The 60948-nt window shown below is 35.0% G+C and overlaps 4 protein-coding genes across 4 annotated transcripts in view; 2 read left to right on the top strand and 2 right to left on the bottom strand.

Moving 5' to 3' along the window:
- LOC131644318 (uncharacterized) overlaps nt 1-391 on the bottom strand; it is a 540-nt gene extending 149 nt beyond the window's left edge. The window contains exons 1-2 of the mRNA XM_058914789.1: nt 212-391; nt 1-133 (exon numbers count right to left, since the gene is read on the bottom strand). The exon at nt 1-133 is cut by the window's left edge and continues 14 nt beyond it. Coding sequence (XP_058770772.1) covers nt 1-133; nt 212-391 — 313 coding nt within the window. The remainder of the gene's footprint in view (nt 134-211) is intronic.
- Nucleotides 392-41502: 41111 nt separating this feature from the next.
- On the top strand, nt 41503-45540 carry LOC131639790 (uncharacterized). Its single transcript, XM_058910250.1, has 2 exons — nt 41503-42122; nt 42241-45540. The coding sequence occupies exon 2, from the start codon at nt 42317-42319 to the stop codon at nt 45134-45136; it is 2820 nt and encodes a 939-aa protein (XP_058766233.1). The 5' UTR covers nt 41503-42122; nt 42241-42316; the 3' UTR covers nt 45137-45540.
- Nucleotides 45541-46312: 772 nt separating this feature from the next.
- Nucleotides 46313-52022, bottom strand: LOC131639799 (extra-large guanine nucleotide-binding protein 1-like). Its single transcript, XM_058910256.1, has 8 exons — nt 50652-52022; nt 50297-50434; nt 50072-50176; nt 49807-49992; nt 49052-49226; nt 48550-48791; nt 47899-48062; nt 46313-47276 (listed from the first exon to the last, which is right to left on the bottom strand). The coding sequence occupies exons 1-8, from the start codon at nt 51549-51551 to the stop codon at nt 46688-46690; spliced, it is 2499 nt and encodes an 832-aa protein (XP_058766239.1). The 5' UTR covers nt 51552-52022; the 3' UTR covers nt 46313-46687.
- Nucleotides 52023-59773: 7751 nt separating this feature from the next.
- On the top strand, nt 59774-60211 carry LOC131644327 (protein MAIN-LIKE 1-like). Its single transcript, XM_058914801.1, has one exon. It carries the CDS (start codon nt 59774-59776, stop codon nt 60209-60211), a length of 438 nt encoding a protein of 145 aa, XP_058770784.1.
- The last annotated feature ends 737 nt before the right edge of the window (nt 60212-60948 follow it).

Raw genomic sequence — 60948 nt, forward strand, 5'->3', positions numbered from 1 at the left:
CCTCATTTCTGCACTTCAGTTTTTCAAATTCCTTGGATAAGATTTCAAACTTATGTATCAAATCTTCACATTTGTCTTCCACCACTTCCTCATTGAACCACTTGAAAAAACCGCAACCTCTTTGCTCAGACCCCTGTAAATAACAAATTTGTATCAACAACACAACCTCTTCACATTGCTTTAACATACCAAACCAAAAATTAGGGCTTACCTTGTAATTGATACATCCCCAAAATTTCTTTCCGAAATTCTTGTCAGTGTTTGCCCTACGAATCACAGCAGCATCACCACAGTAACAAATTGGCATAGCACGAGCCTTACTAAGCACGCAAGACTCGTTGCTTTCTGATTTTGTCTCTTTGAAGAACTCAGAACAATGTTTTTCCTTCATGGTTGGTGATTATCAGAATGGAGATGGGAGAAAAGTGATGAACACGAAGGAGAAGGAGAATAGAACAAGAAGTGCAGAGATGGGGAGAAGGAGAACGTGAAATTGAATTGGGGGAGAAGGAGAACGTGAAATTGAATTGGGGAGAAGGAAAACCTAATATACTATGACACATCACCTGCCAGCTAGACTAAACAAACGGACGTTATAACCAACTTGACGGACAGGACTGACGTGATTACATTTAGAAACTTAAAGGACCAAATTGGCACGAAAATTAATTGAGGGACCAAAGTGAACCAGAGGGTAAACTTAAGGGACCAAACAGGGTATTTTGCCAAATTTTAAATTCTGCAAATCACATTGGAAAATGAAAGGTCATTTGCCTTTTTATGTGAACTATTTATTTCTCTCTTGGCTCAATTATTCAAATTAATAATATTTACCAATTATTTTAATTAATTTAATCATTTAATATAATTAAAAATTTTATATTTATGAATCTACTATAATAATAAGAAAGTTAATACTTAATAATTAATAATATATATTAACTATATAATGTTATTATTATTTTGGACCATTGGATTGGCGAAGGTTTTCTTTCATGCTTGTTGTGCGTTGTGTGATATGCCCTTTCCTTATTTGCGATGCATGTTTGTACGATACTCACCTTGTGATGCTTGTTCACTATCTTCTTATCTGTGATGCCTGTTCGTATGATATCTTTGTGATGCTTGTTCACACACTTGCACATGTATGCCTGTTACATGTTGTATGTGATGCCTGTTCGCGTTATCACTTGTGATGCCTGTTCACACACTCACATTCGTGTATGCCTGTTACATGTTTGTTTTCTGTTTGCGATGCTTGTTCGCATGTTCTTATTTGTGATGCCTGTTCACATGCCATGTTTGCTAGGATATTTGTTATGCTCCTTGTTTGCATGCTCCTTTAGGGTGCTCGGTTCCGTTTCTCTAGGAGACGCGAATCGAGATAGAAACAGAAACTTTTGAGCCGAACTACGACGCTCTGATTTCTCCATTGCACGTTGGAGGTACGTAGGCACAGGGTACGAACACCCTAGCGAGCGGACTTTTCTTCTTTTTATTTTGTTCGAACTTTTCTTTTCTTATTTTGTTCGACTATTTCCTTCATCTTGTTTGCCTACTATTTGCATATTTCCTGGTATCTATTTATCTTTCCATTGCATGTTTCTCTTAGCACATTGCATGACACACACACACACCCTTAGATTAGAAAACTAACAAGAATGGATCCTGTGGAGTACCACAGACGTGAGGGGTGCTAATATCTTCCCCTCACATAACAGACACCCTTACCATTTCTCTTAGCCCATTGTCTGTTTATCTGGTTTTCTTCGATATTTTCCATTCTTGTGCGTAGGATAAATATATGTTCGATGGCGACTTCATTATTTTGTTTCGATGAGTTTTCCAGTTGCTTCAATATGTATTTTATTTCATCGATTCAATTTGTGTGACGTTTGTGTTTTATTCGAATGGTCAATGTTCTTTTGCTTCGGAATCCGGCGTTTGTATGGTGAAGCAATGACATTTCATTCAGTCGAATTGAATAACCGATCATTACGTTTTTTATGAGATGAATATGTTGCATTAGAGTTTTGACGGCACAAGAGGTGTGTTGTCAAGAGTTATTTTAAGGTTTGAAAAATTTATAATATAATCATAATTGTTATTACTATTATTATCACAGTCGGCCCTGTGGGTGTGCAACAAGAGCCACCGCACAGGGCCTCAAATGTTTTGGAGCCTCAAAATAATATTTGGGCCTAAGTAAAAATATACACCTGTAACAGAAGACGGTCCAGCGGTATAGGATACCGTTTCATGCTGCAAAGAAAGTGTTAAAGTCTTTGGTTCGATTCTGACTTACTGAATTTTCGCAATTCAACATCCTGTTTCAAAACAACAAATTAACTTGGATTTAATAATTTATTATTTAAAATTATGTTTTAGAAATATATGTGAAACTATAATAACTAAAGTATAGTTTATTTTAATTTTTTAAATGTTACTTTAAGTATTTTATTATTATGTTTTAATTTTTTAGATTTTAAAATATCACTTAAATTTTATGTTATTTTAAATAGATTTTTATAAAGAGAAGTTATTTTTTAGTTATATTGTTTTAAATAATAATGTAATTTTGATTATATCAAAATATTAATGGTAAATTTTTAAATAAATAAATGTCAAAATTATTCTTTTTAATTTATAAAAGATAATTGAAAAATAACTTCTAATATTTTTTAACTTTTTTAATATAAAAAATCTGAGTAATGATATTTAACAAAATGTTATTATTAAAAATTTTACGATATTTTATTTGGTTTATTCTATTATTTTTATAAAAAAAATATTAATTTTTAAACAATATATTATTCATTTTTCTTAATAATATATTTAAAAGTAATAAATATATTATTATTTATATGATAAAATCATATTTTTAAAATTAGAACAGGCCCTCTAAAATGTTCAGCTTAAATATTTTGTTTTGTTTTATAATATAATATCAAGTGTTGTTATTATTATTATAAAATACACACACATGTTGTTATAAGAATTGAAACCTCAATTAACTCATGATCAATTGCCAAAGTTTAATATAACTTATTTAATTAATAAATTTAATTTTATTAATAATAATAATAATAATAATAATAATAATAATAATAATAATAATAATAATAATAATAATAATAATAATAATAATAATAATAATAATAATAATAATGTGGTGAACAATTATGGTCTTAGTCCTTCCTTTTCTTTTATTTTGTTTTGAGAATTTTAAATACAGTGTCATGTCTTTCTATATTCTCTCCTTAAGTAACTTCTTCTCTCATCATACTCCCTTGTATGCAAAACGAGTATTCTTTAATGTAATATAATGAATAAAAGAGAAGACAATATCAAAGGAGGACAACCATGGAGGTCTAGCTTGGGGAAGGAGAACAACTGTTTTAGGAGCCATAACTTTTTCATGTTTTATGTATGTTGATGCATATGAATGTATGTTAATGCATGTGAGAAACGTTTTGTATGTTAAATAAGCCGGTGAGATCAAACTACTCAAAATTACCTCAAAAAGAAATATTAAGGGGTTGTTCGATTCTATTTAAAAAGTGTTTTTTCTTTTTAAAATTTTTGAAAATGAAAAACTTGTTTGATTATAATGTTTTTCAAAATTGTTTTCAATATTCTTGTTTTTAAAAGTGAAAATTCAGACCATCTTAAACATGTTTTTCATTTTAGTTTTGAGTTTTTCTGTTTAAAATTTAGATTTAAAAACACGAAAAAAATAACCTATTTTTATTAATGGCAATACTATAATAATAAACAACTATATTCTTTTCTTAATCACACCAAAATGCTTGCTGACATTGTTAATTTTTTCTTATTTTTTAATTCATAAAATATTATGATATCAGTCGAAGGTAAATTGTATTGCATTTATGAATTAATATTATCTCTCATTGTATTCCCATATATTTAAATATATTATTCTTTAATAGTTATGCATATAACTTTAAAAATATTTTATCTCTCTTGATTTAAGAGATTAATTCACACAAATTAAAAAATATATAATATGTTATTAAAAAACAAATTTTTTTACTAGAGTATCTTAATTATTAATGTAGTTAGTTTTATTATAATTTTAAACTAAAGTATATTAAAAAAATACGAGACTACTCGTATCAGTTTAATATTACAATTAAAAATGCGTAATATATTAAAAATTGAATGAGCATAGTCATTTTAAAACAATTTTTTATTTATAAAAAAAGTTAACGATTTTGAAATTGAGCAAGTATGATAATGAGTTTCTTTTAAAAAATGATATTTTAAAAAAACTAATCTTAAAAATTATTGGTGTGTTTTTTTTAATAAGGCTCATATATTAAAAAAGAAGAAAGAGATGTACACAGAATCTAAAAAGAAGTAGATTAACCCTCATCAAAAGCTATCTAAACTAAAGAAAGGTATAGATAACTATTCTTTACAAAATCACCTCTAATCTCAATAGAGATGAAGTCAAAACTAACGTTGAAAGCTGTGGAACCTATGTTGAGTGATAAATCAGACAAAAAAAACATCACAGGAGTTTCTCTCCCTTGATATGTAGTATTGGTGTGTTTTTTACTCATAAATGTAAATATGTAATGCATACTTTTAGGACAGTAGATTATATAGTATTAGAGTTAGGATAAAATAAAATAGTTTTATATTATTCTTTAATAAAATAGTTTTAAAATATATGTGATTTAATAGAATATAAGTTGGTTATTGAATATCAAATATAAAGTTATTTTACATTGATAATGTGTCCGTTATTTTCTTCATAATATTAATTAAAAGACACGATTAAAAAAATTAATTAATTTAATATTAAAAAGTGAAAATAACAATCACTTTAATTATAAAGTGGCATATCAATAAAGTGAGTACTCCATTTTCCATAGATTTTAAAATAAATAAAAAAATCAACACAAAATGGTTTCATAAAACTAAAGATTTTTGCATTATATTTTTATTTATTGTCTATCAACTTATTAAACTACTCTATTAAGTCTAATTATTAATAATATTTTAATAAATAAAATTAATTTTTGTATTAAAATCAATCATATAAATTATTTTATAAAAAATATCACACAATATAAATATAATTGGATTGCTTTTATCTATAATATTTTAAATTGGTATGATAAATATTTTTAATGAGTTTGAACTATGTTTTTAAAAAAAACGAAAAATCAAACAAGTTTTTCACTATGTATTCTCCGAAATAGTTTTTAAAATTATAATTACCAAATGATTTTTATTTTTATTTTCTTCTTAAAAACAATTTTTAAAAACAAATTTAGAAAACAAATTTTAAAAACTAAAAACTAGAACACATTCAAACAAGCCCTTAAGTTTATGTTTTTCAAGTTTTAGCGCTCATCAAGACTAGTATCGAATAATGTAGGTTTGGCCTAACGCGAGGTGCATGTTCTATATTAGTTAGGTGCGATGGGATAATTGTAATATCTAATTGCTAAGACAATGGGCCAAACTTAACTAAATAAATTATAATAAGACTGTATATGTTTAGAAGCAAGGGTTGGGAATGATCCATACGATGGATTAGAATAAGGAATTATTCACCCAACAGATAATATTCGAGAATTGTATTAGATACTGTTAGAAAGAGTTCCTACCTAAATAATCGAGTTTTGTGTAATCAGCATAACACTAACTTAAAACAAAGTGAAATATGGGTCTCGATCCCCAAGAAAATCTTCCAACGAGATTTTTCGAATCAAATGATAAGGGTCATTTGGTTTGAGTGAAATAGTGGGAGGATATTTAATTAAAGGCCTAATTGAATATGTTTTAATGATACTAATATCTTCCAATATTTTATGTAGATTACCATGGCAACAAACACCTCTAATAACATTTTGCAATTAATCCTTGACAAAGAAAAATTGTCTGAGACAAATTTTCTGAATTGGCACCGAAACCCGAGGATTGTCCTCAAACATAATAAAAAACATACCAAACAGGTTGGTAAATGGAAAGGCAAGAAAGTTGCCAGACCAAAAACTACTGCTCATGCTTTGAAACCTAGCAGATGTATAACAAAGGCGGGCACTTACGTCCATTACGGTAAGACCATACACTGGAAGAGAAACTGCCCAAAGCACCTAGAAGATAAGAGGAATGAAGTGGAGACTTCATCTTTGGGTATTTTTGTTATAGAAATAAATTTATATATTTTTGCATCATGGGTATTGGATACTGGACGTGGCTCTCACATTTGTACTATTATTCAAGGACTAGCAGGGAGTAGAGAATTGGCAAAAGGTGAAGTTGAACCACGAGTTGACAATGGAGCAAAGGTTGTTGCTTTAGTCATAGGAATTTATGTATTGATTATACCCAGGGGTTTAATAATTCAGTTACAAAACTGTTATTATTAGCAGGAATATTATTTTTGTTTCTTGTTTGGACAAGTTTGGTTTTTCATTAGTAATAAATAATAATTGTTGCACTATTTATTTGAATGTTGTATTCCATGCTACTGTAAAAGTGAACAATGGACTGTATGTCCTTGATCTTGAAATGCAAATTTATAACATTAATACTAAAAGGATGAAACCTAATAATTTAAATCCAAGTTACCTTTGACATTAACGCTTAGGCCACATAAATGAGAAGCGCATTTCCAAACTCCATAAAGATGGACTGTTGGACTCTTTTGATTATGAATCATATGAGACATGCATATCTTGTTTAATTAGAAAGATGACAAAATCCCCATTATGAAAAGGTGAAAGGGCTAATGATCTTTTGGCCCTCATACATACTGATGTATGTAGACCACTGAACATACTAGCTAGAGGAGTATTTCAATACTTCATTATATTTACTGATGATTTTAGTAGATAGGACTATGTGTATTTAATGAAACACAAATCAGAGTCTTTTGAAAAGTTCAAGGAATTTAAAAATGAAATACAAAACCAACTAGGTAAGAATATTAAAGTTCTTCAATGGGATTGAGGCGGTGAATATTTAAGCCTAGAGTTTGATGACCATCTAAAAGAGTGTGAGATTCTGTCCCAACTCACTCCTCCTTGAACACCACAATGGAATGTTGTATCTGAGATAAGAAATCGAACCTTGTTAGACATGGTTCGATCAATGATGAGTCATGTTAATATTCCAAACTCATTTTAGGGACATACTTTATTGACAGCAGCATACACACTTAATCGTGTTCCATCCAAAAAGGTTGAGAAGACACCATATGAGTTATGGAGTGGTAAGAAACCACATATGTCTTACATAAAGATTTGGGGTTGCGAAGTTTATGTGAAACGATAAATTTTAACAAAGCTTGAGCCCAAATCTATCAAATGCTTATTTATGGGGTATCCTAAAGAAGCAATAGGGTATTACTTCTATAATCCTTCTGAGGGCAAAGTGTTTGTCGCTTGAACTGGAGTTTTCCTGGAAAAAGACTTTATTTCCAAAGGAATCAGTGGGAGGAAAGTAGAGGTTGAAGAAATTCAGGAATCACAAAGCATTGATACACCTATGGAGGAATTAGAGCATGAAACACACGTAGTTGTGGAAGAGCAACCTGCTCAAGTAGAACAAGACCAACGTAGATCAAGCAAGATACGTCACCAACCTGAGAGATATGGATATCTCATAACTGATCAAGGTGATGTATTACTCATGGATCAAGATGAGCATGTGACTACCAAGAGGCCATTATTGGTCCTGAGTTTGAGAAGTTGCTAGAAGCCATGAAATATGAAATGGATTCCATGTACATAAACTAGGTTTGAACCTTGGTAAAGCCTTCCGTAGGAGTTAATCCTATAAGATGCAGGTGGGTCTTTAAAAAGAAGACTGACATGGATGGTATGGTAAATACCTATAAGGAAATACTGATTGCTTAAGGCTATAAGCAAATTTATAGGGTAGACTATGATGAAACCTTTTCACCAATATTAATGCTTAAATCTATTCAAATTTTACTTGCTATCGTTACATATCATGATTATGAAATATGGCAGATGGATGTCAAGACTTCTTTCCTTAATGGGAATCTTCTTAAGGATGTGTACATGACAAAACCTGAAGGATTTTACATACCTGAAGGATTTGACATACTAGAAGAAGCTCAAAAAATATGCAAGTTACAACGATCAATTTATGGATTGAAGCAAGCTTCTGGGAGTTAGAATTTTTTTTTTGATGAAACAATAAAACAATATGGATTCGTCGAGAATGAAGATGAGCATTTTGTCTACAAGAAGGTTAGAGGGAACATGATCGTCTTCGTGGTATTATATGTAGTTGACATATTACTCATTGGAAACGATGTCCCTACCTTGCAACAAGTGAAAACTTGGCTAGGGAAATGCTTTTATAAGAAAGAACTAAGTGAAGTAACCTATATCTTAAGAATTAAGATCTATAGAGATAGATCATGAAAACTACTTGGTCCAAGTCATAGTACATACATAGACAAAGTGTTGAGATGTTTTAATATGCATGATTCCAAGAAAGAATTCATACATATGTAACATGGTTTGTGTCTATAAAAAACACACCCCCCTTCAATTAAGGAAGAAAGGTATCACATGAATAAGATTCCATATGCATATGCAATAGGATCTATAATGTATGCCATGTTATGTACTAGACCAAATAGATGTCTCGTATGCTTTTAAATGCAACAAGTAAGTACCAATCTGATCTCGGTGATGCTCATTGGTTGGCTGTCAAGAATATCCTTAAATACTTACGAAGAATTAAGAACTCATTATTGATATATGGATGTCAGGAAGAACTCGTTGTAATTAAATACACTGATGCTAGCTTCCAAACAAATAAGGATGACTTTAGATCGCAACCTGATTATGTGTTTTGCTTAAATGGTGGTGTTGTAATCTTGAAAAGTTCAAAGCAGGATACAATTGTTAATTCTAAAACTGAAGTCGAGTGTATCGTTACCTTAAATGCAACAAAGGAAGTTGTTTGGATCAAGAAGTTCATTATGAACTTGGCATAGTCCATACCATTGTGGACCACATTGATCTCTCTTGACATGACAATGGTGTGTCATACCCTAATTTTTGACCCAAAGATCTCACTTCATTTATCATCATTATTCATCTCATCCATAATCATTCATGCATCATTTGCTAACCAAAAATATACAAAAAAATTGTGTTTGTTTGTTACTTGTTTCACAAGATAGGTGATTGATTAAGGAGCTCATGCAAATTAAGGTTTTGTGGCTCACAAAGTGGATCAAGCTTTCTCATATGTTCAAGTGATTTCCCTCATCAATATTCAAGTCCAAGTGTGATTTAATTCAAGATCAATAATTTTCAAATTCATCTGTCGCACAATTAGGGTTTTGACCTATTTCTCTAGAAAGTTGACTTTTGCTCAAAGCATGGTTCCATGGCTCAAACCATGATTCAAGGATCTCCAATTCCTCATTATAATCCACTCATAACATTCATTTGGCTATAAGAGCTTGATTCAATTGATACTTAGAAATTTATTTGGAAAAAATCAACTATTCAACATCACCTTTGACTTTTGAGAAAGTTGATCAACCATGGACTTTTGAGGATAAAAAACATGAATATGAGATTATTTAAGTCATTTGATCAAGAAAAATCAAGAAAATAAACCAAAAGATTCAAAAGTCAAAGATTAGAGTTTTGACTTTTTCATGAATAAATGCATGTTTTATGTCTAACTTTGAAAGGTCATAATTTCTTCAATAATTGTCCATTTTTTGTGCTCCCAAAGCCTCAATTGAAGTGGAAATCAAGATCTACAATTTTGTCAATATCAGTATTTTTCCAAAGACCAAAGGTTTTTAAGTTATGAATCTACAAAGTTGACTTTTTCAACACTTAGAATTTTTTTACAAAAAGGCAGCATTGTTCATTAAAAATGTCAAACTTTAAGGCCATTTTCCATCAAGGTCCTTTGATAATTTGAGAAAACACCAAATATGAAAGTTGTGGAGCATGTTTAAAGATTTCCAAAAAGTACAAGAACTCCTCCATAGCATTTGTGAGCTAGGAGATTTGAATTTATGAAGATGGCACCACGAAGTTGTTTTTCCATGATCAACCAAGTTGCAAAACTCAAGTCATTCCTCTACAAATATTTTTTGCAGCCTATATTGCTTCTAAATCTCTCCATAATATGATCTTTACACCATTAATTGAAACATTATCTAAATTGTTAAGGTTTTGTCCATTAAATCATTCCATTTTTGTACTAAAGGCACCATTGTCATTCTTGTAAAGCCACTTTAATCACAAAACTTTATGCATTGAGCTCATGCTTGGTTGCTTCTAACTTTGAAACATAACAACATCAACAATACATCATCTAATAGTATAGGATCCACCCTATTGTTCTTGATTAAAGTTTGCCAAAGTTCATGGGAACCGTAACTTCCACTTTTCTTCACAAAGAATAAAGCTAACACCATTTGAATTTGGTATACCTTTTTGATATCCCCCCCCACCACAAAAAAAAAATCCTCCCAATACATAGAGGCCCTTTCCTCTTGTTTCAAGGACTCAAAAAAATCTTCAAAGTCACTCCCTCACTTGAAAGCTCCAAATTTCTACTTTGCATAAACTTGTGATTTTTGAGTTCCAAGCAATTTCTATGCAAACTAAGCCAAAAATCTTCATTTTTTATCTTTATTATTTTCTTTCAAGTTATTTCATTCTTATTAAATAGGTAGGTTCTTATGCTTGTTCTTTAATTAATTCTATTGCATTATTACTCATGCTTTGTTTATTTAGTATATTAAATTGTCACCATGTTTATGAAAAACTCAATTGATTTTGTTCGGTTGGTGCATGTCATACCCCAAAATTTGCCCACTACATTTTCATACTCAAGCTCATTTGAATATCAAAGTCTCGATACTTGATTGAATATACACTCTCCTAAACAACAGCCTTCCAACTAGGGTTTTGCTTCTCTCAAAATAAAATCAGGTTATGACCCCCCAAGAGGACCTCATGGCCCCTCACATGATTCAAATAATCCTCATGCCAAGTTTCAAGCTCTGATTCACAAGATTGCTCAGCTAAAAGCTCAGAAAGACAACGGTCGACTAGCTTGACCCAAAAGTCAACTGTGGTCAAATTACAGTCAAAACTCCTGATTTTTGGCCAACATCAATATTTTGAAGTCACATTCATCATTTGATCAAAAGTTGATCATGATTCATCAAGAAAAGATCAAAAATTCACAAAAGGGCAAGTTGCTAAATTAGGGTTTCTAAGTAAAAGTCAAACCAAATTTGACTGATCGTATCTCACTCATACTTTCTCAAAAATTCCCCAATCAAATCTCATCCTCAAGGAAATTTGATTCTCTACATCTTTCATGTTGGGTCCAAAGTCAAGAAATGCACCATTTGAGAGATACGAGCCAATACGTTACAGGTCCTCTTGGGAGATCGCAAAAAGCAGTTTGTTCTCAGAGGCCTTATCATCAAGATAAAATCCTCAAATGCAAAAAAGGTTCCAAAGTGGCTTGTAGAGGACATTTTGAGCTTTCCAAAAAGTCCTAGATCATGTCCATATGAATAATATTGAAGGAGTTATGACTTGCTGAAGTTGAGCAATTTTGAGAAAATGCATGAAGGCCAAAGTGGTGAATCTTGAGAGTTTGGATAATGGGCCTATATTTTTGAGATTCCCACGTGATTCTAAGCTTATAGAAGGCCCATAGGCCAATCCCCATCTATTTTGTGATATTATTTTATTTAGTTTTGAATTTATTCACATAAAATCAAATTAAATCAAAATAAATTGAATAAATCACAAATAAATCTTGTTGAATGCATGAATCACAATATAATTAATCAAATAGGATATTGAGGACCAAGGGAATCATTAAGAGTCAATTGGCATATGATTGAATCTAAAATAGAAGGTTTTTACACATATTTTCAATCAAATTCCCATGGGCCAAGATATGTGATCTCCTTCTAATTTTGTTAACCTAATTCATGCTCCTATATATACTAAACATGTTCAGAATTTCAGGGGACGAAAAAACCTGGCCCCAAGAACAACCCTAGCTCTCTCAAAATTCTCACAAAAGTCATTCTCACGGTTTCAATCCTACAGCCAATCTCAAGCAGTTTCAAACCTTGCAACACGTTTCCGAGGGTAAGAGGAGTAATTCCCAGTCACCTTTGAATCCAGCTATGCAACACAACTCACGCCACGGCTTCCTCCGGTTTGCTTATTTCTCTCAAACTCAAACTCATAATTCATGCCTTTTTAATTGATTCCATGTGTATATATTTGTCCATGATGATGTTTGGAATGTTTTTGAACCATTATTCGTGAGCTTGAACGCAGAAATAAGAATGTGCCATTGTTAGGGCACACGACCATGCATCGTCGTATCTCAATTTGCAGGCTGTTTCAGGCCATATGGGCGGCATATTCGTGATCAGGAGGCAATTTTAAGTGGACCTAGACGTCTCGTTTCTCTGTTCTCTCCGTTTTCGCAGGTACCGCCGCCGTGGACGGCCGGAGAAGAATACCAGAATCTTACGATTCCGACAGCCCTGGTTGCTGACCCTTTTGACCTGTTTACGTGGCACCTGGGCAGATCCTGATTCGCCGGTCAGCAATTCAGACTTTCCTCTCTCCATCTCATTGGTTTGCGTAGAAATAGTGGGACCCAATTGACTCCTTTTTTACTTCTCCATTACTGCTTTAATGTTGTCTATTTATCTTTTTGTTTCTGTTCCACTATCAACTAACAATGCGTAGTATAATTGGCAAGGAGTAAGGATGCTTCACCACAAGGTCCTGGGATCGATACCCAAGAATGACATTGTTATTTTTCCAAATTGTTTGTTCACAGATCTGGTGCATCGCCCCATGCCTGCATACCATGCGCCCTCAGTTGATTACCATCAGATTTTCTCAGGGACCAAATCCAACGCTCCAGCACGCAAGACTACCATGCTCCTTCAAGATTCAACCACACTGGATCAAAAGCTAAGTTTTAATCTTTTTAGTTTTTTTTTTTATTTTCTTTTTTCTAAATTATTTTCTTTTTCTTTTACTCATTAATTATTTTTCTAAAAATTGTATATTAACTAAATAATGTGCATTTTGACAATTATTTCTTTTAATCGAAAACTTGATTTTTTTTTAATTTCATCAAAAATTGTTTCTTTAACATTTAAAAATTATTTGTTTTGCATATATCTTTTTTTAAGTAATTAATTCTTAAGTTTGTTAACCTCGATTCATTTAGAAACCCTAATAGCCTCCGGTTTTTTTTTAAACCTTGTTCCCTAAAAAATCAGGGTCTGTCCTGAATCTTTCCCTTTTATTTTTATTTTTAATTTATTTAAACATTTTTTTATGTAATAATTTTATAAATAGTTATTTATATAATTATTTATTTTGCTTGGTTTGTTTGCACCAATTAGGGTTTGTATAATTAATCTATAGATCTATAATGCACTAACATTTATCTTCTTTGTGCCCAACTTTCAGGGTTAACCAAGATCCTTCAGCCATGCGCCATGCCAATCGAAAAGCTAAGTTTCTAATTCTTTTTTTTAATATCATTTTATTTTTTATTTTTTCCTTTTGCCCAAAATAGGGTTTACTTCAAATAGTCAATGAATCTCTCCTACACTCACCCCTATTATTTTCCTTTTAATTTTCAGAATTGATCGAGGGTTCGAGGAAGATCAAGGCACTCAAGGATTATTACTAATTATTGTTCCCTCTTATTTTCTATCTTTTATTTCCCCTTCCCCGCAGGTGTTTACTGTAATAGCGTAGGACTTTTATTTTTCTGCCTTTAATTTCTGTATATTTTTTAAACTACGTGGTTAGTAATCTTAGGGAGTGCAAGCCTTGAACTGAATTAGATCACTAATTATAAGATAAAATATCTGAATTAACCACCTGATTGTTGCACCCACACACCTTTAGGGTAATCCCTCTGGTTGCCTTGTTACCTTATTACTGTTGCCTTGTTGCCTTATTGATAATGCCTTAAAATAGTCAAAGTCCCTCGATTCCGATGATACCTAAATCAAGGTTGCCTAAAGAGATTGGAAATCGTCTAGTCCCTCGAAGTTGCCTCAAAAAGGATGATTGTCCCATTGCTAAGGTATCCTCGCATGATGCCTAAAATATTTAATGACTATTATATCCTTCCCTTGGACTACTTGCCCTTTTTATGGCAGGGACAGTTTTATGGCGAACGATATCTCGATGACCCTTCAACTTCCAATAAAAGGACTTCCTACACTCCTATGGTATGGATAGCCCTGAAAAGCGAAAAAAACGAATTTTAAAACTTAGGGTAATTGCTTGCTCCTTTTCAAATTCAAATTCAAACTCTTTTTCCCATTAATTTCAAAAATCAAATTCAAAAAGACTACGCTTATTTACAAGCTAAAGTTCTTATTCAAATTTCTATTCACACACTGCTTTTCAAGCAATTCAAACATTTTTAAAACAAAAGTGAGCCAAGCAATTAAGAGCCCGTGGATAACCATGGATACAAAGGGTGCTTTAAACCTTCCCTTTGTATAATTTAACCCCCGAACTCAAAATCTTTTTAAAAGGTCTTTTTCTGTTCTTTTAGCCTTTCTTTAAATTGGATAAAATAAAAGTCGGTGGCGACTCTTGCTATCCGCAACATTTCATAAAGTCGGTTCACCGTATTACAGAACTGGCGACTCTGCTGGGGATACTTTCGAATAAAAGAGGGGTTACCTTAAAGTTTAGGATTCACTTAAATGTTTTCACTTGTTTGATATGACTGCTTTATTTTTAAAGGCTGTTTTGGGTATTTTGTTGTGTGAAAGATCCTACACCCAGATCTAGTATACCTTAGGTATGTGGCAATAGACTAGGGAGGATGTAAGACATGTATCGTTATGGTTGAACTGGTGGCCACCGTTAGTGCGACGCTTTGGTTTGTCCTGATGGCCCTTGAATCTGATCAAGGAGACGTTTGGCTACCGCGTGGTGTCATAAGCACTAATTCGCCCTTAGAACCTTAGTTGAACTTGACTTTGGCCTATAGGAAGTAGCGAGATGGCTGGCTTTGGATTCCTGACTGAAGCCGGTTGATACTCGATGCTACATTCATTGAGATTGGACTCTAGGGATGTTTTTGGCTGGCCGATCGAGTACCATGTTGAGATAATGCCCGCGAGAAAGATCAGGGATATGAGCACCATAGAACCCGGTTACTATTTTAGGACAGGTTGAACCAACTTTACTTCAGTGGGGATGGTACTTACCTACAAACTTCACGCAATCTTCTAAACCTAAGGACATTTGTGTGACTTGCTTGTGTGTGCAACTAACCCTTTAATTTCCTTGCAGGTCTTGTTATAGGACTTGTTTGTCCATACTATCTTACGCTTTGCCTGATGCATTGCATCCGCATAACATCATGACATCATGACATCATAACATTGCATGTTTACTAACCCTTTCAAGGATCTTAGGGATTTAGGGCGCACGATTTCAGGTACTCATTATCAAGGACTAAATTCCTAATCAAGGGGCAAGAGGATTTATTTTCCTCTACCCATATGCCTTCCCATACAGAGGAAACAATACCTATCAAGGGGCAAGAGGATGTATTTTCCTCTAGCCATATGCCTTCGAATTCAAAAATACAGGTCCCCCGAGTCAGAGGCTATGACCCACTGGATATGGTGAGCTGGATTCCCAAAGAGGAACATCCAAGAATCAGGGTTCTTCAAACAAAGATGCGACCAAATCATTTTCCAATGTTGCTAACTAAATTTCCTATAGATCCTTGAAAATATTGCATTTGCATTCATAACATCGCATATCAGGTTTCTTACAATAGGTCTCTCATCCTTCCTCGCTGTTTATTTCAGCATCATGGATCTCGAGCAATCAGTCAAAAATCTTCAGGCTCAGAACAACCAGTTCCAAGAGATGATTCTTAACTTGGCCAAGGGGCAAGAAGAATTGAAGGCACTTCTGATCGAGAAGGAGAAGAATCAACATAAGCATCAAGGTAGTAAAGATAATCGGAAATCCAAACCTAAGCGGTCATTTACTCCATTACACATGCCGCTGTCTCAAGTTCTGCTACAACTGCTCAATCAGAACTTGATAACTCTATTGGCTCCATATTCAGTTCCTACCAATCCTGCTCCTGAGTACGAGTATAATGCAAGATATGCTTATCATTCGAACATCCCTGGTCATGATACTGAAGATTTTGGACCGTTGAAGCATAGGATTCAAGACTTAATTGACGACAAGATCATTAACTTCAACTCACCTGAGAAGCCTCATATGGATAATGCTATGTACAACCAGAAAGGTCGCAATTAACGCGACCTATCTATTGAAGCAGTTCCACAACAACGAAGCAAGCCAGGTGCACCCATGTGTCAGTTTACAAAGATCAATATGTCGCTGGCTCAGGTACTGCAACATCTGAAGGCAAACTTGATTACTGCAAGGGATCCTCCTGTGAAGCCCAACACTTCCGATCCTAGCTATAAACCCAATGCGAGGTGCGCATATCATTCCAATAGCCCTGGACATGATACGAATGATTGTTGGTCATTGAAGAACAATATCCAAGATATGATTGATGCTCGGGAAATCGAATTCAACCCTCCCAGGACTCTTGTAGTGATCATTGCTCCCATGCCTAATCACGACAAGACTGATTAATGTCTAGAAGGATGAACTTTTTAATCATTAGACTTATTTTCATACGCAATTTCTATTCTGTTTGTTTAAACATTCGACTTATGATAGACATTATCTGTTTTAATAATCATCATCAGTGCATTGCATATGTTTGTCTTGAATAAATTATTTCGCTATCACTCATTTTAAATTGTGTATTTACTCTGCATATGTTTTGTGTTTATTCAACTCTTGCTAAGCTATAAGCCTTTTGAGGGAGAATGACGAAAATGATATCGCAACCTCATACAATATGCTTTCGAACAGACTATGCTGACGATGTACATGCATTGTTTCAATTCCTAAACAATGGAGATCTAAGGATGTTAATCCCTCATCAACCCCTTTGAGCCTAAGGTGTAGGAGTTTTCTTTCACGTGCAAATTGAAACCCTTTAATCATAACTTGGGGCAGGGAAGCTACTCAGTTAACTCAATTATGCTAGGCGTTGTTTACACCAAATATTGATGGGTTCCCACATCCATTAAGTCAGATAGTCAATATCCGTCAAAAAGAGAAGAAATTGTTAAGTCAAAACCTATGAAGGAGACTTATCAAAAATCAAAACATCCCGCTGACTGTAATCTCAAAATAAACAGTTCAGGGAAAAGTTAGGGATAACAAAATCAAAGTTAAAAAGGAGGTTGCTAAAAATTTCTTCGACAAAAGGAAACATTTCAAAAGAGGTCACTACAAATCCTCGACAAAAAGAAAGTATTACAAAAGAAAGGGATGACTGCCTGTCCAAATTAACCTCTGGTACTTTAACCATCATCAAATATCAATGTTACAACTTCAAGCTTTGCTAAGGCGTAAACGCAGAGTTAACTGAGCTTAGGATCAAAGAACATCACGAAGATTGGGATGGGTATAAATAAATTTTTGAGCCATTATCCTTTGTTTCTTGAACCGTGAACAAAACCACGTTACAACCCTTGAAAGTTCAACTGAAGCATGGTTAGTTCGAAAGCATACTGTCACCAAAAAGGTATCCTGACTCCTTAAGGTTTGCCATAAAAGCTGAGTTGATATCTCCTTTTACAAACATCACGTTTTATAAACATCATGTTTTATAAACATCACGCTTTTACATCTCCAGTTTTAATATTTTTCAACAAACTCAAGACAAGACATATGCATTGCATCTCATGAATTCATTATTAAACATATCCTGCTACATAATTTCAAATGTCAGCATCAGAAAGAATCTGCACAGGGTACGACTAATGACTAAAAGTCATCCCGACAGACAAAACTATTTCAGCAACAACATCTCTTACACTGACTCAGTTGATTGGAAATCAATGAATACAAGTGGCACAACGTGCTTTGTCCAATCAATCTGGGGCAATCAGGTCAAAATTCTGAGAATCTCTCAAGGAATACAAATCAATCAGGGGCATGCGCTCAAGTGGGTCTGAAGCTACCTCCCGATCAGTCAGGGGCATCATTCTCAGTTTATGATTACTAGGGGCAGGTCTCCCATAGTACACAAGGTCCTCACAAGGCAAATCTATTCAAATTATCCACTAGTAGAGGCAAAGCTGTGCAAAACCTGTTTGACACTTCAACCAACATTCATTACAAATCCAGGAATGACGGTTACTATAATACTAGGGGCAATGTTCAAGACATCCATGTCTTCCCACAAAGCCGGTTTCACAAGATCATATCTCCACAGAGTAATCATTAAGAAGATATCTTCAAATATTCTCGTCCCAACAAAGACTTAGTTCCTCAACTGAGCTTACATCTTCGACACTGCCGGTTCCCTGATACTATTCTCTTCTCCAAACAGAGTTATTCATCTCTCTTATCCCCAGTCAGGGTACATCAAGATCAATCATTCAAATGGCTCTCATCCCCAAGCAGAAATCATAGATCCCCAACTGAGTATCCTCGAGCATGGAGCGGGAGTTCTTACTAAAACAAAAGACTTATACTTTGTATTCTTCACAACAGTTAGAGATTTATTTTCCCCGCCAGACTATTCTATGATTTACTATCATCGTCGACAATATGTTGCATACATACATCATTCACAATCAATCATTACACAAATACATACCATGCATCATGACATTGCATGCTTCTAACTTTGTTTTTCAGGTAAGCTCCCGAGCGGACGAATATCATCAAAATCAAATTTTCTTCTCCAAAAGCAATCTGGACGAATATTCGTTCTGATAATCATTCATATCAAACTCTCATCACATTAGTCCCCTGGCAATGATATGTTACATCAGTCCCCTGGCTGTAACCAAAATATACTCCTATCATATTAGTCCCCTGGCGATGATATACAACTACAACTTATTACATTGGTCTCCGAGAAGTATTAAGTTATCTCCCTATCATGTTAGTCCCCCGACAATGACATACCTACATCAGTCCCCTGGCAGTAATCAAAATCCTTCTCATCACATTAGTCCCCTGACGGTGATCAGTTGGCCCTTATCATATTAGTCCCCCGACAATGATATATCTACATCAGTACCCTGGTAGTAATCAAAATCCTTCTCATCATGTTAGTTCCCTGGCGGTAGAGCTGTCAAAATAGGCTACCCGGCCCTAAACGGGCCGGCCCATGCGGGCCTCGGGCTTTTCAGGGCCGGGCTCAAAAAGCTCATTTTTAAATGGGCTCCATTTTTACTACTCAGGCCCAGCCCTGTCTGGGCTGCGGGCTACCCGGCCCTAAACGGCCTTTTTCTAAAAAAAAATAAAATTTTCTCCTTATTTTTCTAATTACCATACAATTGCATGCAATAATACTTATATATATATATATATATATATATATATATATATATATATATATATATATATATATATATATATATATATATATATATATATATATATATATATATATATATATATATATATATATATATATATATATATATATATATATATATATATATATATATATATATATATATATATATATATATATATATATATATATATATATATATATATATATATATAATTTTCATATCTAAAATTGCGATTTCTAAATAATCTATATAAGTTACAATTGAAATGTAAAACAACATATTAACTTAATTTCAACTATATAAAATACATCTTAAATCATAACAACAAACTGTTATAAAATTTTATAACAATTATAATTAGATTGATGGGATATTATTTTATAGCAAATTGTTATATATATGATATGTACTAACTCTCCTACCATAAAAAATTACATCATAACTTTTTAAATCTCATTTCAACCTTTTTTTTAATTAGAATATATCATGGTGTCTTTTCTATACTATCTACATAATTATATTAGGATGAAATCTTTTAGTTTGAAATTAAGTCAACCATCAACTGTTGTTTAATATTTATACCTTTGTAATACCAAAAATAAATTAAAATACATAATACACAAATTGTTTATAACATACCTTTATGAATTAGGAAAGGATAATTTCTAGTTATATTAAAAATTATAAATTTTTTCGGGCTCGTGGGCTACCCATGGTCCATACGGGCCGGCCCATATTTTTTAGGGCTTTTTAGGGACGGGCTTAAAAAGGCCCGGATGTAAATGGGCTCGAAAAATAAGGCCCAGGCCCTAACTATTTCCGGGCCTGATGGGCCGGCCCATGGGCTTAGGCCCATTTTGACAGCTCTACCTGGCGGTGATCAGTTGGCCCTTATCATATTAGTCCCCTGGCAATGATATCTACATCAGTCCCCTGGCAGTAATAAAAAATTTTCCAAGATCTAATTCAGTTACTACGAATGGTACTGACACGGTCAACTCTCAAAGATCTAATTCAGTTACTACAAACGGTGCTGACACGATCAACATTCAAAGATCTAGTTCTATCATCACGAACGGTGTAGACACGATCATCCTTCAAAGATCTAATCCAGTTACTACGAACGGTGCTGACACGATCAATATTCCAAGATCTAATTCTATTATTACGAACGGTGCTGGTATGATCGACCCCCAACAAACACTTCTAAATACATCGAGCCCAAATGTAGCCTAACGTACGGCTCATTCTGGTACTTCTCAATACAAAGGATTCAGTCTAGCGCACGACTCATCCTTCAGCCTAACGCACGGCTTTCCAGACATCTAATGATGCAAGTGGATCCGGTCTAACACACGACCCATCCTTCAGCCTAACGCACGGCTTTCCAGACATCTACCGATGCAAGTGGATCCGGTCTAATGCACGGCCCATCCTTCAGCCTAACGCACGGCTTTCTAGACATCTACCGATGCAAATTGGATCCAGTCTAACGCACGACTCACCCCTCAGCCTAACGCACGGCTTTCCAGACATTTATCAAATGCAAATTGGATCCAGTCTAACATACGACCCATCCTTCAGCCTAACGCACGGCTTTCCAGACATTTATCAATACAATCAGACCCAATCTAACGTATGACTCATCCTAAAAAGTATAGTCTAACGTACGACTTACTGTGACACTTATCAATACGGTGGATTCAGTCTAACGTACGACTCATCCTAAGTATATCCTTCAGATATAGTCTAACGTACGACATATTCTGATTCTCAAGTCTATCAATCTGGATGGCATCTTTAAGCCCATCTCAATCAAATCTCAATATCCTGGTGGCATCTCTAAGCCCATCTCCAGAAAAGGTCTCTACATCAGCAAGGGCAAATTTCTCGGTATTCTAGTGTTCAATCCTCTTCCACCTTCAGATCCCGACAGGCACACAGGCCAATCTACATCTTCAGGTTTAAGAAGATTGAACAGGGGCAGCTGTCATACCCCAAAATGTGCCCACTACATTTTCATACTCAAGCTCATTTGAATATCAAAGTCTCGATACTTGATTGAATATACACTCTCCTAAACAACAACCTTCCAACTAGGGTTTTGCTTCTCTCAAAATAAAATCAGGTTATGACCCCCCAAGAGGACCTCATGGCCCCTCACATGATTCAAATAATCCTCATGCCAAGTTTCAAGCTCTGATTCACAAGATTGCTCAGCTAAAAGCTCAGAAAGACAACAGTCGACTAGCTTGACCCAAAAACTCCTGATTTTTGGCCAACATCAATATTTTGAAGTTACATTCATCATTTGATTAAAAGTTGATCATGATTCATCAAGAAAAGATCAAAAATTCACAAAAGGGCAAGTTGCTAAATTAGGGTTTCTAAGTAAAAGTCAAACCAACTTTGATTGATCGTATCTCACTCATACTTTCTCAGAAATTCCCCAATCAAAGCTCATCCTCAAGTAAATTTGATTCTCTAAAACTTTCTTGTTGGGTCCAATGTCAAGAAATGCACCATTTGAGAGATATGAGCCAATACGTTACAGGTCCTTCTGGGAGATCGCAAAAAGCAGTTTGTTCTCAGAGGCCTTATCATCAAGATAAAATCCTCAAATGTAAAAAAGGTTCCAAAGTGGCTTGTAGAGGACATTTTGAGCTTTCCAAAAATTCCTAGATCATGTCCATATGAATAATATTGAAGGAGTTATGACTTGCTGAAGTTGAGCAATTTTGAGAAAATGCATGAAGGCCAAAGTGGTGAATCTTGAGAGTTTGGATAATGGGCCTATATTTTTGAGATTCCCACGTGATTCTAAGCTTATAGAAGGCCCATAGGCCAATCCCCATCTATTTTGTGATATTATTTTATTTAGTTTTGAATTTATTCACATAAAATCAAATTAAATCAAAATAAATTGAATAAATCACAAATAAATCTTGTTGAATGCATGAATCACAATATAATTAATCAAATAGGATATTGAGGACCAAGGAAATCATTAAGAGTCAATTGGCATATGATTGAATCTAAAATAGAAGGTTTTTACACATATTTTCAATCAAATTTCCATGGGCCAAGATATGTGATCTCCTTCCAATTTTGTTAACCTAATTCATGCTCCTATATATACTAAACATGTTCAGAATTTTAGGGGACGAAAAAACCTGGCCCCAAGAACAACCCTAGCTCTCTCAAAATTCTCACAAAAGTCACTCTAACGGTTTCAATCCTACAACCAATCTCAAGCAGTTTCAAACCTTGCAACACGTTTCTGAGGGTAGGAAGAGTAATTCCCAGTCACCTTTGAAGCCAACTATGCAACACAACTCACGCCATGGCTTCCTCCGGTTTGCTTATTTCTCTCAAACTCAAACTCATAATTCATGCCTTTTTAATTGATTCCATGTGTATATATTTGTCCATGATGATGTTTGGAATGTTTTTGAACCATTATTCGTGAGCTTGAACGCAGAAATAAGAATGTGCCATTGTTAGGGCACACGACCATGCATCATCGTATCTCAGTTTGCAGGCTGTTTCAGGCCATATGGACGGCATATTCGTGATCAGGAGGCAATTTTAAGTGGACCTAGACGTCTCGTTTCTCTGTTCTCTCCGTTTTCGCAGGTACCGCCGCCGTGGACGGCCGGAGAAGAATACCAGAATCTTACGATTCCGACAGCCCTGGTTGCTGACCCTTTTGACCTGTTTACGTGGCACCTGGGCAGATCCTGATTCGCCGGTCAGCAATTCAGACTTTCCTCTCTCCATCTCATTGGTTTGCGTAGAAATAGTGGGACCCAATTGACTCCTTTTTTACTTCTCCATTACTGCTTTAATGTTGTCTATTTATCTTTTTGTTTCTGTTCCACTATCAACTAACAATGCGTAGTATAATTGGCAAGGAGTAAGGATGCTTCACCACAAGGTCCTGGGATCGATACCCAGGAATGACATTGTTATTTTTCCAAATTGTTTGTTCACAGATCTGGTGCATCGCCCCATGCCTGCATACCATGCGCCCTCAGTTGATTACCATCAGATTTTCTCAGGGACCAAATCCAACGCTCCAGCACGCAAGACTACCATGCTCCTTCAAGATTCAACCACACTGGATCAAAAGCTAAGTTTTAATCTTTTTATTATTTTTTTATTTTCTTTTTTCTAAATTATTTTCTTTTTCTTTTACTCATTAATTATTTTTCTAAAAATTGTATATTAACTAAATAATGTGCATTTTGACAATTATTTCTTTTAATCGAAAACTCGATTTTTTTTAATTTCATCAGAAATTGTTTCTTTAACATTTAAAAATTATTTTTTTTGCATATATCTTTTTTTAAGTAAATAATTCTTAAGTTTGTTAACCTCGATTCATTTAGAAACCCTAATAGCCTCCGGTTTTTTTTAAAACCTTGTTCCCTAAAAAATCAGGGTTTGTCCTGAATCTTTCCCTTTTAATTTTATTTTTAATTTATTTAAACATTTTTTTATGTAATAATTTTTACAAAATAGTTATTTATATAATTATTTATTTTACTTGGTTTGTTTGCACCAATTAAGGTTTGTATAATTAATCTATAGATCTATAATGCACTAACATTTCTCACCCCTATTATTTTCCTTTTAATTTTCAGAATTGATCGGGGGTTCGAGGAAGATCAAGGCACTCAAGGATTATTACTAATTATTGTTCCCTCTTAGTTTCTGCCTTTTATTTCCCCTTCCCCGCAGGTGTTTACTGTAATAGCGTAGGACTTTTATTTTTCTGCCTTTAATTTTTGTATATTTTTTAAACTGCGTGGTTAGTAATCTTAGGGAGTCCAAGCCTTGAACTGAATTATATCATAATTATAAGATAAAATATCTGAATTAACCACTTGATTGTTGCACCCACACACCTTTAGGGTAATCCCTCTGGTTGCCTTGTTACCTTATTACTGTTGCCTTGTTGCCTTATTGATAATGCCTTAAAATAGTCAAAGTCCCTTGATTCCGAGGATACCTAAAGCAAGGTTGCCTAAAGAGATTGAAAATTGTCTAGTCCCTCGAAGTTGCCTCGAAAAGGATGATTGTCCCATTGCTAAGGTATCCTTGCATGATGCCTAAAATATTTAATGACTATTATATCCTTCCCTTAGACTACTTGCCCTTTTTATGGCAGGGACAGTTTTATGGCGAACGATATCTTGATGACCCTTCAACTTCCAATAAAAGGACTTCCTACCCTCCTATGGCATGGATAGCCCTGAAAATCTAAAAGAACGAATTTTAAAACTTAGGGTAATTGCTTTTTAATTGCTTGCTCTTTTTCAAATTCAAATTCAAACTCTTTTTCCCATTAATTTCAAAAATCAAATTCAAAAAGACTACGCTTATTTACAAGCTAAAATTCTTATTCAAATTTCTATTCACACACTGCTTTTCAAGCAATTCAAACATTTTGAAAACAAAAGTGAGCAAAGCAATTAAGAGCCCATGGATAACCATGGATACAAAGGGTGCTTTAAACCTTCCATTTGTATAATTTACCCCCCGAACTCAAAATCTTTTTAAAAGGTATTTTTCTGTTTTTTTAGCCTTTCTTTAAATTGGATAAAATAAAAGTCGGTGGCGACTCTTGTTATCCGCAACATTATATAAAGTCGGTTCACCGTATTACAGTGCAGAACAAGTGGTCAGCAACGGACGACTTAATCTTCAATGATGGATGAGTGAAAAAAGGGGGTGCACCCGCAAGGCACTCCGATGCCAAAGTAAGAAAGAGAACAAAGGTACAATAGAAAGTATGAAGTTTTGGGTAAAGTTTGGATTAACTTCCCCTCTATAGTGTTCTCTTTGGTGAGGATTGGGTTACGCTATATTTGTGGGTCTGGGCGTAATTCCCGGGCCTAAAATATAGGGAACCGTTGACTAGGTCCTGGATAGCTAAGCAAAAGGAACTAGCCTTTGGCGAGGACGAATGCCCACCGTGCTCGGATAACCCTTAGTTGTGGGAGACCTATTGATTAGTCTCCTCCTGCTGGCTCCGCAGATTGGGCCAATGCTTCTTAGACCGTTTTACGCTTATGAGTGAATTGGGCCAATTGGAACAATTGGGCTAGTCCAGAACATATTTTAAATCAAGAGTTGAAAAGTGTTCTTGAACCTCCATCTCCATCTTCTTCTTCTTCTTTTTTTCTTTTTGGATCAATTGGACTTTGATGATTCATCTTGTTCAATTAAGTATGGATTAAGGCTTGATAAACTTTCATCATTTCAAATATACTTTAAGGTGATCATGAGATTACTTTGAGTACTTTGGGATGGTGATAAGTTTGTCCTAAGGTCTTAAGAAATGTTTGATTGATGTAATGATCTCATAAGTTTCCTTGACTTAGGTCTTGATCCACCCATGTTTTCACTTGTATCATATGTTAGGAAAATGAACTTCAAGTGTCATTTCTCAAAACATATAAGGATACATAAATTGAAACGCTTCCTTGAAGCTACATTGGTCCCAAATATTGATCATTAACACTAACCTTATTTTGTAATAACTGTTACTTCTAACGCAACTTATATTTCTGGGCCTTATATTTCCGCACTTTATTTTATGCTCTTTACATTCCATAGCATTTTATCTTTATGACATTTTCCTTTTGCTCACTTGAGCTCTTTTTTTTTTTCTATTTCTTTTTGTCTTTTCATTTTCTTTTTTATTTACTTTACTTATTTATTTATCATTTATGATTTTATTTATTATTAATATAATAAAAAATTCAAAAATATTGTATTTATTTAATCAAGTCTTGATATTATTTTATTGTATTTAGTGTATTAAATAAAAAAACCAAAAATATGTTTCTTTCTTGTTTAAATCATTTAGATCATGTTGAAAGTTTGTGTGGCCTAATTTCATGATAAACTCTTGATGCCATGATACCATAATTAACTTGTTTACTAGAGCATAACTCGTTTTTTTGGGATTTATACCATGTTTAAGTGAAGATTAATACCATGAACATGTTTGATTCATATTGTTTTATGCTTTAGTAAATGGTTAATATTTTATACATTTATATTTAATATATTCAAAAATCATTAAAAGCATGTTTTTTTAAAATTAATTTGTTTAAATTTTTAATACTTGTTTAATATAATCTTTTTGATAAAATGTTGATATTAATACCATTTCATTTGGATGTCTTTGTCTTTTGTTGTTCATACCATGAATTAATTAGGCTCTATTCTTTTTCAAATGATTAAAGCATGATTAGAATGTGAAGCTTTTGTCTTGAAAACTCTAATTTCATAAACCCTAATCCATGTAATATTTTATTGACTTGATATCATGCCTTGATGTTTGCACTTGTTCATCTTTGAGTTTATACCATGATAATCCTTTAGGGTTTCTCATTTGATATTGCCATATTTTTGTGATTAACCTTGTATGCTTAAGGTGATTACCATGAGTAATGTTTGTCTTAATCTTACCATGTTTATATGTTTGATACGATCCTTTTTCTTGATGATTATCCATACTTGTTGTTCGATGTTCATACCTTAATTGTGTTCATGATACACATATCATGTCTCACACACCACTTGAGATATTAACCCTTAATGCTTGCTTGAGATGTATGATTCCTCATTGATGCTAAAATCTAAAGGAATGAGATGGTATTGACTAAAATTGTCAAGGTACTCACTCTCTTTTCCAACTCTTTTACTTTGTTCTTAGTATTGTTAAAACTTAACAATTTCTCCTTGTTTTAAAAATAGTTTTTATTGTTAAAGCTTAACCTCCTTTAAATCAACATTGGTTTTGTATTGTTAAAGCTCAACCACTACTCTTTTAAATTACCTTTGCCTTGTATTGTTAATGCTTGACACCTTTTAAAACTTGTTAAGTATTGTTAAAACTTAACATTTTAAAAACCCATTGAGTATTGTTAAAGCTTAACATTTTAAAAACCCATTGAGTATTGTTAAAGCTCAACACCCAAAAAGATTTTGCCACTTGGCTCTTTATTTTCCTTTTAAGAGGAACTACAAACGCTCTGACTTTCCTATTGCACTTAAGGGGTATGTAGGCACAAGATGCGATATCTTGCCGAGCACACTATAAAAATTGAACTGGACAAGGGTGAAAAGGGTAATTGTACACAAACATTATCACAAAATAGGTTTTGTTAGATCATATGATATTTTTGTTACATGGGTAACAATGATGTGTTGCTAGATACCGTTCATTATTTATTATATTTATGATTTAAGATAATTGTCAACGTCACAAGAACCTACAAAGTCACACACATAAGGACAAATTTATGAGAGATAAAATAAATAAGAAATACCGTAAGATACGGTGTACTTGAGAGAATTATAGAACACCATAAAATACGGTGCACTTAAGTGAAATACGAAACAACGTATAATATAATAAATAGTTAATAATAATATTATTATAATAGTTATAAAATATAACCATAATAAAATATGTTTATTATAACAAAAGTTATTATAATATATTATTTATTATTATTATATGTTGCACTTAAGTTGGGTCTTTTACCTTGCAGTCACATAAGTAGTTCTATACAATCCTTGTGCATAAGCTTTCCCATTGGATGAAATTAGGTTTGTGAAACCCTGGTCTTATTTCTATCTCTCTCTCTCTCTCTCACTAAAAACCTTCATTCGTAGAAGCTAACACTGAGACAAAAGGTTGTTTGTTCGTGTGGACTGAGTAGATACGTTGTTCTTCACCAATGCACGTGATAATTCATCCAAATTTGCACCAAAGTTGTTAATCACCACAAGAGGTAATCATTCTATCACTAATCATGCATCATTCGTAAGGATTAACTAAAGGAAATTTTTTGTTTTTTCGCTGCGCTTTGTATCATGATTTACCTTCACATATGGTATTCCTACATATGAACTTACCCTACATCTGATCATGTGGTTGAAAATGATTTCTATCCAATTGGTTGGGAGCCATAAGGGTATTACATCTTCCATAATTACATAGTCATGGTTTATGATCCTTGGGAAGAAGATTATAGTGATAAGATAGTGTAATATTCTAACATTCGGTTTTAGGTAAGTGGTTTTGAATGGGGATTTATTTTTATCTATGGGATTTATTATGAGGGGATTAATGGCAGATGAATATTTATATTTTTTGAAGTCAATGGGCTTACCGTGGGTGTAAGTCATCCCATCAGAGGGCAAGTCAAAGGTTCTCATAAAGTGGTCCTTGTGAATGGTGATTTCCATACTTCTTACGGATGTTTTTAGAGAGGATCCTACTAGTCTAAGGTTCGGGTAGAATTCTCTTACTAAGTTTAAGAAGCTCCTATCCAGTATTTTTGTGAAGATTTCTTTGAGGGAAGCCTGACAAATTTGATGATAGGGCTTATGGCTTTTCAAAAGGCTTGGATCAAGGTACCAAGGTTGGATAATTCTATTGGATAAGATTGTCATCTTTTCTTCTTGCTTGCGGTTTATTAGCCTTACAGAGAAATTATTTGTTCTTTGTGTGATTATGGATTTTTGACTAGAGGAGACCTCGATGATACTTAAGAAAAGAAACAGAACTTACAAAAGCAAGTATGAGATTCAAGAGAAAGTCAAGAAAGGCATACCTATTTATAGTGTGCCATCTGAGGATTTGAGCGTGTATTCCTGGAAAGTATTAAGTGCAGATTGTGCTGATCAAATATCAAATAAAAAGCTTTCTTATTTGAGTCTCATAATCGATTCGTGATATCTCACTTTATGTGAGATATCTAATCATTTTATACTTTAATTTTAGCGTAATTTATATCTTGAGCAATGTCATTTATTTATGTTTTATGGAACTTTAGTTAATTTTGGATAGAGCACATTAAGTGCTCCATTTTGTAAATTTTATGTATTTTGTGCTTGTGCAGAATTAGCTTCTGCGACGAGTTCTATCACGCCAGGAAGTGTCACGCTAGAAATTTATGACCCATACTCAACAAAGCTTGAGCCAGAATATGCTTATATGAGTTCTCAAATTCGATATTATTGCTGATGTGACAAATAGTTGAGAAGAAAATAGGGTTAAGTTGGAGAAAATGAATGGATAAGGATGAAAATGCTACAAAACAAAATTCTAAAAAACTGTCAAAGTTAGTTGCTGCTAATGTATCATTCCTGCTCCTGCACTGCTGCTGCAATGTTGCCATAATATCATGTTGTCTCCCATGTGTAGTGTACGATCATAGTACAATACAAAGGAATATACTTTATTCTTTGGGCTTAAGTTAATGGATCATTATAAAGGCCCAAGAACCAAAGAGAGAGACATTATGTAGTTGGAAAACCTCTATAAATAGAGCTGAAATGCAATAAAGAAATAAGTTTTGAAACTTGGAAAAAATTATGCAGAAGAGAAATTAAGGAAAACGAATAATTTTGGCACGACGGGAGACGTCGCTTGATGATTAACAAATTGCAACTGATTGAAGAGTCATCCTTAGGTTTATCATTTCTATCTTTTTTTTAGGAAGGTGTAACTTAAGATCTTTTCTGTATTGTGCTTGTTTTTCTCATTATGAGCTAAATTTGCTTTGCTGGATAATGTGAAATTTAATGAATTATTAGTATTTTGAATGTTATGAATAAGTTATCTTGATATATTTTGCTCCTGTGAATTTATGTCATATATGATAAGTGCAAAAATATCGTTATTTTGTGTATATAATTTGTTGCACTTATCGATACTTTTTATTAATACCATTTGAATAACTCCTCATTTTGTTTGTAAATCCGTATACTTTGTGAATATTTGTATTTTCATATAATTTTATACCGTCTGATAGTTTTTGTGTATTTTTGTAGGTATTGATGCGTATTTGGAGCATGAGCAATACGGTATCGAAGACACGACTTCAAACGTGTGATTTTAAGCAACTCGTCAATGAATAAGGCTCAAAATCAAAGAATAAGAAATCATAAATTTGGTTGATATTTATTAATTTTTAGATAATAAATTGAATAATTTTTCCAACGCTTCGAACCGGGCATAAATCAGATTTACGGTTCTCAAGTTATGGCAATTTTACTATAGCTATTTTTTTGTTGACATCCCACACCGTGAGATACGCCCTCCCAGCGCGTGGCGCGAGCTCTGCGAGTTTCCAAGTTATAAATAGGGAAAATAAATTTTTTAGGTTATGTTTTGGGTATTTTTGAACCCCAACTCATCAACCTTCATTTTTTTTTTGTCTAGATGGCATGAAAACAACATTGAGTTATGCATTTGGATGATCAGAGGTAGATTGCTAGTCAATTGGAGCTGACAACCCGTGAGATGTTTGGTTTATCTATTTTCCTCTTTGTGTGTTTCATTTTTGTTGGGTTTGTTTGTAATTTTACTCTAAACCTATGTATATTTATTACTTTATTGTTGTATAAAGTTTGCTTTACAAATCTTTGTCGGTGTTTCCTCGATCTTTTTGCTTAAATGCTTTGGATTTGTGTTGTTGTAGAAATAGACATCATAAGTCTTGATTAGGGGGATATTTATTAGATTTAGATTCTAGAGATAGGTCTTGGGTTAACATCCACATAATATCGGAGTTTAATGCCTCTGTGTTGTTCGATCGATTGAGATATCGTCGAAAGAGCAATATAGTTGAACTCTCGTTGGTGTTGCAGAAATGAACATTGATGTGAGTCATATGTGGTGATTCTGACGAGTACTGTAAATTGAGTGCTGTCATACCCCAAATTTGTCCTACCCTTTAACTTCTAACTGGCTTAGGCTTAGGCATTTCATAATCTCATGTACATACCTCCCATTAGGTCATATAACTCATCATGCATTCATTAACTAATAAAATTGACATTGGGATCAAGGACCTTGAATCATTAAGGGTTCATATAGTGATTTTGAGGTGTACATATCAAATATCATTGATTCATCAAGTTCTCCTTAGAGCATTGGACTGTGAGAGTAAGGTTTGGATTCATGGTTATTGTGTACTTCGGGACAAGGCTTTCCTTTATGCTTCAAATACTATCTTCAACGAGGAACTTTGTCAAGGCAAAAGAAGACTTATAGATTAATTTGCAAAGAATTGCTAAGAGCGTGAGCATGGTTATAAGATTAATTTGGTTTAAAGCAGGATCGTTTGCTTGTCAACATGGACGGATTGATTAAAATTATGGCTTCATTGGTTGGTAGAAGGATTCAAGGTATTGGTCCAAATGACTCCATTGTTCGTAATTTGTTCGAGGTTAATCAAAGTACAAAAGGCATATAGTCTCTATGCAATACAAAAAATATCTCTTACAAGATTCATGTGCAAACCCATTTCCATTCAAAGCCCAAATCCAAATGTTCTATCACATATCCATTGATTCGAATATCGTTCATCAAATTCACAAGTCCATACAAGAAAGCCCATTCAAACTCATTACAAAAATTCAAACCTTCTTACACTTGAAGAAATTACACAAATTACATCATTACAAACCCATGTATTACAACTACATAGAAAACTTCAGCAACAAAAAATACAATTGACTCATGTTTTCCTAAAACCCTTCACTTGCATTTCCTTATGCTGTTAACCATTTCCACTTCTTCATCATTCAAAACTTCATCATGTGCTGCAAATGAATGTTATAGCCCTGCTTCAATTAATAAATCCAGCCCTGCACCAACAAAGAAAAGCAAATAAGAGTCGAAAACAAAATAAACCGAAACCGGACCGCAATAGACAAAGAGATGCTGCAACTTATCATATAAGTTTCCATTCATAAACGCATCCTAACATCCTAACAGTTGTGTAGAAGACACATCAAGATCACCCCTTCCCTAATTTCTATCCCGTAACGGTTCGAGATTAACTTTGCATTCAAGGATCCCATGTCTTAACCCAAAAAAAGGAAACCATAACTGTTCCCAAAGTCAGAATTGCTACCTGTACATAACACAAGAGAACTTACAAATTCTCCAAAACAGTCCACATACACCATGTCCAAACCCGCAGCATATTGCACAAGAAAAATCCAATTCAAACACAAATAAAAAACTAACCCAGTTTCTACTTGTTTTCAGCATACAACACCAATTAACATTCAAATAGCAAAATAACCAAACCTCCAAACTGACTCAAACTACCAAGCAATAGTCCTTAACAGAAGTTACTAACCAATGCCCCGTAACAGAATTCCTAACTGTCCTCTAACAACCATAACAGAATCCTAACAACCTAACTAAATCAGTTACAAACGATAACTGAATCCAAACACTCTCTAACTGATCTCTCTTCCCTTCTCTCACCAATATATTCCCCTCTCCCTCCTCCATCCAAGCTTCACGCCATTTCACCCTCATTCATCTTCACACACCATCACCCACTCTTCATCATCTTCACACCATTCCTCATCATCTTCATCCACTAACCTCCACGATTCTACAATCTCTACCATTCTTCATCACTGAAAAAGAGTAACAAAAAACTCGAACAGAAACTATCACAAGAGAACCGAGTTCTTTAACTCTGAAAATCTTCAATATCTCTCTCGAATTCGCTCTTCAACTTTAAAAAAATCTCCAACCTTCAAAGATTTGGCAGAAATTCTTCAATCTTGGCAACAGAAAATCTCTTCATGATCTTCAATCTTCTCCGTTTGTTCGTGGTTCTGCAATCCTCAAGGTTTTTGACTCTATCAACGCGTCTTCATCGTGTCATCACCCTCACAACGCTACAACAAACGACAACAACGGCATCACACCGAGTTCGCGATTCAGAAAATACGAAACGAAGAAGAAGGAGAAGGTGATTGCTGCGGAAATAGAATTGTACCTGAATCTCCTCTTCGAAATTCTCCGCCACCGTGAAGAAACTCCGATCGAGACGAGAGGTAATCTGAGATGAGAACGAGCTTGATTCGGAGAGGTCATTGTTGAGAGATGATCGATTTGAAGTGGAGACAGGAGAGTGGTGTGTCGCGAATCGCGCCGGAGCAAGGGAGGTTGCCGTCGCCGTTTCTCGGTGAAGAAGAAAGAGTGAGATCTTTTGAATGAAGAAAGCTCAAAGGTCACAATTCTCTTGACCTAATTCCCCTTTTATCTCTTGCTTTGATTAATTGAATTAATTGAGATTAGTGTGATATTAAGTGAAGATTAGTCGCAATTAGTTTAAGTGTTAATTAGAACATTAAGATATCTGGCAGATTAATGGAGTAAAATCTAAAAATCTAGAATGTGGATCAGTACTCTTCTGGGCCTTCACAAAACTGTTATGCGCACCCTATACAGCCCAAGTTCCTTTTTGACATGAGAAAAAACTGTGACAAAAACAAGTCTGATGGGCCATTTGCTTGGGCCTCTGCGCCTATTTACTAACCACACCAGCATTATCAACTTTCACATCCCTGGTTCACTATTTCTCTTGTTTAGACTTTAGATTGTTACATAGTTTGTTTTCTCTCTTATTCCTTTTTAGACACAATAAAATCGATATAAATTTTCTTGTTAGATTTTAGATCACATTTTTAGGAATGATTTTTGTCCTTTAATTGATAAAATGACATAAAAACCTCATAAAAAAAATACTAGTTTAGGCTTAGTAGCATTTAGGTTTTTTAGTATAATTTTGACTTGAATTAGAATTCCCTTAACACCAATAAAGCTCATAAAAAATAGTAGACTTTTAGGTTAATTTCGACATTAATTGATTGAACCCCTTAACACTTGAAAAAGACCCATAAAAATAGTAGATTGTTAGGTAATCTTTGACATTAGAAAACTCATAAAAAAATAGTAGATTTTTAGGTTAATTTTGACATTTAATTTCCTCCACAAAAAGGGTCATAAAAATAGTTTTGTGTTTAGTTTTGCATTAAGGTTTGAATTGCTTTTGTATCATTTACATGTTGATTTCTATATGATTTTGTGTGACTTTGTTACTTGACTTTGGCCATATTTTTTGGCCTATTTTTAGACTCCATTAGACATAAATAGGAATTAGACAACTTAGATTAGAATTTAGGAATAGTTCCCTTTCTTCATTCTTTTTCTTTTCAACTTTTAAAATACTTAATAAAAACCTGACAAAGATCATACTGTCACACTTCTGATATATGGTGGGAAAGAAATGATTGGGGCGTAGGCCCCGATGTACGTTCTTCCCCACGTAGTAGAAAAGAAATGATTGGGGCGTAGGCCCCGATGTACGTTCTTTTCTACTAAACGGAAAAGAAATGATTGGAATGTAGATTTCGATGTATTTCTTGTCCGTCATTTAGAGAATCAATTGTGGTGTAGACCTCGATGTGCATTCTCTAAATATTCAAAAAAACAAACAAAATCCTTTTGGTATGATCTAAGTCACAAAATTAAATCCCCTTAAAAAAAACACCAACCAAAAACACTTAAAACACTAATAAATGGTTAGATTTGAAACAAAGTAAGGAAGTGATGCGAAGCCTTGTAGTGGGTCTTCGTCATCATGGAATTACCCTTAAAAGATACAAACCAATTCTCTCTCTCTTCCCTCTTTTCTTAAGGGCATTGTTATCTCCGCTCCATTGCATCCTAGGCTGTCCCCTTATGCAAGAGCGCGAGCGTTAACTCCGCCCAACTAAAAAACACAAAAACAAACAGAAAATCGTGAGCCGAGCTACGGTAACTCTGATTCCTGAAAAGGATACGTAGGCAGCGGGGTAGGGCCCGTGCGAGTACAATTCTTTATTTTCCCTACATTTTGCATTCATTCACATATAGACATAGACATAGTATACACCCTTTAGATAGAAACAAACATAGGTGGATACCATCGAGTACGATGGGCGTGAGGGGTGCTAGTACCTTCCCCTCGCGTAACTGACTCCCGTACCTTGATTCTCTGGTCGTAAGACCCTGTTCCTTCCTTTGTTAGGTTTCCTGGTATTCCTTTCCCTTATGGGATAAATATATTGGTGGCGACTCTGTTCATTTTTCGCGAGCGTGCGACAAGTGCAACGGAGTGATAGGTTTAAGTTTGTGAGGAGTGAGTATATTTACATGTCCGATAAGTTGTTTCTTTACAAAGAATGTATTCTTTTTATGTTCATATTTACTTTTCTGTTTTTATGCTTTACTAATTCAATCCAAACTCAAGAACTAAGAATCCGTCAAACGATAATTTAGTAGCACTAATCTATGTGGACACGATAAATTCCCGAATAAATACTTCCAAAACTTCTGTTGGATCGCATTGTGATAGTTTCTTTGTTTTTGAGTTTTGTAGATATCGTATATATTGATACTTGTATACTTGTGTATAGTTAAACATATTTCAATTTTGTTTCATTAACTGACTAAACAAGTTGAACTCAGATTAGCTCTTTAATTATAAATATTCATTTTTCAACTTGTTTATTCATTTTCACCAAACCGTTTGTAAAAATTATGATTTTTCTTATTGTTGAAGTTTGTTCACATATGTGTTGTTTACGTATTGTTGTAAATATTATTGTTTTGTAACGTTTGTTCAAGTATGTGGTTAGGCATTTTCTTTAGTTGTGCGTTAAGACGAAAGCATTGGCGTATCATGGAGGAAGTTACTACCTGTGCACAATAAAGGTGTCGAGCTTACGATGTAAAACAATCGCTTGTTGAGAGGCACCCCAACGATTTTGACTTTTGTAAATTATGTTAGTTGTGTAAAATGAGATGTGTAGGTGTTAAGTGGAGTTTACACCAGTTGTGCAGTCTTCTGGACTGGTTTTTGCTTTTATGGTGTAGCGCGCTTAGCGCGCCCTGCTACTTTCAGCTATTGAATTTTTTTTATTTGTTCACTTGACCCCCTCTGCTTTTCCACTTTCACCTATGCTATTTAGTAGTAATTACTAGTATTATGTTTAGTTCATTTTGTTGTTGTTTGGATTCAAATTTTGGTCCGATCGCTTGAAGTAGCATTTGGTGATTCTCCAATTTTGATTGTTTCAATTTGTCAATTGTGCGGTAATGATATTGTTCAAAGTTGTACGTGCAAGATACTCATTTATCGCTTTTTATAGCATAACATGATTAGGAAACTTGTCATTTGTACATTGATCATGCCATTCATTCTTTTTGCATTACTTGTTCATGGTATGAATCACTTTAGTTCTCTTTTTCCACCATTTATTTGTGAGGAAGCTTTTCGTTGTTCATATATGCAAGAGACCGACAATTCTTGTTTTAACTGGATTTTATTATGTTTAATCTGTTGCTTGTATTGATTTTGTTAAAACATGAAAGTGATCAAGGCATTTGTTTCATTTTTAGCACAACAACCATAGCCAAATAGTCGATTCACCTTGTGAGTGTGTGATCTTTCGTTATCTCCGTTGAGCCTTTTTTTCATTGTGCATGTTGTTTTTGCTAAATTCTTGCTATGAGTGTTTGGTTCTCATTTTTGCATGGATGTCGATTATTTGTTTTATTGAATCTCAACTTTGTGTTGATGTATAGGTTTTTACATTACCCTAGAAAGTAGGAGTATTCACACATTAATGTTGATTGAATTCAAGTTGGGGAGAGATTGATAACTTGCTTGATTGCTTGGTTGCTATGAGGTTGAGAAAAAAAGAAAAGAAGTGAAAAAGAAAGAAAAAAGAGAAAAGTTTGAAAAATAAAAATAAAAAAGAGTATGAAATGAAAGTGTGCAATAAGTATTTTGTTTGGTGTGAAACTTGGAATGAAAGAAGAAGTTTGATTGAAATTCCATTGTTTGAAACTTTGTAGAAGTAATTACTTCCTTAGGTTTAGGCGAGTTTTTGTTTCGAGTAGCTTTAGGACTTATCACTTGTTTGTTAACCGAGCCACATTACAACCTTGAAAGACCTTGTGATTTGTATCGTTGCATTTTCAATACTATTTTTGGATGAACACATAATTTTATCTATTGTTTGCAAGATTGTTGGGTGTGTGTCAAAGTTTTCACCTTCTGGTGTTTTTCATCTACCGATGAGTGTTTGCTAGGCGTAATTCGTGATTGAGCATGTTTTGTTTAGAATGTTTTGTATGATTTTTGTACTTAGAATTCGTTTCATTTTCATGTGTCGTTGTAGGATTGTGGTAAATTTTTACTTTGTTTGTGTGTTTTTGTTTGAACCGTGCGATTGTTTCATTTTTCTAAACTTTGTTGATTCTTGATTCTTTGGATTTTTACTTTTGATTCTCTGAGTGTTTGGCCTTGTTTGAGGACAAACATGTTTAAGTTGGGGAGAGTTTGATAAATGCAAAAATATCGTTATTTTGTGTATATAATTTGTTGCATTGATCAATACTTTTTATTAATACCTTTTGAATAATTCCCCGTTTTGTTCGAAAATCTGTATACTTTGTGAATAGTTGTATTTTCATATACTTTTATACCGTTTGATAGTTTTTGTGTCTTTTTGTAGGTATTGATGCGTATTTGGAGCATGAGCAAAAAAGTGTCGAAGCGCGCGACGTGTGTCTTTTCATATACTTTTATGACAATTTTACTAAAGCTATTTTTTGTTGACAACCCAGACCGCGCGATGTGCCATCCAAGCGCGCGCCGCGCGCTCTGTGAGTTTCCAAGTGTATAAACATGGGAAAAACATATTGTTTAGGTTATGTTTTGGTTATTTTGGAACCCCAACTCATCAACCTTCATTTATTGGTCTAGATAGCTTGAAAACAACATTGGGTTATGTATTTGGATGATCGGAGGTGGACTGCTCATCAATCGGAGCTGACAACCCGTGAGATATTTGGTTTATCTCTTCTCCTCTTTATGTGTTTCCTTTTTGTTGGGTTTGTTTGTAAGTTTACTCTAAACCTATGTATATTTGTTACTCTATTATTGTATAAAGTTTGCTTTACAAATCTTTGTTGATGTTTCCTCGATCTTTTTGCTTAAATGCTTTGGATTTGTATCGTTGTAGAAATGGACATTATAAGTCTTGATTAGGGGGATATTTGTTTGCTTTAGATTCTAGAGATAGGTCTGGGGTTAACATCCGCATAATATCAGAGTTTAATGCTTTTGTGCTGTTCGATCAATTGAGATATTGTCGAAAGAGCAATAAGTTGAACTCTCGTCGATGTTGTAGAAATGGACATTGATGTGAGAGATATGTGGTGATTCTGATGAGTAATGTAAGTTGAGTGCATCAGAGTGATAAGTTTAAGTTTGTGAGGAGTGAGTGTATTTACATGTCTGATAAGTTATTTCTTTCCAAATAATGTATTCTTTTTATGTTCATATTCACTATTCTGTTTTTATGCTTTACCAATTCAATCCAAACTCAAGAACTAAGAATCCGTCGAATGGCAATTCAGTAGCACTAAACTCTGTGGACACGATAAATTCTCGGATAAATACTTCCAAAACTTCTGTTGCTTTCCGCTTTACCGCTTCAACAATATATTTATTCCTTTGTTTGGCCACCTTGGGAGTATATAAAAAAGATGTTAATGCTGTGAGATCCTTTGACAAATGGAACTCACGGGTAAATATGACTGAGAATAGTAGGATAGATATATTCACTTGATTAGCTGCTTTAAATACAAAGAGCTACAATCATAGAGGACATTCAGAATGAAACACGACATGCATTAAGGTTACAAGTGAGACATAGAGATTTGTCCCCTTAATTTATTGTATATGTTATTAACGTTGTAAAGATACGCCATAAGATCACGTTTCGACCTCACTTGTCATGACATATCATATTAGACTCATACATTAGATGAATTCATTAAATGGAACATTGTCCAACATATTCGTCCACTTTGTGTTAACCCTTAATTATCTTCTATGATTTTCCACTTTCTTAACCACGTGACCCACACTATTATTTTATTACATTTGCTCCTGTTTACTTTACAATTTCTTGTATGAAAATCATTATGCTTAACACAATCTATGTGGGATCAATACTTTTTCTAGTCACTTGCTACTAATTTGACCGCATATACTTGTACGTACAAAAATTAGCCCATCAATTGGCTAAGGGATACAATCGATTAGATCTTCAAATTTTCCAGGATTTTGTGAGATTTTCATTAATGTTGGGATTTGATTTTCTTGAGGCACAAACTAAGCTTGGATTTTATTTGAAAATATTTGTTTCAAGTTTTTTTTAATCGGTTGTTATCACGTGATAATCGATTGGGCTTACATAATTCTGCCTCCTTGGAATAAATTGGACCTTTATGTTGGATTTCTACTTTTCGGCACCCCTAACTATTAATTTCGGCACCCCTAATTATTAATTTTTGCACCCCTTTTGTTAGAAAAATACTCAAATACTCATCTTATGGGTTAGAAAGTGTTTAAATTTGACGAGCAAAATAACTTGAAATATTATTTTGAGAGGTTAACCAGATATCCTTGATTATTTCAACCTTAAAATAATTTTACCTCTTTTATCAAGAAATATTGATAAATATTTTTCAAGAGGGACGTCACAAAATGATGTATCCTCATCCACACATCGATGAATGCGAGAGTTGATAAATCCACAAAATAAATAAGTCCGTTACAAACATATTTATTCAACTTATCACTATGAATCATATACTTTGAAATATTCTCAAGGAAATGCTTTGATCATAATTGTTGGTATTTGCCATCATTGTTCATCTTCATTGACCAGAGACTTTATCAATATTGTATACTTTAAAAGTATATTATTGCTTTGCTCAACTTTTAATAATAATCGTCAGAAATTCTAAGCTACAAAGCATACCTACAAAATACTAGGGTTTCACCTTTGGTGCCAATGTCTTATTGGATCCGGGTGCATTAGTCACAGAAGATCTAAGGTGGTTACTTTTAGATCCTTTCAATTTATCAAAATAAAAGGGTTCTAAGTGTCATATTATTTTATAATGTGTGCTTTTAAACACTGGACACTTATTGTTCTTTTGATCTATATCTTTTCTAGGTTTCCTATCCTTTTTAAATCATATTCCATTTTTATTTATTTTCATCATACATGATATGACACGTGCATCTTTTATTTACCTTAGCGGCATGGTTGCATTTTATCATTATGACATGTCCATTTATTTATTTTTCTTCGGATGAATTGGAAATGCAGTGATTTACCGCTTATGAATTTGAATTGTTATCGAGTTTGACTAATTTCAATTTTTATTTATTTAAACAAATATTTTTAATAATTTCTAAATCATGTCTTGGAAGAAAATTCTATGCATTAATAACCCTCTAGCACAATATGTTGATATTGTAATGATTGATAATTTTGTTATTGTAACGAAAAAAATGGATCAATTTTTCCCCACAAAACAATACATGATAGATTGAAGATTACGGTCTCTGTTTATTGTTGATCTATTAGAATGCTTCTCTATTTAAAAGCCCTTTACAAATTATTCTATCATTTTGGATTATGGTTGAAATCTAACTATTAAATCTTACAATAAATAAACTCCCAAGTAACTTTCAAAGTGTCTTGATCAAAGATTCGTTTTTCAATTTTCTATCTTTTAGCTTTAGAGGCTGCAGGGTATAGATTCTTTCTAATATAGTATCTACTACTATTATCCTACCAACTTAGAATGAAGTATTTGGTTAAATTTGAAACTTAAAGCAACACTTTTGTCTTGGAGCCAAAAACAAAAGCAAAACCCACAACAAAACGGGCTTTTTTTCATAAGCCACACAAAATTCAAATTTTATAAAATAACAAATTCTGTTTAATAAATAGGAATAAAATATATTTAAAAATGAATTTTCTTCATTTATTATAAAATTGATAGCGTTACATTAGATGTTCACATTTCTATTGGGGTATTGGACTTTGGAAGTTGGACTTTTGCTGTTTGCCAAGTTGGGCAGCTTTTTTACAACCCAGCTTATTATTATTTGACTTTAACTAATGACGTCACACTCTGGGTCCCACCATAAAAACATGAACTAGGAAACAAAAATTCTTAAAAATTGTGACCAAAACCATAAAACTTGATTTTAATAATAACACAAACAAATTTGGTTTTTTTCATAGTCAATGTCCCTTCTCTTCTTCCTAGATTGTTAATCGAGGATCGTGTTTTTTTCTTTCTCTTTCAGATATGAGAGATTGTGGCTGAAGAGGTTTTGGGTTTATTCTCAATTGAAAAAATTTCTTCTTTTTCTTTTTCTCTTCTTTTCTTTCTTCTTTTTCTTTGGGTTTTTAAATTTGACAAGAAATTCGTACACCCAAAATATCATTCATACTTCTCTCCTATTAAAAGAGAATTTCATGTGGGGTTTGTTGCTTTAATTATGCTTCAGCTAACTAGAGATAGAGAGAGAAAGTGTTAGAGTGAAGAGGTTTTTTTTTTTTTCTTTCTCTTTTGATGGTTCTGATTGAGGTTTGGGGTTTATTTTGCTGTTGTTTGATTCTTGTTCAAACTCATTTCTCATAAAGTATTTATTTTTCTTGGTTTTGGTTGAGTTTCATGAAGCTTGGAGTTGGTTTGTGAATTTTGGGATCTGGGCTTTAGGGTTTGACTTTCTCTCTCATTGAAATTAGGGGTTGAAAACCTGTTCTGGGTGCTGGGGTAAACAAATTTAAGCTTTTTGTTTCCCCTTGTTGGTTTTCAAGTGTTGAGGTGAGTCATTTGTCTTTTATCCTGTTTTTTGTTGTCTTCAAGATTCTAGATTCATTATATTATTATAGCTTCTTTTGCTTTTGGGTGAACCTTAATGTTTGATGTTTATTTGTTGCAGATTGATGGTGTAATCCCTTTTGTTTGTGTGCTGTTTGAAGTTTATGATTGTTTTGTGAGTACAAGAGGAAGCTATAATGCATCTCTCACTGTGGAAGCCCATTTCTCATTGTGCTTCTCTGATCTTGGACAAGAAGGGTAGGAAGAAGAAAGCTGAGTCCATGGCTGATATTAAAAGAAACCCGTCAATGCTTCGGAAGCTACAAGAAAACAAGCTGAGGGAAGCTCTTGAAGAAGCTTCAGAAGATGGATTACTTGCTAAATCACAAGACATGGAACCTGACACTGTTGGGAACCAGGATGATAGCCTTGGGAGATCCAGATCGCTGGCCAGGCTGAATGCTCAGCGTGAGTTCCTTCGTGCCACTGCTCTTGCAGCTGAGCGTACGTTTGATTCTGAGGAAGAAATTCTTAGCCTTCAAGAAGCATTTTCCATGTTTCTCACTATGTATCCCAAGTATGTGTCCTCAGAGAAAGTTGATCAATTGAGGTCTGAGGAATATTCCCATCTCCCGCCCAAGGTATGCCTTGATTATTGTGGGTTCGGTCTCTTCTCTTTTATTCAGACTATTCATTATTGGGAATCTTGTACATTTAGCTTGTCTGAGATAACTGCAAATTTGAGTAACCATGCACTGTATGGCGGTGCCGAGAAAGGAACTGTTGAGCATGATATAAAGGCCAGAATTATGGACTATCTAAATATCCCCGAGAACGAATATGGCCTTGTTTTTACTGTTAGCAGAGGGTCAGCTTTTAAATTGCTCGCTGAGTCATACCCTTTCCAAACGAATAAAAAACTATTGACCATGTTCGACCATGACAGCCAATCTGTTAATTGGATGGCTCAGTGTGCTAGGAGTAAAGGCGCCAAAGTGCACAGTGCATGGTTTAAATGGCCAACTCTCAAACTCTGCTCTACTGATTTGAGAAAACAAATTTCCAATAAGAAAAAGAGGAAGAAGGATTCAGCTACTGGTCTTTTTGTATTCCCAGTTCAGTCCAGAGTAACCGGGGCTAAGTATTCGTACCAGTGGATGGCCTTGGCACAGCAGAACAACTGGCATGTCTTGCTTGATGCTGGGTCATTGGGCCCCAAGGACATGGATTCACTTGGCTTGTCCCTTTTCAGGCCAGATTTCATAATTACATCGTTTTACAGGGTATTTGGGTATGATCCCACAGGTTTTGGTTGTCTTTTGATAAAAAAATCTGTGATGGCAAGCCTTCAAAATCAGTCTGGGAGTACCGGGTCTGGAATGGTGAAGATTACCCCTGAGTTTCCAGTCTATTTGAGTGATTCTGTAGATGGTTTGGATAGATTGGCTGGGACTGAAGACAATGAAGTCAATCGGGCATGTGATAAGACTTTTGAACCTCGCCAAGGATCACAGTTGCCTGCCTTCTCTGGTGCGTACACGTCTGCACAAGTCAGAGATGTTTTTGAGACTGAAATGGATCATGACAGTTCTGAAAGAGATGGAACCAGCACTATATTTGAAGAGACCGAAAGTATATCTGTTGGAGAAGTGATAAAGAGCCCTGTCTTCAGTGAGGATGAGTCATCTGACAACTCATTTTGGATTGATTTGGGTCAAAGTCCATTGGGGTCAGACAATGCAGGTCAATCAAATAAACAGAAGATAGCTTCTCCCCTACCATCTTTCTGGTTTAATGGGAGGAAGAACCAGAAACAACATTCTCCAAAACCAACTTCCAAGATGTATGGCAGTCCTATGTATGATGACAGGGAGGTTCATCTAGCCTCTCATGATGATCACCGTGTTCTATCATTTGATGCTGCAGTCCTAATGTCACAAGAACTAGACCGTGTCAAAGAGGTCCCTGAAGAAGAGTATGTTGAGGAAGTTCATCATTATTCAATAAATGGAAATGGGTCAGATCGTCCACATGTCAGTGAGATAATGGAAGAACCTGGAACCAGTGAAGCAGTTCGGAATGGAGCTGATGCTATGGGAGAATCTTGGCTCAATAATTCAACTTCTCTTTCTCGTCATCGAAGTTTGGAGAATGGCTCTGCCTCCGAAATATGCTCTGAAATAAAAGAGAGTGCTATAAGAAGGGAAACTGAAGGCGAGTTTAGGTTGTTGGGCCGGAGAGAGGGGAATCGATTTGATGGTAGTAGGCTAATTGGTTTGGAAGATGACGAACACAATGGCAGAGGAAGAAGAGTGTCATTTAGCATGGAAGACAATCATAAAGAGCGTGTAAGAGAGAGCTTGGAGATAGGGGACATATCTGCAACTAGCTTCGATGATGAAGAGGCCAGTAGTGATGGAGAATATGGTGATGGGCAAGATTGGGGCAGAAGGGACACTGAGATTGTATGTCGAAATATTGATCATGTTGATATGCTCGGTCTCAATAAAACTACGCTAAGACTACGGTTTCTGATTAACTGGCTCGTCACTTCATTACTACAACTGAAATTACCCGTTTCTAATGGGGATCAAAAAGTAAACCTTGTTCATATCTATGGCCCGAAAATAAAATATGAAAGAGGTGCGGCTGTTGCTTTCAACCTCAGGGACAGAAGTAGGGGGCTAATCAATCCTGAGATTGTTCAAAAGCTGGCTGAAAAAGAAGGAATCTCTCTCGGTATTGGCATTCTCAGCCATATAAAGATTCTTGATAACTCAAGACATCAGCGTGTAGCTCTGAATCTTGAAGACACAGCGCTTTGCAAGCCCATGGAGAGTGGCCGACGTGATGGAAAAGGCAGCTACGTAAGGCTTGAAGTTGTCACGGCTTCATTGGGATTTCTGACTAATTTTGAGGATGTATATAAGTTATGGGCCTTTGTGGCAAAGTTTCTTAACCCAACTTTTATCGTAGAAGGGGGTCTTCCTACCGTTGAAGAAGACTTTGAGACATGAGATGGCAAAGTGATAGGCGATTTTATTCAATTTTGGAAACCGAACATGAAATATTATTCGTGAGATGTTTCTAAAGGCTGCAGGAAGAGACTGAATTGGTGGTAATTTTGTATGCTGCTGGATATACAGGGGTTGATTTGTTAGTTTATGTTTCTTGTTGCTTAAATTATTTATATTTTTTAAATTTTCCTCTTCTGTTTTTGAGCTGCTTGTAGAGTTGGCTTTTGGAGATTTGTTACAATATTGGGAAGTCATGATGTATAATTTGAATTAATATTGTATGGGTAGAAGTTCTACTTATGCATAGAAAAAGGATTTCCAACTTTTGTAAAAAGGTAGTGTTCATTTTCATGCTATAGTGGATGATGATCATGATATGCTGTGGTGGATGCTTTCTTTGTTGACTGAAATTTATTCCTTAGTAAATACTATATATTACAGCAACTAAAATTTAAACATGAGAAACTTGACTGAAATGATACCAGAATCTGATTCAGAGCAGAATGTGATTCCTTTTCTTAATCTGAATCAAATAATTGGGTTTGTCTTTATTTGTTTATTTTGTTCCTGCTAGTTAAACTTGTAGAGTATAATCACTGCAGGACCTTGCATGTAAATATTGAGTAAATTATTACTATTAATAATGAATTATTAATTGAGTAATCAATAATATATGCTACCCTACAACAGCACTGTCCGGAAGGCAGGGTAGGTTAGTGCTATCCCCACGAATAAGCACTTTATTTTAAGTGAATTATATCAATTTTTTTATAAAGGGTAACAATCATTGTTGGGCCACCCCCACTACGTTTTGTTTCAGTAAGGAACTACTGCTTTTGATTGTAGGGGATTTTATTATGTTTTGTCCATCCAGCTGTTGACTAATCACTGAGCTATGCTTGGCCAATGTAAAGAAACAAAATGTCAGCTTTTGAGTGAGAATTGAGCATGCACTGAGACGCCAATCAGAAAATAATAATGAAATTGCGATTGCAAATTGGGCTGTATGGATTTACTTACAGTATTAAATTTGTTGAACACTTTGGTCACATGCACACATCCATGATTTGGAGATCATGAATGTGGCCATACTTTCGTGGAACCATCATGCATAAGCTGCATTTAATAGAAAGAATTAAAAAAATTGTTACAATTATTATGTAGTAAGAAGAATTTATCTCAAGTTGATGTAGTTTTTAGTTATTTCATAAAAATAATTTCTACAATTGCGCGTAGAGATAATGTGATTTAGAGAAAGGTCTATTTGCAACCTATGCAAGCTGTAGGTCTAGCTGACACAGCAAAATATAAGCATTGATATATTACATTACAGTGTGAAAAAATGAATTTGAACAGTACACCTTCATCTCTCAATGGCACAAGATGTGCCACCAAACAATGTCAAGGGCATATTACAACTCAATAGCCAGTGGAAGGTATGTGCTTGCGTGTCGCTACTCCTAGTTGGCATATATGTACATGAACAGAATTGAAGTCACAAGTATGACTGACTTACAAGTTTACAACACTAGCTTTAACTTTAACTAACAGTTAATGAGAGAATGAACTTGCCTCGATGCTATGCATCGAGTCATCACTTAAGCTAAAGTTTGGTTTCTCCTCATTCCACTTTAAAATCTCCTTTCCATATTTAAGTGATGCGTCAACGCTATCAGGTTCCAGCCCCTTCACCAAGGACACATACAAGTTTTGCCCTGTAAGAGATGAATAAAGCCTCTTAAACTTAACTGCTATGTAATGGGAAGCAAGCTGACTTAGAGATGGATTATTGTTAATGTTGCTGTTGCTGCCAGGGCGATTATGGCTAATTACTGGATGAAAATCAGAGAACCAGTCACACTGAGTCAGTGGAATATGTTCTATTTTCTCCTCAAACTCGTCCATTTTGTTTAATATCAACAGGAAGTCCATTTGCTCAAAAGTTGGGTGAGTAACAATGGTTTCGAAAAGTTTCCTGCTCAATATCATCTTGTTTGTGAGACAACCGTTTCCGTCGGTAGAAAACTGATTGTAGTCGCTCAAGGAAACACAGAAGATGACCAATCCAACGTCCTCAAACATTTCTAGCCACTTGCAATTATCTCCTAGCCCTCTTGCATGTATTGTAATTAGCTCATACCTGAAAATTAACCCAAGAGATCAGAGCTACAGATCAGAAACAGTTTATGGCAGCTCTTCTAAGGGTCACCCCTCCTCCCAAAAAAAAAGTATTTAAACACATGGTTTCTAAGCATAAAATTTTCGCATTTGACTCAAGCTCGTGAAAATCAGCAACATTGTCATATTGTTCCGACATAATTGTGATTTACATTTGGAAATAAGTATTCCAACAATTTGAAAATAAATAAATGAAACACAGGTAAACTTTATATGGTAAACCCGACTCAAATTGCATTTTGATAACACTTGGTGACTGCAAAAATGAATTTAAAGCATCAACTGATGCAAAAACTAAAGCTAGTTAAGGAAAGGCATCTATCTCAATTGAAAATATTTTCTTAGGTAATAAGAGTTGTCTATACGGATCACATGAAGTTGAGTATTTCAAGTCCATGCGCTTTAGTGAAAGGAACTTCCACTATGTCTGTCAAACATAATAACACATTAAACCTGAGCTACAAAATAATTTTCTCTGAGAATTGGATCATCTCTGGGGTTCAATCAATTTCTCCTTATTAACTTTTTAGATGTTTGGGATTTCACAAGAACACATATAAGAAGGCCCAAATAATTTTTCTTACCTAGCCAAAGAATCAAGAAGATCATCAGTGTCGCCAGTTTCCACAGGAGCTGATTGAGGAAATGAAAACTCTACACTAGCCAGCCCATTGGATGAAGTAACTCCTTCAGCATAAAGAATATCTAAATCCGAGGGTTCATAATCAGTCCTTAGTATCTGAACAGCCTAAACAACAATTAACATGTTAGATTTTCAAAGCCACTGTCCTAGCAATCTTTTTCACGAGAAAATAAATAGAAAGGACCTATGAAAGTAAATAAGCGCACAACATTGTACAAATACTTGCACAAATAATCCTAATGAAGCTTAATACTCAAAAATTGCATAGAAGGTAGCGTGAAGTGTGTACAGTTTGACACTTATATTGTATTTCATACTTATAATAAAATAAATATTTAATTATACTGTTCAACTAAGAATCCTGTTATCTTTGAAAGCTACAGAATTCAGTCACCGATATATTCCTTAATTTTTCCATCAGTGCCTAACTACACACGCACCCTTCTCCTAGCATTTTCTTCTATATGCAAGGCAATGACAAATAAATATGTTATCTCAGTTCAAAGGTCATATGTAGTTGAGTCAAAAATATTAAATATACAGATTAAATTATTGATAAAAAAGTAAACTCAATAAAAGAATGATCATGTACCCGCTCTAAGAAATAACTGGCAACACTGGGTAGCATTTCAATTTCATTTCTTCTTTCATAGGTGGCCTTAATGGCTGAATCATTCCATAACTCCTCAATCAATGGAGTATATTCACGAGTAGCGGCTGGAAAGATAGAATCAAGCTTGCCCGAAGCCATTGTTTTCAGAAGCCAATCAGAGAATGCTTTCAGTCTTGTGCCAATGGAATAAACTGTCTTGTCGCCATGTTTCGGACTGGTTCCTGTACCCAAAATGGTACTAGCTAATGAACATTTTGCTTTAGATAAAATGCATGTCAAAAATTTAAAATCTGAAAAAAAATCATACTCAAAATAATAAAACCATTAGAACAACAAATAAATGGAATAGCTGAAGCTTACAAAGCCACATATCACAAATGTAGTGTTTTAAAAGGAAAGAAGCTTAGCTGATGAATCAAAATTCAATAAAAGTGAACGTACTTTAGTGGGGGTGGAAAAGAGGGAAACATTAAATTCAAACCTGTAGTATAAAGTAAAGATTGAATTTTCTTTAAATTCCCCAGACTTTCTTCTTCAAAACGCTCGCGTCCCTCAAGGAGTATGCCAAGATAGGCATAGACATTGGTCTGAATGGTCAACTTTATATTTCCCCGTTCATCTTCTGAGAAGGGGGTGCTTTTGTAAAGAATCTTGGCCTGACAAAATATTTTTCAATTTGATAAATATGTTGATCTCTTTATCTTTAAGTAACACAAGCATGTTGACATATAGCTAGTTATCGACAGCAACACTCAATTTTTTTTTCCAGGGGATGGGAGTGGAGGTTTAAAGTTTATTTGAAAATTTTCAGATTTCAGAAGTCAGGGGAATAGCACATTTATCAGTTTTAAATATCTCAAAAACACCTCAATAGTTTGAAGTCAAGAAAGCTTTTTCAATTAGCATATAATCATCTAATATGTTCAACTATGAAGCCAGTTAAAGAAGCCTAACATGATTGTGCATCCAATCCAAGATTTATAATACACATGATTGTGTATCCACATAAATGCATATTATTATGACCGACAAGATCATACTCCTTATGACTGACTACTCATAGAAGCTTTTTCCATGTTAGCTTGTTTAAGTGATCCAAAAATTATAATTTTGACGAAAATAAGCTTTTGAACATATATTGTCCAAACCAATTTTTCCTGACTAAAAGAAAGTTCCAAGCATAAAACAATATTCAGAGAGAAATAACAAACCCGATTATTGCCAAATAAAAAATACCTGCTTAAAAATAGTGCTTGTCCCAGAACCACTATAACCAACTAAGAGGAGCTTGTGAACTACTCCATGATCGGCATAATCAGGAACCGTTCTAGCAACCACATTGGAGGATAGAAACCCACATGAAGTTGAATATCTAGAAGGAACTGGCAGGGAAAGGAAGGCACATACAAGCTTCGTTCCAGCCTAACAAGTAAAACAAGTGTGTAATATTGCAAAATTGTAAATAGTAAAACAAGAGAAAAGTTTCCAAAAAAAATGTTACCTTTCCCCATATATACCCTCTGGTATTTTTTTGTCCCTCTTCTTGGTATGAACCATCTTCATTGACCCAAAAATGTGGGTTACCAGCACACTGAACTCCCGCCAACTGCCCAACCAAAACAACATATTTTCAATAACATTTTTTGTTTGAACAACAAACGAACATTAACGATTAAGACAAAGTCTATAATTTTCTGTTAGTATTTGCATGCATTGAATTTACAACCTGCAACATCCGAAGCTCTACTTTAGTTATTTCCCGACCATTGATGAAAACCTGAGTGTTTCCATTGCTAGCATCCTGTTTGATGGGTCCTCCAACATTCAAATGAGGACTAATAATACTGCAAGGCTTCTGTCCTTCCTGAAAAACACACAACACGCCAAGTAAAACTCAAAATTTCAAACAGCAAGACAAATAAGTTCGGATTAAAACTTAATTAAGCACTACTAGTATAAGCACTTATCATATAAGCTATTAAGCACCAACACAAACATACGCATCAGACACGATATTGACACTTACACATTGACAATAGTAATGATTTGAGAAAATAAAAAACAAAGGAAAAAAGAGCTACCTTCCCCCAAAAACCAGATACTTTATCATACCAATAATTCCCAGGCTTTAACTTCTTAGGAGGGTTAGAACAGTTTTGCAGTGCAACCAGTTCCTCAAACGAAAGAGGATTCCCATTAACACAAACACAATTAGGAGGAAGCTGATTCACTTCACAAAATCTTTCAGCCTTCATTACTTGTCTAACCTCCAAACGATTAAGCAATCGCTTAAGCAACCGCGAACATCTTCCCAAACTACCCCTTTTCGTCTCGTTAATCGGATACCCGATACAACCAACACATTTTCTACCTTCTGGCATTGATCCCATAGCTCTAAGCACACAATTCCCACAAAACTTAGCATCACAAACAAGACACGCTTCTTTCTCCGTTAACCTGCTACCTTTCAAACACCGGTAACACGAACCTTTCTTCCCTTTAACGGACTCTCGCTTAACCGGCTCCACCGGTTTGCAGTCATCGTTTTCAGAATTTCCAGAATCAGAATCCACATTGAAAGTTGGAATACGTTCGTTGTTGTTTTTCGAGAAGGAAACACGAGAGGATGCGTAATCTGAACTCAACGCTGAACACCAATCCCGTTGTGTTGAATCATTGAAATCGAAACTCTCTTTTTCAACGTTTGAGTTTCTCATGATTGAAGACTCGCGAGAATGTTTGCTACTCAATTCGCATGATGATGACTCGGAAACACCGGTCTCGCTCTCACGAGCGACATTTTCGAACGCGATCACTGATGTCGGAGAGACTGTTGTTCTACCTGAACAGTTACTCCGGTCAAATGCAACCGCCGAAACCACCTCGGAAACTGGAATTCCGTCGACGGTTAACGGTGCTGCATAGGGATGATCATCGGGCGGCGGAGGTCTGGTGAAGTGAATTTCTTCGGCGGCGGTCATGGTAGTGTTGATTTCTGGCGGAATTTGAATTGAAGACAAAAGAATGAAAAAGTGAAAGTTCGTTCAGTTGAAGTTTGGTACGAAAATGAGGAAATTGAAATTTGAAAATAAAGTTAAGAGTTATTTGTGTTGCTATTTTTATTGTAAAGAAAAAGGAAAGTGGTTTTAAGTGTAAGAAGAAAGGTGATATAGTATTTTATGTTCAAATTTGAAACTAGCTAAAATGGGACGGATGGAAATAAGAAAGAGGAAATAAAGGAGAAAGTGGCAATGTGTGAAGTGTACTGGGAATGTTTATTTTTGTTTTGTTGTTGTTTTTGTGCTGTGTGTATGGGGTTAAGAAGAAGGTGTTATGTTATGTAGGGTCAGAGAAGGAGACAAGTTTGTGATTGTGGTTTTGGAGAGTGAAATTGGTAACTATTTGTTAGAGTTTGAGAGAGAAGGATGGATGTGACGCATGGATGATCATAAAGGCAGAATGCGATCCCCACGGGCTTTGCATGAAGTTTATCAATGGTTTGCCTGCCAACTGGTGTTGTAGTACACTGAGCTTTAGCCCCACTAGTCAGACAAATCTTACATGTTACAATAACGAGCAAGGTTTTTAAACTCACCACAACATTTAAATGTTAGGCTTAAATGTTATTATATATATATATTTTTTAGGAAAATAATTTTGATATCTTCATTTTAAAATTATTCTTTTATTTCTTAGTTGAAATAAACTGTTATGCATTGTGAATATAAAATATCTTACGCGGTCATTTTATTACAATTATTTACGAATAATATTTTCTATCTGATTAAAGAAAAAAATTAAGTATATAAAAATTTAACTGTAATAATTTATTGACAGTTTAAAACTTTCCACTATCATTGTATTTCAATTAAATGTTTTTATAATTTTTATTACTTACATTATTTTTTTATCATTTGTAAATGACATGAAATGAAATGTTTATATAAATAAATTTAATTTTTATATCATAGTATATGAATAATTTTATTTCCACATCATTTTAAATATGTTCACTTGTCCAAGAGTATTTAATTGAGATGGTAGAGTCTCTTTCAATTTAGCGGTTTTGGATTCAATTGAACATACGGTCGTATTAAATTTTTTTAGAAAGAGTTTTACTGTCTATTATAATTTTTTTTCAACTCGAGGTTAATCTATACAACTGCGCGTACATGACACTTGATTTATATACAAAAAATTGTTCACTTACCTAATAAAAATAAAAGAAAAGAAAAACAAATTCATTTTTAAAGTGAACATGAAAACTTTATTTGTTTGAAAATAAGAAAACAAAAAATACATTTAATTTTTTACTGTCCATATAAACTCATCATTTGAGTCAATTAAAAAAACAACATATATCAAAACAACTTTTCAAAATAGTTTTTAAAATAAAAGAATATTTGTCAAGGTCCTGAGTTCGCATTCTACTAGGTGTTAACAATTTTTGTGTTGGACCAGTTTATACAGAATATTGTTTTATCTTAAACGGAGCCCCTACTAGTGGACAGTGAGATTGATCTTCTTGGATTAGTCGGTCGCATGGCCGAATACCAAAATTTGAAAGAAAAAAAAAAGAATAAAAAAATTATTTTTAAATTGAAGATTAAAACTTTATTTGTTTGAAAAAATACATTTATTTTTTTATTGTTCACGTAGATTATGTATCCCGAATTTTGATCTAAGACATCACTTAAAAAATTATAAAAATGTTAATATATATTTTTTTAAAAGTTATAATTACAAATTTGAAAACATAAGTGATTTAAAGTAGGGAATTTCTTATTCCACCCTATGCTTTTTCAGCACACCATGCACAATTTTAAAAATGCCCCTGAAAATCGGAAATAAATTTTCGGTTCGCACCATGTTAAACATGAACGTTGGAAGAGTTGGTTACTAATCGGAAATATAACTATTTGTGAGATATTGGATCGAACTCTAGTATTGTCGAAGGGTAGCTTCTTGGTTCGACAGTTCGACAGAGTTAAGCATTAAGTCGAAGGATTGTTCACATGCTGGTGTCGAAGTGTGCATGCTGTAGTCGAAGATGGGTCTAGCATGCAGATGTCGAAGATGCTAGAGTTGTTAGCATGTTAAATTAGGTTTTAGTGTTTAAACCCTAATTTGTTAAGTTAGCTTGTTTATTAAGTTGACTTGTGTAATGGGCCTTGCTGAAAAAGCCCATTAGTTAGTATGTTAGGTTTTATTATAAATAGCATACTAGTCTCTCATCATTGCTAAGCTGCAAATCCTAATTTAGGGTGAGAGAGGTTATTTGTTATTCTTGTAAACTTGTAATCTTGTTTTAAGAGAAAGTAAAAGAATAGCAGTTATAACCAATTATTGTGTTCTTATTCTCTTCCCTAATTCCCTATTATACTTTGTTATTGGTATCGTTTTTCACAACAAATTGGTGCGGTGAGCGTGGAGAAGATGCCGTCAACAAAGTATGAGATTGAAAAGTTCACCGGAGTGAATGATTTCGGTCTGTGGCGCTTGAAGATGAAAGCCCTACTGGTTCAGCAGGGTTGTTTGGAAGCGTTGAAGGGAGAGGCAGCCATGAATGCTGCATTAACGGCAGCGGAGAAGACAACTATGATCGAGAAAGCACACAGCGCAATTTTGTTGAGCCTTGGTGATAAGGTTCTCCGACAGGTATCAAAGGAGACGACGACATCAGGGTTATGGGTGAAACTTGAAAGTTTGTATATGACCAAATCGCTGGTAAATCGACTCTACCTGAAGCAAGTTTTGTATTCATTCAAGATGATTGAAGACAAAGTATTGGCTGAGCAGTTGGATATGTTCAACAAGCTGATTCTTGATCTTGAAAATATTGATGTGAAGATCAATGATGAAGATCAAGCGCTGTTACTATTGTGTTCTTTGCCTAGATCACATGCTCACTTCAAAGAAACTCTCTTGTATGGAAGGGAGTCCCTGACGTTTGAAGAAGTTCAATCAGCCTTGTACTCTAAGGACTTGAATGAACGAAAGGAGCATAAACCTTAGACTGTTGGCGAAGGTTTGGCCGTTAAAGGAAAACTCTTACGAAAGGATGGTAAGTTCGACAAGAAGAAAGGCAAAAGTCAGTCGAAGACTTACAGTGGCGAAGCATCTGGCATTCGATGCTACCATTGTAAGAAGGAGGGTCACACAAGAAAGGTGTGCCCTGAACGCTTGAAATATCATGGAGGTAAGGATAATGGCAACGCTGCCATTGTTCAAGATGATTTCGAATCATCTGATGTTCTTGTGGTTTCAAGCAGTGACTCTAAGAAGGAGTGGATTATGGATTCAGGTTGCACTTGGCACATGACTCCAAACAAAGACTTGTTCGAGGAATTATGTGATTAAGATGGTGGATCAGTATTGCTGGGAAACAACAAGGCTTGCAAGATTGCAGGTGTTGGATCTGTGAGATTCAAGCTCCATGATGAGTCAATAAGGTTGTTGACTGAAGTCAGGTATGTTCCTGATTTGAAGAGAAATCTGCTTTCTCTTGGTGAATTCGACAAGAAAGGATATGTTTTCCAAGGAGAGAAAAGTATCCTAAGAGTCATGAAGGGTTCGAAGGAAGTCTTGAGAGGCGTGAAGAAACAAGGCTTGTATACCCTTGAGGCTGAAGTTGTAAGTGGTTCGACAAATGTTGCATCCACGAAACCTTTGTCGAAAACAGAAATCTGGCACATGAGATTGGGCCATGTCAGTGAAAGGGGTCTGGTCGAATTAGGGAAACAAAATCTGCTTGGTGGAGACAAAGTCGAAAAGCTGAAGTTTTGTGAACCCTGTGTACTTGGAAAATCTTGCAGAGTGAAGTTCAACAAAGGCAAACAAAGAACACATGGATCCCTTGATTACATCCATGCTGATCTTTGGGGGCCTGCAAGGTGTCCATCACATTCAGGAGCAAGGTATTTTCTATCCATAGTAGATGATTATTCCAGAAAATTATGGGTATTCATCCAGAAGACTAAGGATGAAACTTTTGAGAATTTCAAAAGTTGGAAGACTCTGGTTGAAAATCAGACTGGCAGAAAGGTCAAGAGGTTGAGAACCGACAATGGCCTTGAATTTTGCAATGAGGCATTCGACAGTTTTTGTGCTGCCTCTGGTATTGCAAGGCATAGAACTACTGCAGGTACTCCACAGCAAAATGGTTTGGCTGAAAGGTTTAATCGAACTATTTTGGAGAGAGTCAGATGCATGTTGACTAGTGCGGGGTTAACAAAGGTGTTCTGGGCTGAGGCTGTTTCGACAGCAACATATCTGATAAACAGATGTCCTTCGACAGCGTTAGATATGAAGACACCTGAAGAAGTTTGGTCGGGACATCCACCAGATCTCGACAAACTGAGAGTATTTGGCTGCGTAGCCTATGCTCACATTAGGCAAGACAAGGTCGAACCTAGAGCTCTGAAATGCATGTTCATGGGATACCCTGAAGGAGTCAAAGCTTATAGGCTATGGTGCCTAGAGCCAGGTCACAGGAGGTGTATCACCAGTCGAGATGTAGTTTTCAATGAAGCTGAAATGGCTTTTAAGAAAACTGATGATGTTGGTCGAAGTACAGAAACATCTGACGAAGAGCTGGAACAGGTAGAGATTCCTGTTGAGGTGGAGCATGTTGATGCTGAATTGCATATCCCAAATGAAGTCGAAGAAGAAGCAGAAGATGCTGAAGTTGAGGAAACTGACGATGACTACCTATTGTCGAGAGATAGGTCGAGAAGAGTCATCAAGCCACCTCAGAGACTTGGATATGCAGATCTTATAGCTTATGCCTTAATCTCTGCAAGTGAGGTTCTAGACGAAGAACCTAGAGACTATAAGGAAGTTATGAGGAGTCGAAATAAGACTGAATGGCTGAAGGCCATGGATGATGAGATGAAATCTCTTCATGATAATCATACCTGGGAACTGATCAAGAAACCTGTTGGGGCAAGGTTAGTCAGCTGTAAATGGATTTTCAAAGTTAAGGAAGGAATTGAAGGAGTGATGTCGAAAAGATACAAGGCAAGGTTAGTTGCAAGGGGTTTCACTCAGAAAGAAGGTGTCAACTTCAATGATGTGTTTTCTCCTGTTGTAAAGCATAGGTCCATTCGAATGTTGCTTGCCATGGTGGCACAGTTTGATCTTGAACTGGAACAGATGGATGTGAAGACTGCGTTCTTGTATGGTGATCTAGATGAAACGATCCTGATGAGGCAACCTGAAGGGTATGTCGAAAAGGGGAAGGAAGATTATGTGTGCAAGTTAAAGAGATCTTTGTATGGGCTGAAACAATCTCCTCGACAGTGGAATAGGAGATTCGACAAGTTCATGGCACGCATAAGTTTCATTAGAAGTCAGTTCGACCACTGCGTTTACTTCAGATTTCGACCTGGTAATTCATTTGTTATTTTGTTGCTTTATGTGGATGATATTCTCATAGCAAGCAACAATGTTGAAGATGTGATGAGGGTGAAGGCTGAACTCAATAAGGAGTTCGATATGAAGGATCTGGGAGCTGCTTCCAGGATTCTTGGAATTGACATTCGAAGAGATAGAAAGAAGTCGAAGTTATGTCTATCTCAAGAGGCATATCTACGGAAGATTCTTGAAAAGTTTGGTATGTCGAATTCGAAGCCAGTTGTGACTCCAACAAACCCTCAATTCAAGCTGAGTATTGATCAGTGTCCCAGTACTGATGTCGAAAGAGCCTATATGAATAGCATTCCGTATGCTAATATAGTTGGTTCTTTGATGTATGCTATGGTTTGTACTAGACCCGACATAGCTTACGCAGTCAGTCTTGTAAGCAGGTACATGGCGAATCCTGGAAAGGCTCACTGGCAAGCATTGAAGTGGATTTTAAGGTACATAAATGGGTCTCTGAATAGAGTCCTAATTTATGGTGGAGCCTTGGGTGAAGATAGTAAAGCAGCAATAGAAGGATATGTCGACTCTGATTATGCAGGTTGTATGGATTCTAGAAAGTCTATTTCTGGATATGTTTTCACTATGTTTGGCACAGCAATTAATTGGAAAGCAACTCTTCAGAAGGTTGTTGCTTTATCAACCACTGAAGCGGAATATATTGCTCTCACTGAAGCTGTGAAAGAAGCATTGTGGCTTGAAGGTTTTGCGAAAGAGCTGAAACTTCAAGGTCGAGGTATCACTGTTAAATGTGATAGTCAAAGTGCAATACACCTGTCGAAGAATTCAGCCTATCATGAGCGAACTAAGCACATTGATGTGAGGCTGAATTTCGTCAGAGGAGTAATCGAGCGTGGAGAAGTCCAAGTGCTGAAGGTTTCGACTGAAGACAATGCTGCTGATATGATCACCAAGACATTGCCGAGTTGCAAGTTTTTCCACTGTATGCAGTTGATAAAGCTGCATGAAGAAAGCTAGTTTGTTCCTTGACGTTGTAGAGTTAGGTCCAAGGTGGAGATTTGTGAGATATTGGATCGAACTCTAGTATTGTCGAAGGGTAGCTTCTTGGTTCGACAGTTCGACAGAGTTAAGCATTAAGTCGAAGGATTGTTCACATGCTGGTGTCGAAGTGTGCATGCTGTAGTCGAAGATGGGTCTAGCATGCAGATGTCGAAGATGCTAGAGTTGTTAGCATGTTAAATTAGGTTTTAGTGTTTAAACCCTAATTTGTTAAGTTAGCTTGTTTATTAAGTTGACTTGTGTAATGGGCCTTGCTGAAAAAGCCCATTAGTTAGTATGTTAGGTTTTATTATAAATAGCATACTAGTCTCTCATCATTGCTAAGCTGCAAATCCTAATTTAGGGTGAGAGAGGTTATTTGTTATTCTTGTAAACTTGTAATCTTGTTTTAAGAGAAAGTAAAAGAATAGCAGTTATAACCAATTATTGTGTTCTTATTCTCTTCCCTAATTCCCTATTATACTTTGTTATTGGTATCGTTTTTCACAACACTATGGTTTAGAACCGTAAATGTATTTTCGATTCGTGGAACAACTAAAAGGTGTGTTGCCTCTTCCTCTCCCATTACAGTTTCAAAAACTAAAAACACAAAAACTCTCAAAAACTCTCAATTTCATTTTCACCAAATCAACCACATTTACAACTCAAGTGGTTAGAAATTATCAAACACCAGTCTCTCAAGCATCCAACCATAATCAATCAAGGAAAATCAACTACCATCAATCAAGGAAGTTGCTTTTGAATTTTTTAGAGTTTATGTAAAATCCACTTAAATGTGTGTTTTATGTTAGAAATTAGGATTTTGTAGTTTGTTGCCAATATTTAGATTCATTAGAAAGGTGTTGGCAATGACATTTTCATGGTCAACGATATTTTTTTAGCTCATTTGGGAACCGAAAATGCATTTTCTGGTTTTAGTAAGAACAAAACCGCAAGTGCATTTGCAGTTTTTATCTATATCTATTTTCAACTTTGTTTTGAACACTGGTTTTTAAGTTAACATTTTTTTCGTACTTCTAGAAGAGCGATGACTAACAGAGCATCTCGATTGAGGCACGACAGGGTTGCATAACATGATTCTGTGCGGAGAGAAAGGAGACAGGCAACCCAACCTCCTTCTGCCTCTGGACAGACCATATCAGATGTATCTCATACAACTTCAGCCTCTGGCGTTCCTACTTCTACTCCTACTATGTTGTCCCCCAGCAGCAAGCACGATTCTCCACTGAGTACATTTGAGGCGGGAGAGACGTCCGGTTCTCAAGCACCAGAGGCCTAACCACAACCTCCATCACAACCACAACCTTCATCTTAATCCCATACGACACCTAAGGCGACTCCTCAGTCATCCCATGCACCTGAGCCGGATCATGAGGCGACACCTAAGGCTACACCTACACATACTGCACCAGCGACACCTTAGGCTTTTGGAGGAGGACCGTCTGATTTATCCCTTATTCCTCTTTACACTAACCATGTCGTTAGATATATCTGGGACGAACAAGTATGAATTTTGATTTCTATTACATTTTTGTTATGAATTTTGGTTTGTTGATTAAATCCGTAAAAGTATAATGCAGGAACGTGACACACTCAAGGTCACTAACCATGGGCGTAAGATCAGTAGACTCGTACCCCATGTTGAGCCATGGTTTGATGAGCTTTTACAACTTACAGGGTTGAAAGATTTGGCAGAATGTGGATACAACATGGTCAATTGGGGTATGATTAACGCTTTCATTGAGAGGTGGCACCATCAGACATGTCGTTTCATCTACCACATGGTGAGATGATGATCACACTCGACAACGTCGTGTGTCTGTTGCATCTTCCGATTAGAGGGACATTCTTGGATCATGAGAGGATTAATAAAGATAAGGCGTTGGATATGTTGGTTGAGAAGTTGGGAGTTGCCCCTCAGAGTGCTCTGGGAGAGATTGATAAAACCCGTGGTTGCCACGTCAGGTATAGTTTTTTGGGTCAGGTGTTCATGAATGAGATAAGGCGTGCACAAGAGGATGATGGTGATCCCGAGCAAGTTACCATTCACATGAGGTTTGCTATAAGAACATACCTTTTGTATCTTATTGGCACACAGATATTTCTGGACACTAGTGCCACTTACATCCTTTTCATGTACCTGCGGTATTTTGATGATTTTGAGACGATCCACCAGTGGAACTGGGGGCTTCTTGCCTAGTTTACTTGTATACGAAGTTGAATGAAAGATTTAGGTGGAGGACGAAGCAGATGACCGACAACATATCACTCTCTGGTGGATAATATCTTGTTTGATGCTATTCATTACACAATTCACAGGAAGTAACTTGTTTGTGCTTGCTAGGAAGCTCTTGCAATTCTTTTAGTTGTTGAGGAAGTCGAGACATTTGCTTCGTGAGTTCCTCCACTTGTTGAGAAAGTAACTCGTTTTGAGATAAGATTGCATCATTGGTCCCTAATTCAATAAGTCCCGGTTTGTTTTGTGAATACCCTCGATTATGTTGAACTTGGAGATCATTCCACGCCATCTTCTGGGGACAGACAAGGATAAGTTTTCTGGACAACCTGGATGTATGTATGCAAATGATCTAATTGTTAATTCATTGAGTTTATGGGGATGCCAAGTTTAAATGGGGTGGGTATGTTTAAATGGGCTTGACAGGTTAAATAAGAAGATTTAACTTGCCACCCCCAGTTGAACCTGACACTCCCATATTTTAATAATGCCAAAAGTGCCACTGGTTAAAAATGAAATCAGTTCTCCGAACAAAATTTCTGGTTGGAAGTTTAAAATTTCCGGTAACCACTAAATTCTAGTAGTTTATTTGAAATTTCCGGTGAGTAACAATTTTTTCTGCATTTTTCAAAATTTGCCATTTTATACCGGAAATTTAGTGCAAATGTGAAATTTTTGGTAGTTCTGTAGCTCAAAATGTT

Source organism: Vicia villosa, linkage group LG1 (assembly GCF_029867415.1).
Source record: "Vicia villosa cultivar HV-30 ecotype Madison, WI linkage group LG1, Vvil1.0, whole genome shotgun sequence".
Taxonomy (NCBI): domain Eukaryota; kingdom Viridiplantae; phylum Streptophyta; class Magnoliopsida; order Fabales; family Fabaceae; genus Vicia; species Vicia villosa.

Bases quoted from the DNA above. Each gene is read 5' to 3' on its own strand.
- LOC131639790 (XM_058910250.1), top strand. From the start codon at position 42,317: ATGCATCTCTCACTGTGGAAGCCCATTTCTCATTGTGCTTCTCTGATC.
- LOC131639799 (XM_058910256.1), bottom strand. From the start codon at position 51,551: ATGACCGCCGCCGAAGAAATTCACTTCACCAGACCTCCGCCGCCCGAT. The intron at 50,435-50,651 runs GTAGCTCTTTTT...TGTGTTTTTCAG, and splicing joins TATCTGGTTTTTGGGGGAAG to GAAGGACAGAAGCCTTGCAG. The intron at 49,993-50,071 runs GTAACATTTTTT...TTTACTTGTTAG, and splicing joins GAGGGTATATATGGGGAAAG to GCTGGAACGAAGCTTGTATG.
- LOC131644327 (XM_058914801.1), top strand. From the start codon at position 59,774: ATGTCGTTTCATCTACCACATGGTGAGATGATGATCACACTCGACAAC.